Source organism: Urocitellus parryii, chromosome 5, assembly GCF_045843805.1.
Source record: "Urocitellus parryii isolate mUroPar1 chromosome 5, mUroPar1.hap1, whole genome shotgun sequence".
NCBI lineage: Eukaryota > Metazoa > Chordata > Mammalia > Rodentia > Sciuridae > Urocitellus > Urocitellus parryii.
In genome coordinates this window covers 67777451-67847365 of record NC_135535.1, presented here as the reverse complement: position 1 = coordinate 67847365, position 69915 = coordinate 67777451, and the positions used below count along the sequence as shown (strand labels likewise).

The 69915-nt window shown below is 39.8% G+C and overlaps 2 protein-coding genes across 5 annotated transcripts; one reads left to right on the top strand and one right to left on the bottom strand.

Annotated features, from left to right (window-relative positions):
• Positions 1-9980: 9980 nt before the first annotated feature.
• Positions 9981-35329, top strand: Pfkm (phosphofructokinase, muscle). The gene is made up of 23 exons (XM_026400639.2): positions 9981-10095; positions 13539-13631; positions 20488-20561; positions 21447-21524; positions 23036-23225; positions 23508-23673; positions 24366-24410; positions 24845-24953; positions 25069-25164; positions 25414-25506; positions 26099-26224; positions 27800-27864; positions 28375-28438; positions 29190-29339; positions 29794-29864; positions 30208-30295; positions 30380-30532; positions 30987-31151; positions 32654-32715; positions 32947-33058; positions 34259-34358; positions 34439-34544; positions 34793-35329. The coding sequence occupies exons 2-23, from the start codon at positions 13547-13549 to the stop codon at positions 34935-34937; spliced, it is 2343 nt and encodes a 780-aa protein (XP_026256424.1). The 5' UTR covers positions 9981-10095; positions 13539-13546; the 3' UTR covers positions 34938-35329.
• Positions 35330-38095: 2766 nt separating this feature from the next.
• Asb8 (ankyrin repeat and SOCS box containing 8) lies at positions 38096-46090 on the bottom strand. Of its 4 annotated transcripts, none has more exons than XM_026400647.2 (4): positions 45984-46090; positions 43165-43325; positions 41528-41632; positions 38096-39564 (listed from the first exon to the last, which is right to left on the bottom strand). In XM_026400647.2, exons 2-4 carry the CDS (start codon positions 43291-43293, stop codon positions 38932-38934), a joined length of 867 nt encoding a protein of 288 aa, XP_026256432.1. In that variant the 5' UTR covers positions 43294-43325; positions 45984-46090; the 3' UTR covers positions 38096-38931. The 4 variants fall into 4 exon arrangements, with proteins under 4 accessions (XP_026256432.1, XP_026256431.1, XP_026256434.1 ...); XM_026400646.2 differs by having other exon boundaries at positions 43165-43329; positions 45984-46083; XM_026400649.2 differs by lacking the exon at positions 45984-46090 and adding an exon at positions 45632-45973 and having other exon boundaries at positions 43165-43329.
• Positions 46091-69915: the final 23825 nt, after the last annotated feature.

Below are 69915 nucleotides of genomic sequence, written 5' to 3'. Positions count from 1 at the left end.
GCAGATGTTACTGTGTTCGTTTCTGAGAAAACCCTCTGACCATCTTGGAAAAGGGTCTTCCTTACCTGAATTCTTCTCTACATGTTTTATTCTTTGCCCTTTCCCCTATTTCTCACCTTGCAAGGAGATCCAGTTACCTCATGTTAAAAGATCCATTTTGTGGAGCTGAGGTTGTGACTCAGTTTTAGAGTGTTTGCCTAGCATGCATAAAGCCCTGGGTTTGATCCCCAGCACCACATAAAAAATAAATAAATAAAATAAAGGTATTGTGTCCATCTACAACTAAAAAAAACAAAAAACACCACATTTTGTGACCATGAGGACAGTTTACAGAGGACGCTGCAGAAAAGTCACAATGATCCTGGCCTCCCTTATGGCTTCTTTGAGTGTCTGCACTAGTATTGGATTTGTTACTTCCAGATTTCCTATTACTGAAAGAAATTAAACTTCAGTATTCATTTAAGCTGCAAAAACTAAGAACAAAACAAAATGCCAAGATAGCTGAGACCATAGGACAATAACTTCCAGGACCAAAACTCAAGGAGGAGGCAGGCAGCTTTTGGTCAGGCTCTGGTCCAGCAGGTCCAATCACCCACTGAAACTGAAGCCTCTCCTGTGCATGAGGACTTCACTGATAGGCAACCTACCTCAGTAACCAGTGACTCCATGACTCTTCCTTATTGAGCTGCAAATGGGAAAGCATTCCAAAGGATTAGTGCTTCACCCATCAGCCCTATGTGCCACTGCTTCTCCCTGGAAGATAAGAACCTAATATTGTGTTCTTCACTTCATCTAGATCACCTGTCACCAGCATTACCCATACCAACTGCTGCCCTTCTGATCCTTTGACAATTATACCCACACCTGGGTGGTTTATGCAGCCCAGAACGCAAAGTTATCATAATATTGCCAATGCAACTGATAGAGATGATGACTGTTACATATCGCCCAAGTTCCTTCCAAGCAAGTATACTTGCTTTCTGCCTTAGAGACAAGACTTTCCATATATATTCTATGTTGTAGGAACCCAAGAACCTGGACACTTGCTGAAGAAAAATCAGCAAGAGGGAGTTCTGCCTCTATGAAGATTGCCTTAATCTCAGCATAGTCACCATTTAATATTGACATCTTAGTATGAGACTTACAGGATCTGTTTCACAGAACTTAAATCTTCATGGAACTAAAACTGTTAGAGCTGTTATAATGTCTACTGAATTGGGAAGTTCATTGGGAAAATACCCAATTACAAGTACTCTTCTTCTGATCAAATATGCAAGGATATGAGTAGGCCTTCTTTCACTGATTTATAGAGATGAGCTTTTATATATATATATATATATAAAATCACGCACCAAGGCAGGCATGGTAATACACACCTGTAATCCCAGTGGCTTGGGAGACTGAGGCAGGAGGATCACAAGTTCAAAGCCAGCCTCAGCAACTTAATGAAGTCCTAAGAAATTTAGCAAGACCCTGTCTGAACATAAAATAATAAAAAAGGGCTGGGGATTTAGCTCAGTGGTTAAAGGCCCTGGATTCAATTCCCAGTACAAAAAAAAAAAAAAAAAAGTGAATTATAAAGCTTTTTAAAAAATGAAGTATGTACCACATTGATGTTTTGGTCAATGATAAACCACATATTATGATGGTGGTTACATAAGATTATAAAGGAGCTAAAAAATTACTCTCACTCTTAACCAAGTCCTAGGCCGGAGGCCTGACTCTGTGGTTCCAACAAATCAGATTTGGCCACTTGCCCCCCCAAAAAAACAAATGGGAAAAAATAATGGTGCAAAGGAAACTTCTAATCAGTATAGTTATGCTGAGAAGATCAGTATTTCTAGCCCTGTCTTTAGGGGTACTGACATAAGCTTCCAGATTGCATAGGCAAGGAGGCCCAGAAATATGTACAAACAGTCTTGGTCAAACTGTGGTCTGGTTGATAATTATCTCAGAATTGGTCAGGTAGTGGTTAAAAAAAAATGCTTTTGCCTTCAGGGGTAGTTTCTTTTCCTTTTTTTTTTTTTTTTTTTTTTTGGTACTAGGGATTGAACTCAGGGCCTCTCAACCACTGACCCACATATCTAGTCCTGTTTGTAATTTATTTAGAGACAGGATCTCACTGAGTTGCTTAGTGCCCAAAGTTGTTGAGGCTGGCTTTAAACCCACAATTCTCCTGTCTCAGCCTCCCAAGTCACAGGATAGTATCAACTCATTGGAAGATGTTTATCAGTCACTTTTGTTATTCCTGGAATCCAAGGTGCCTCAGAGCAAAATGGATGTGGAGATGCTACATTTTTTTTTTTTTTACATTTGTAGGTCCAAGAGAAGAGCAGTATTTTTAGTAAAAGCAGCCCCTAAGACCTAGTTATATCACTTCCTATTTTTACAGTGCCTTTTCTATGTTTGTATATGTTTACATACACCAATACTTAACATGGTTACAGTTGTCTGCAATATATAGTAGAGTAACATGCTGTACAGGTTTGTGGCATAGGAGTAATAGGCTGTACCACATAACCTACGTGGGTTATAGGCTATATCATTCAGGCTAAAGTAAGGGTAGTTTATGATGTTTGCACAATGACAAACTCCCCTAACAATACATTTCCCAAAATATATCCTCATTACTAAGGGATGTATGATTGATATATTGGCTAACCCTACTCTGAGTAGTTACAAATCAAATCACCTCTCAGTTAGCCAGAGAAATGTGGTTAAGAGCTTAGAGGAATATTCCTTGGTCAGGTACTAAACAGCTAAGGCTTCCATATTATACTTGATGAGGTGTTAGCAGATCTGAAGTGGAAGGGTTCCAAGATTATTATATGGTGATTATCTTCTCTAGCTGATAGCCCTAAAAATCTTATTTTTTAAGGAAAGAAAAAGTTTATCTAGGGGCTGGGAATGTGGCTCAGGCGGTAGCGCGCTCGTCTGGCATGCGTGCGGCCCGGGTTCGATCCTCAGCACCACATACCAACAAAGATGTTGTGTCCGCCGAGAACTAAAAAATAAAATATTAAAAAAAAAAAAAAAGTTTATCTGGTCCTAAATTGAGACTACATATTTCAGCTGATTGGTTTGTTTTCCTCTGTCTTAAATAAGATTGGAAAGTGGTGACTTCAATATACTATGAAGTCATCTTGCTGCCCATAACTGCTTTCCTGAACTTTGTTTCCCAAGTTGATCCTAGTTAATGTAAATAAACCTATAGAGACCAGCCAAGTTTTCAAGGCTTATAGATTCATTCTTCAGTGATGGTGTTCTTGGACCTCCACAGCTTAGAACAATACTTTTGATTTTGTTTTTGGTACTGGGCTCTCACATGCTAGGCAAGTGCTCTATCACTAAGCTATATATCCCCAATCCCTTTTAAATTTTTATTTTAAGACAAGCTCTCATTTAATTGCCCAAATTGGCCTCAAACTTGTGCATCAGCCTCTTGAGTAGCTGGAATTAGAGGCAATGAACCACCACATCTCGCCAGAAAATGACTTTGAAACTTTATCTTGTGTCAGAATCACCTTAAGGGAGCTTTTTTAAACACATTGTGGCATTCCACTCCAGGATTTTTGATTCAGCAAGACTCAGGTAAGGCCCAAGAACATGAATTTCCAATCAGTTTTCAGACCATGCTGATTCTGCTAGACTGGAGCTGAGAACCATTGTGTTAAATCAACTAAGGTACTATGTCAAAAACTTTACTATTAGTGACTGGCTATTAGTGGAAGCTGCTCTGTCTCCAGGGATTACCCTATCTCAGCTAGAACTGAAGGTGACTCTCCAACATAGACAGTGCTTTTATGCCTATCCCTGGGGTCTGTGCTGATGTAATTTACATTCTAGTTGGGGAAGGAGGTACTGCACACCCATGAGATCTGGGGCTGTATTTGGAAAGAGAGAGCCAAATAGATATTTGTTTCAATCCAGAAAGAGGCCTATGCCTAATTGCTACAATTGTTTCACAACAACCCACCAAGTTACTGTAATCCATTTACAAATGTGATTCTAAGCCAGAGAATCTTGGTGGTCACTGCCTCAGATCTTTACATTTGTTATTCTTTCCCCTAGATCTTCCTGGCATGTTTTTCCCCCCTTCATTATCAGAATTCTTTATTTTTAAAAAATTGCATTTATTTATTATTTTTGGTACTAGGAATCGAACTCAGAGGCACTTAACCACTGAGCCATGTCCTCAGCTCTATTTTGCATTTTATTTAAAGACAGGGTCTCACTGAATTGCTTAGTGTCTCACTGAGTTGCTTAGCGTCTCACTAAATTGCTGAGGCTGGCTTTGAATTTATGATCCTCTCACCTCAGCTTCCTGAGCTGCTGGGATTATAGGTGTGTCACCATGCCTAGCTCTCAGAACTCTTCTTAAATATCATTTCTTCAGCAAAATTTTTCTGGCCACTCTGCTTAAGATAGTATCCTGTCATTCTGCTTCTTTGCCCTGATTTGGTTTTCTTCATAGCACTCACCACTACTTTGTTTATTATGTGCTTTGCTCACTTCTATGTAAGTTTCCTGAGGACATACAAAGTTTCTTTTTGTTTATTTATTCTTTTTTCCAATTTGTAATCCACTTGAGCCTATAATAGTGCCTAACATGTAATAGGTATTCAGTATTTATTAAATAGAAACACAAGGGCTGGGGATATAGCTCAGTTGGTAGAGTGCTTACCTTGAATACACAAGGCCCTGGGTTCAATCCTCAGTACTATCCCCACCACCAAAAACAAACAAACAAACAAAAAACACCATATAAATTGTAATACCTTATGTGTTTTCTCTCTTGGATTAGAATCATATCTGGGTGACTATCATACTTATTCTGAAATGTCCTGGCACACCATTTTTTTTTTTAATTAGTTGCTCAAGGCAATACAATGATCTTGACATATCATACATTTGATTCAAAAGGGTATGAATTCTTATTTTTCCACGTGTACAGATTGCAGGATCACATTGGTTATACAGCCACATTTAAACATACAGCAATACTAGTGTCTCTTGTATTCTGCTGCCCTTCCTATTCCCCCCTCCCCTCCTTTCCCCTCTCATCACCTCTCTCTACCCAATCTACTGTGACACTTTGGTCTCATGACCTCTGGCTTCAACTGACCACCATCTTATATGTTCAATTATTCATTCAACCCTTTTGTTTTTTCCTCTTACTCCCTGCCAGGTCCATCTCCCCTAAATCCTGAATCTAGCTACCAGCCTTAACAACTGAAGAAAGATGAATATATTTTGGACAAAGTCCTAGCTCTCTAGCAATATCATGGCTAATTCCTGTACTTCAGTCACATGCCCTCTTGAAAAGCCTATCAGAAGGCCCTAGGCTCATCTTCAGTACAAATCCAGGAACTTTCAGCTTTTTCATCTGGAGGAAGGGTCCAGGGCATCTTTTTCTAGCCCTATTAAACCATATCTGCAATGAAAATAATCTCGGGATCATTTATTCTAGCTATTGGCTCAGTTGGTTGCTTTGAGAAATTGTTAACACCATCTGTTTGCCTATCTAACTTACTGCTTTGCTCTTGTGATCTGTGGTCTTCTAAGTCTGCTGAGCTGTGTACTTTCTCCTGACACTTTTTAAAGTCATCTTAGCTTGTATGACAATGTTTAGGTATCTTCCTTAGCACATTTTTCATTGGTCATTACTCTATGTTTACCGGTTGGCTTCATGCTCAAACACCCTGTCCTAAAGAATACTTCTTAGCCTCTCCATTAAAGGGGACTGGACATACAACATATTTTTTAGAACTGCCCAGATATCAAACATTCTCTCCATCACCTATCTACCATCAAATTATAAATCTAAATTTTGATAGATAAATCAACCATAGCTAGCTAAAGTGCTTCTTTCAAGTTTTTAAGATTCCTGGGAAATTATATTTAAAATTTAAAAGTTGTCAGGGAGGGAGGGGGACAGTTCTGGGGACTGATATTGGCTAAATTATATTGTTATATTGTGTGCAGGTACAAATATGTAAAAACAAATCTCATCATGTATACAACTTTAAGGCACCAATAAAAATGTAGAAAAAATTAATTTAAAAGTTGTTTGTTGAACCAAAAAATTAGGAAAAAGGAGTTTAGGATTAAAAGGAAGGAAAATCCATTTTGTAATGAGCTATCCCTATTTCATCATGTCCATTTCTCTAATGCTGAAATATTTGTATCCATTTGTGTCTTTTCCTTAAATAATATTTGATATTTAAGGAAAAGACACATTCTTACTATTCACATCCTTTTTTGCTTTTTCTTTTTACTTCATTTATGCTAACTAATGTGTTCCTGTCTTAAGAAATTGATATATTACAGATGTTAGTGGCTTCACTGATTTCTTCAATTATATTCCAGGTCCAATTAAATATAAGCTTGCCATGAAACGATAGTCCCTCTAGAGTATATACTCTGTGAAAGCTCAGTACCCTGCACAGTGGCTGACATCTAGTTAATTTTCAATAAATATTTGTTGAATGTATAAATGAATTAATAATAAGAATTTTGTAAGATTCTTATCAGAATCTTATCATAAAAGTATTTACAGCCATTTCTTAGTATGAAGGTTTTCTTTTGTCAGCTACTCTATTTTATATATTTTTTTATAAGTTTAATTTTCATAAACTAACATCTTCAAGTTTGGGAACTACACTGAGATGACCATAAAAAAGGCCTAAGTTTTTCTAAGAAAATTCTCCTTTTCTAATATTCCTACCTCCAATTAAAATGGTTTTTGTCTTTCCTTTTTAATAGCCATCTTTCTTTCTTTCTTTCTTTTTTTCTTTCTTTCTTTCTTTTTTTCTTTCTTTCTTTTCTTTTCTTTTCTTTTTCTAGGGGGTGGGCAGAGCTGGGGATTGAACCCAGGGCCTTGTGTATGCAAGGCAGGCACTGTACAAACTGAACTATATTCCCAGCCCCCAATAACAGCCATCTTAATGGATGTGAAATAGTAGTATCATCACTTCAGATGAAGAGGGTTTGATTTGTACTTCTCTAATGGCTAATTATATTGAACGGTTTTTCATGTGCTTATTGGCCACTGTATATCTTCTTTAGAAAAATATCAATATAAACCTTTGCCCATTTTGGGGGGTCTTTTTTAATATCACAATTTAATTTGATACTTTACTGATAAGAATATATCTGTTTTTAGCTTTATAAACTTTATTTTTTAGAACAATTTTAGGCTCACAGAAAATTATCATACAGAACAGAGGATTCCCATTTGCCGTCTCTCTATGCTGCTCAGTTTCCTCTATTATTCATATTTTGCATTGGTTTGGTACATTTGTTACAATTGATGAACCAATATTGATACATTATTATTCGTTAAGGTCAGTAATTTATATTAGGTTTCATCCTTTATATTGTGTGGTTCTGAGTTTTCAAATGTATAATGTCATATAGCTACAATCACAGCATTATATAAAAGTTTTACTGACCTAAAAATATCCTTTGTTCTACCTATTCATCCTGCTTTTTCTATCGAAAGCCCTAGATACCACTGGTCTTTTTATTGTCTCCATAGTTTTACCTTTTTCAGAATGTCAGATAATTGGAATCAAACAGTATGCAGCTTTTTTAGACTGCATGTTTCACTAAGCAATATGCACATAAGGTCCTTCCATGTCTTCAAGGCTTGATAGGTCATTTTTTAAATTGTTGGATAATACTTCATTGTATAGATGTACCATGGTTTCTTTATTCATTCACCCTTTGAGGGACATCTTGATTTCTTCCAGTTTTGGCAATTATGAATAAAGCTGCTATAAACATTTGCGTGCAGGTTTTTGTGTGGACATAATTTTCAACTTATTAGGGAAAATAAGGATATTATTGTAGCTGGGTTTAGTGGCTCTCCTGTAATCCAAGTTGATTGGGAGAGTAAATGAGGAAGATGATAAATTTGGCCAGCCTGGCAACTTAGTGAGACCCTGTCTCAAAATTAAAAAGTAAAATAAAAAGGGCTGGGGATGTTAGCTCAGTGGTAGAGTACTTCTGGGTTCAATCCCTGGTATCAAGAAATAAAAACAGGAGCTGGATGTAGCTCAGTGGCAGAGCGCTTGCCTAACATGCGTGAGGCACTAGGTTTGATCATCAACACCTAAAAATAAACAAAGGCATTCTGTTCATCTACAACTAAAAAAAAAAAATTAAAAGAACCTATTACTTGATCATGTGGTAATATTATGTTTAGTTTTGTAAGAAACTGTCAAAAGTTTGTCAAGCTGTCTTCTAAAGTGACTGTATCATTGTTCATTCCACCGACAATAAATGAGAGTTCTTGTAGCTTTGCATTCTCATCAGCATTTGATATCGTTAGACTTTATTATTTTAAATTTTAGCCATTCTAATAGGTGTGTAAGAGTATCTCACTGTTTTAATTGGCCATTCCCTAATGACAAATTATGTTGAACATCTTTTTGTATGCTTATTTGCCATCTGTATATCTTTTTTTTTTATTTTAATTTTTTAGTTGTAAATGGACACAATGACTTTATTTTATTAATTTATTTTTATGTGATGCTGAGAATTGAACCCAGTGCCTCACATGTGCTAGGCAAGCACTCCACCACTGAGCTACAACCCTAGCCCTCTGTGTATCTTCTTTGGTGAGGTATCCAGATCTTTTTGTCCTTTTTGGGTTATTATCTTTTCATTATTGAGTTGCAAGATTTCTTTATAGATTCTGGATATCAGATCTTTATCACAAACATGCTTTGCAAATATTCCCTTCCATTCTGGGAAAAAAAAAAAAGTCTCATTTTCTTGAGAAGTCTTTTTACCCCTTAACACACATACACACTGGGGATTGAACCCAGAGGTACCAAGCTACATTCCCAGTCCTTTCTATTAATTAATTAATTAATTATTGAGATAGGGTCTTACTAAGCCACTGAAGCTGGCCTTGAATTTGTAATCCTCCTGAGAGAGCTTCCCAAATCATTGGGATTACAGGTACCACCACACCCTGCCTTTTCATTTTCTTGATGGTATTATTTTTAACACAAAAGTTTTTACTTTTTGTAGTAAAATGGTTTTATCTCCTATTCACTTTCATTCTTATTGCTTGAGGCTGGAATGTATAGGGGCAGAAACAAAAGTAAGCACAAGGAAGGATTGTAGAAAAAGCAAGAACAGATAGAGAGGTATTGGACCAAACATTGAGTAGGACAAGGGATGGAGAGAAGGAGATCTGAGTGAGGAATGCACTTCTTGCTCCTAGAGCATGCATGTGACCCATGTTCCCAGTGTGGATCCTGTTTGCTGAGTCCCACAGACATGCTTTACTTACAGACTGCCAGAATCCTGCACTCTTCCTACTGCAGGTTTTGAAAGGGGTTATCACAGCAGCGTTCTTGTCTTGGCACTTCCTTCTGAGTTAGCTAGCTGAAATTTTCATATTTTCTATGAGAAAGATAATGCAAATATTGAGGAAGTTTTAAGGTTTGTCTGTAGAAAATACCAGTAGTCAGTGTTTCTCAAAGGTAGGGACTCTATTCCATTTATCTTTTCATTTTTCAGCACTCAAGACAAAACTTCAAGGCTCACAGACTCCAAATAAATGTTTGCTGAAAGAGTAATAGAGGTAGGATAGGGCCAGAGGGGAGGTTTTATTATCAGTTGCTGAAGATGTTTGAATGCAGAGTTTCAGGCAGTGTGGGTAGGAAAAAGTTAACTCTGCTGAAAACAAGAGAAGCAATTAAATACTTTCTGATTCCCATTAGGCACAGGAGCCGATGGCTCCCAAGATTTATATGACGTCCCCAGGATTTCTTTTGGGAGTGAAGAAACTAAGCCGCTGCCATTTCTGAGCACAGTTCTTAGAGGGGGGAGGAAGAGGAGGAGAAAGGAGAGCAAGGGGAGGCGGAGCCTCCTTGTCAGCATCTGTTAGTGGAGGTTGGGAACTCTCCCCTCTTTCCCCCGCCCTGCTGCCTCCACCTGGCTCCTCCCCGAGTTCGCCAAGTTCCCCTCCCCCTTTCCCCAAGGACAATCTGCAAGAAAGCAGCGACGGAGGAAAGCTAAGACTAAAAGGCAAGAGGGAGGCCTTGGGTGAAGAGCAAAGGAAAAAGCCGAGTTGAGGTGAGAGTGAACGTGCTGGGAGGAGGTGGTGGGGAGAACTGAAGGGAGCAGAGGGGCAAGAAGAAGGGATAGGCATCAGATGCCGGAGCCGAGAGGGGGATGGGTAGCGGGTAGTGGTGAAGAATTCCAGCCTCTTGGTTAATCTCAGCTCGGTTCCCTGGGAATGGGGATGGTGGGTCAGGCGAGGAGTGTCCGACTGCGTTGCCCTTGGCTGCCTGATCCCTTCCCTGGCATTCATCCAACTCAAATCGGGGTACCTATGATGCTGCCTCTCTGTATTCCTGCCCCTCACAGTGCTTATATACACACATGCATGTGTGTGTGCGTGTATTTTGTATATATACACACACACATGCATAATATCTGTGACTGTCTCTACATGGGTGTCACTGTGGATCTATAAAGGATGCTTATGTATGAGTATGCATGTATTTTTGTGTCCTGTGCCTCTCTTAATTGTCTCAGAGATTCAGGAGAAAATGTGAGCTATTTACAGTCAAAGCTCCTCATCTTCTAGTTAGGGTGAATTCTCTCCCTTACTGTCACCTCCTTGTGTGAAAGATCCTTGTATGGGTTTCTTTTACCTGTGATGAGCCTTCTGTCCCTGTGATGCGCTCCAAGAATGAATTAGAAGAAAACATTCCGTAAGAGAGATGAGCACATTCAGATGTCTTCTATTCCTTTCTAAATTTGGGGGTTTCTATTTGCTCCAGCCACTCAGTCTTTTTTAAGATCAGCAGAAATTTTGATGTTAACATTCTAGCTAAATAAGATAGTGCCTATATTCATGTAAGTTTAAGTACCTTTCACCATTTGTACTATATGATTTCATATAGTTGTGTGTGAGCGTATTTTTAGGAGTAGAGAGAATATGGAGGTGTACCTGTATCCAGGGTTACTTGTAATTTTTCATATGGTTGTATTTCTTGTAGTGCATCAGCTCATTAATGCTTTCAACATGTATTTCTTGAGCTCCTTTCGTTTGCACAGATTTCACTAGACTTTGGAAGGTTGTGGGAGGGTTTTAAAAAATGTATGTGATCCCTGTTCTGGAGAAATTTTCAGACTAGTTAGGGAAAGAGACTTTAGCTGTCATCTAGTCCAGTGGTCAGCAAGCTTTTTCTGTTAAAGCTGTCTAGTATTTTAGGTTTTATAGGCTAGTGGGTCTCTGCTGCAATATCTACACTGTGGTTACAGCAAAGACAGCTATAGATAATATGTGAATGAATGAGGATAGTATGGACACTGAATTTATTATTTCTTTTTTCCATACAGGGTCTCTGTATGTCACCTAGGTTGGCCTTGACCTCTTGGGTTCAAGGGATTCTCCTGTCTCAGCCTCCCTAGCAGCTAGGACTACAGGTGTGCACCACTGCACCCAGCAACACTGAAATTTGAATTTCTTATATTTTTCACTTGTCGTGAAATACTTTTTGCAACCATTTAAAACCGTAAAAAACCTTTCATAGCTTGTTGCCATTCAAAAACAAGAGAATGGCTATATTTAGCTGCAGGCTGCAGTTTGCTATCCCTTGATCTAGTCCAATCATTTTTTAGTGCAGAAGAAGCAATTAAAATGCCACTAAAGTGGTGTATTTAAGTGCAAAACAGTAATCCAGTTCTGGACAGTATACAGTATGTGATCTAGAGGAGTACAAAGAGAAGCCTTCCTGGACCTTTGGTAATCAGTAAGGTTTAGCAGGTTAGTAAGAGTGCAACTAAAACTGGTCTTAAGTGATGGAGTGGAATATGGATCTGTGGAAAGGACCAGGGTATACTGGACAAGGACAAGAGTGGGGACAAGTAATGCAACATTACTCAAGTTTGGACTTGACTTGTCAGTGATGATTATGTAGCATGTTTATTAATTTGTGTCTCATAATACTATGTGTGTTTATGTCTATCTTCATATGTGATCACTGCATGTATTTTATTGACATCTGTAGTCTGTGACCTATGTCTCTAAAAACAACTACCCTGATTTCCCCAGGCACAGGACAGAAACATGAGTTGCCCTTATAGCTAGCTCTTCTTCCTATACATGAATCCCCTTTCTACTGAAGCCTTAGGGGCCTGTGACCTTCTGATGAAAGTTTGTGTCTCTGATAAAATGAAGAAGGAAACATAGGCAGAGGGAGACCAGCTGTTGTAGTAAGCAATTCAGGCAGAAAGAGGCAGTGAGGATAGAAAAGAGGGAATGGGTATGGAAGATAATAAGAAGGGAGAATAAGATTTGGTGTCTGTTTTGATTCTGAGAGGAAAAGAGGAGATGTTTTTTGTTTGTTTGTTTGTTTGTTTGATTGATTCCAGGGATTGAACCCAGGGACATTTAACCACTGAGCCACATTCCTAGGCCTTTTTAATTTTAATTTTGAAGCAAGGTCTTGCTAAGTGGCTTGAGGCCTTGCCAAGTTGCTGAGGCTGGCTTTGAACTTACAGTCCTTCTGCCTCAACCTCCTGAGCTCCTGGGATTATAGGCATGTGCCACAGCATCCAGCAGAAGATATGTTTTTAAAATAACAGCTTTTAGCCTGAATAACTAAAAGTGATGATTCTATTGTCATCTTACAGATAGAAAAGTATATCTTATGTGTTCCTTTGAGAGATACAATTCCTAAAAATAAAACTATGAAGGCATCTCCATGACACATGTACATATCTATGTGTATGTGGCAGTGATTTTTGTGTTAGCTTTCCCATTTGATAGTGTGCAGGTAGAGGGTCAAAACCTGAAGATGAAAGTGAAAGATCAAGAGATGCTCAGGAGGCTGAGCCTGAGAAGGATGGGAAGAACCATACAAAGTCCCTAAGTATTCCCGAGACTGACACCATTAATTTGTAGAAATTCTAATGTGACTTGAATAAACCTCAAAGTCTGCTGTCAATTCCATATCATCCAGGCCTGCTCCAGTCAGTCAGTTCCATAACATTCAACCCTAACCTTAAATATAAGTCAGTTTACCCTTGCTTTTCTGTTTCTACATTGCTGATTCTCAGTCTGCAACCCAAACTTCATCTGATTCCTACCCTTTGCTATAATTCTTCTTTCGATAAAGTGAGAAATCATATTTAGGAATCCTTTTCTCAAGGCCAATTCAGCTTTTTCCCCTCCTTTCTCATTTCTGTTCAGTTAACTGACCTTTTCCCTGGCCTTATCTTATTCTCCAAATAGGTTCCAAATGGGGTGGGAGGGAAAAAGGAGGGATTAGCCAGGACTTCTGCAGTCTTGGGCTTGATTACTGTGACATTTCAGCTTGTCACTCTCTCTGTAAGGGTGCGGCTCTCCTCTGGAAGAAGTCCAAAGCTCCCAGGCTGCACGGCACAGCCTTAGTGTAGTGGGAGAGCCTGACTTGGTAGCTCTAGGCAATCTAATAGAGACACTTCTTGAGTGACCAGCACCTTGATTCAACTGTGTTTTAACTGACCATTATCTTAAATTCTAGAGTGGATCATGACCCATGAAGAGCACCATGCTGCCAAAACCCTTGGGATTGGCAAAGCCATTGCCGTGTTAACCTCTGGTGGAGATGCCCAAGGTAAGGAAGAGGGGGCAAAATATGGCCCCTTGAAATTTCTTGATCCCCTTAACTTGTAGAATAGAACTGTGAGTTCATGGAATTCTGGGTTTTCCTAAAAATTTGTCAGATCTAAGTCCCCAAGTATATTTGGACTTTATTTGCTGTACTTTTATTTATTCAAATATTCAAAAAAATTCTTTCGAAGTTTCTCTGAAGATTTAGGGACATTTTGATCATCTGGTACCTAAAATTGGTGTTTTCTCAAGCAACATTGGAAAGAGACTTAAGAAATAAAATTGTTGGGAAGGCAAAAAGTAGATTCATTTCAAGAACTTGGGAAAGAGTGGGAAAGGGAGGAGACCCAGAGTTGTTATTTCCTGGGCCCCAGATAGACCCTCAGGTATTAACTGTGGTGTCTGGAGAGTTCCTGCACTAACCAGAGCCAGTCAGCACTGCTTTCCCTGGCTTTTCCTCCATTTGCATAATTTAGTCCTTAATCAAATAGGAACAGTAGCAGTTAATAAGTACCAATCCACTGGGGGATGGAGGGGTAGTAAACAGCCAGAGTGAATCTTTCTCTGGGTTGAGTCTAAGCATCCTAGGTATTATAAAAATCAGATATTTATCAGAGGTGGTGTGACTTTTAAAAAAATCCTTTCCAGTTTGATTTTATTATATATTCTAGTTTATGATACACTGAAGAGGGGCAGAATCTCTTTGAAAGGGTTACCAGGACATGGAGACAGTGATGGAATAAAGAAAGATATTTCAGCCAGTCTATCCTCCTTGATGCCACTGAACCTAAGCTTTCCTGGTGTGTTAAGTGCCCACTTTGTATACAGTCTATTATGAAGAAGTGGGTTTCCTTTGAGAACTATAGTTTAATGAGAAAAGATGTTATATATTATTGCAATTCTTATGTAAAGGCACATAAGCAAGAACAAATGAGTGTGCCTTAGCCAAATGGAATCCACTTATATGAGGAAATGATTGGACCCTGGCTGGATTAATCAGGGGAAACTTCATGGAAAAGATAGTTTCAAGAAACTGATTCCTTCATTCAAATACAGTGTTTAGAAGAGTGGCTACCACATCAAAAATGTTCTGTTAATAGAAATGAATTTTTGAGCATCTACTATGCATCAAGCAGGATGATAGGCACTAAGGATGCATCAATGAAAAAGACAATCTTTGCTCTTAAGATATTTCTTATTAGTAAATTAGTAAAGCTAGACTTTGAATATATTTTAAGCTAATGTTTATTTAGTTATATGTTGTGAAGCAGAGAATTATCAAACAAACAAACTGAGCGGGGAGGGCAGTGGCCTGAGTTTAGAAAGTGACCAGATTAGAAATGCAGTGGAGCTGAAGAGACTGCTGGCCTGGTTTCTGTCATTTCTCTCTTCTCCGCTGGCAGAACCCCATGCCAGTACTGAAATCTTCAATATAAACTCTTGAATGCTGATGCTGGACCTATGGTAGCTAGGTCCAGGTTTGTTAGGTAGTCAGATCAGGACAAGAGAGCCTGCTAAAAAATTTATGTGACACACACAGTATGAAATGATGAAGGAAAAGAGCTCTTTGGAGAGGGAAAGAGAGACAAAATGGAAGATACAAAATGGAAGAAGAAACAAAATTGAAGCCTAGAATTTACCTTGAATCTAAGCACAGACTCTCAGCTTCTGATCCCAAGCAGTGAAAAATCTCTTATTCAAGGGATGACTTGCCTGCTATAAGGGAGGGGTCATCTTTCAGTGAAGCAGGGGCTGTAAATAAGCTCATTTCCAGAGGGCTTAGCTGAGCTGAAGTTTGTAAGATTCTGTAATAGATAATACAGTGTAGGAAATATCTCATCTGTGAATCCACATAACATCACAGGAACATGTCCACAGGGACTGAGAGATGTTGAAAATGAAATTCTAGGATGGCAAGGAGGCAAGGTAGAAAACAGCTAGAGGTCCCCACTGAAGGCACAGCTCCACTGTAGAAGTGGCCTGTACAGAGATAAATTTGATGGGCACTAGTTATCCCAGGGAAAAAGCACAGAAATGTGTTTTTTTTCCCCTAGAGACTCTGTGCCACCTGGGAAAGTGAGATTGATTCTATAAAATCCATAGAGGCCACAACTCTGAGCTCAGCAAACTAGAAGTAGAGAAATAATCAGACATCCTAAACTCAAAAAGTGAGATTTCTAGGATGCTGGGCTGATTAAATGCCAAATCCTAATTCCTTTCCAACTCAGGAAAGAGAAAGGTTCCAGCCTCCCTAAACCGGGCCACTTTTAGCCTAATGAAATCAGCATATCCTCAGGTACATTGGCACATGCCTGTAATCCCAGCCACTCAGAAGCCTGAGGCAGGAGGATTACAAGTTCCAGGTCAGCCCAGTCAATTTGGTGAGATTCTATTTGAAAAAAGAGAGAGAGAGAAAGAAAAAAAAAGGTGGAAGCAGGGGTGGTAGTAGAGCTGGGGATCTAGCTCAGTGGTAAAGTGTCCTTGGATTCAATCCCTTGTACCAGTAGTAGTCTCACATCAGCATATCCTGCCCCTGGAAAGGACCCCAGTCATCTGCTCTAGCCCTCTGTCTCCAGATAGGCAGTCATTCCAAATGCATGATTATCCTACTTTTAAAGGTTCACAGGAACAGGGATTCCATTACCTCTCTGGATTGCTATTCTAGAGTTTATAATTTTTAGTCACATATTTACTAGAAAGTGCAGTTCACATCTAACAAACATTTATTCCTAATAATTTAGAAAATTTTATTCAGAGTGCAGGTAGAAAGAAACTTCTTTAACATCAACTTTCAAAAAAGTTATGATGAAATCCTTTATTGGTTTTTCTTTATCTAGTTGCATAAAGACCCATCACTCATAGCTCTTCTCCCCCAAACCTCTTCCCAATAGGCTGTAATTGGAGACTCCAAACTACGTGCTTATGATGTTCTCCAGAGCCTTTCCTGGCTGTACCCAGAATACCTTCTGTTTGGTGCCTGTAATCTTATCCTTCGTCTTACTTCTAATAAGTCAGGCAGCTGCTCATAGAGAGTTATTTAGGGCAACATGGAACAGCCAAGGAGAGTTTGGCTAGGATGACTTGGGGCCAGACTAGGCCAGTAAGGTTGGATAGAAGAGACCAAAGAATTGCTGAGTTCCTTGATATAAACTATCTATACACCCCAGTCTGATTTTTAAGGATACAGAGGTTTGAGGCACAGATACAGGAGTGAAAAGTGAGTCTTAAAACTATTTCTAAGAAAACTCTCATTCAATATAGAGGCAGGAAGGATGACATCTGGAGGTTGTAAGTTTGAGGTAAAAAGAAGGTAGAGGAGGGAGAGAAGAGAAAGAATTCTCCTTATTGTGGGATTTTTCTTATGCCCAACAGATTTCGATATTTTTGCCCATTATCTATTGTTTGCTTTACACTGAAAACCTTTAAGTCATTTGTTTCTCTTTAGCCACCCCCCTCCCCACCCTTCTACTCATCTTGGGAGCAGAAAACTATATTCCATCCTATACATTTCAGATTAACATTTATTCCCTATTTCTTAAAATTACAGATTCATATTCCAGAACTCCAGGTATCCAATGGAGAATCTCATAGGCCTTGTGATGGGCTCTAAAGCAAACAGTAGTTTCATATGTGTTCTAATCTTAATGAACTGACTTTATTCATCTCTCCTAAAGTATCAGTGGCTTTGTGTTGACTCTTTGTTCCTCTCACACACACAGGGTTTTTCTAAAGCTTTTCAGAAGCCCTCTCCTTCCTCCATAGACTTTTTTGTTTTTCATTCAAACTAAGTATATGAACTCAGATGTCTAAATTTCATAGGGCTTAGCCTTAGTGATGTCATAAATATGCTGTGACATCCAGGCTCACCAGTGCCTCTTGTTGATAAGCCCAACCATCCAGTCCTTATCTGAGATCAATTATCAGAAGCATTTATCATTGTTCTCACTTCTTAAAACTGCTCCCACTTGACTTTCAAGACATTGCTAAGCCCTGGTTCTCCTTTTGTCTTTGTTTTCTTTATGGAATCCCATATGGTTGATTTTCCTCAGGGTTCAATTCCTTGCCCTTTTCCTTCTGATTCTGTATATTCTCTTGAGACCATCTCTTCAAAGTCCATGGGGATGTCCCATAAGAACATCAAACTTGCATATTCCAATATGAATGCATCATCCCCACTCCTACTTTCCCCAAACAAACCCTGACTCAGCACAGCTAATGGTACCACAGCTTGACCCTTTGCCTAAGTAAATGTGGGGCAGTTCCTCCTTGGTCTCCAATACCTTGAAGTTTAATCACATTGCTGATTAGATAGATAGAGTCCTTCCTGTTGTTTCTGTTTCCTAGTTGGCTTCCTTCCAGTATCTGTTTTGTCCCAAACTCTGTTCTAGTGCAGTTCCTCCTCTTGTCTTCTGTAGGATGCCAGAGAGCCTCTAATCCTAGTGACACCTCTCTCAAGCTGCCTGTCACACTGCTGCCAGAGTTATCTTTCTGATAATGTAGATCTCATCGTGTCCCTCTGCTCTCAAAATTCTTCAGAAATTCATTGTCTGCAACTTTGTGTGTGTGTGGGAGAGGAGGGGCCACAGACTTCACTTTAAGAATTAAATGAAAACTATGAACCTTCTCCTAAAAGAAATGTCCATGCTTACAAAACTTTTCATCCAGTTTTGTGGGGTTCACAGATTCCCTGAAACTCCTCATTCAGGGATCCTCAAGCCCTGGCCTATAGAATAAAAAGCCATACTTCTCCATGTGTTATTTGGGGTCTATCCACCTGTGTAGCTTTAATTCTGCTTCATATCTTACATTTTACTCTTTAATTACTGAATTACCTCAGGTTATTTCTTGACTCTGACCTTTGTTTATGCCTAGAACACTTTTCCTCAAACTGTCTACCTGAGAAAAAGATTTAAAGGGAAATTGTCCCGTACATCTCTGGACAAATGTTATATTTTCTGACTTCCTCCTGGCGGGTGTAGATGCTCTTTGTTCTTGTTCCCACTGCACTTTGTATATATCTCTTTTTTTCAGGATCAGTATGCCATATTGTAATTCTTCACATGTTGAGGACCATCACCAGGTCCTTTATTTTTGTTTTCCCAGAGTCTGTATTGCTCATTGCCGTATCCCCAGTGCCTAGCATGGTGCCAATTCAGTTAATATTTGTTCATTGAGCAAATGCATCCTCAATTTGATTTGAAGCTAATAACCATGTAATAATATGTCTGCCTGCAGAGAGAAAGAGAGAGAGAGAAGAAAAAAATAATCTTGTCCTTTTTATTCTGTCCTAGATAGCTTGGGTTATTCAATAGTTTGTAATGACTTTGGATTATTCAATAGTTTGTAATACAGTCTAGAGCTGCAGATTTTTCCAATTGCTGCTTCCCTGGTGCTTTTTTTTTTTTTAAATTAATGTGTTATATATGACAACAGAATGCATTATAATTCATATTACATATAAAGCACAATTTTTCATATCTCTGGTTGTACACCCTGTTGCTTAATAGTATATTTCTTCAGACAGGGTTTGAGGACCATTTGGATAGATTTTAGATTGAAAAAAAATGTACTAGGATATCTGAGAGAGGGCAGCTAAAATGGTTCATGCAAAGTTGATTCATCATATCTCTAAGATACTTTAGCATCATCTGGAACCCCTCCTCATATGGCAAGGTATGACAGGGATATCTCCCATTTCTTACCAATAAAACTGTGTTCAGCACGGTCCAGTATTCAATAGCATTGTTCTAGATATGGAACACACATATGGGACACCCACTGCATGTTGTGTATTGGTACGGGTTGACTACTCTACAGTGCTTCTAGAAAAAAGTTTTTATCATTGAGCAGCTCTAGGAAAGGGATGCTCCTCATCTGTGAAAAGGGAAAAAACTCTCCTCTCCATTACAAGTGGGAACAGAGAGTGTAAATTGCAGAATATTTTTAAGTTCCCCACACACATCTTAATGTACAGGGCCACAGAAGAAGGTCAGCAAGTCTCTGTTGACTAATTGAGTGAATGCCAGAAGAAGGCCATGAGAGAATGAGTTCCCCACTGATTCTGTACATTTGGTCACAAACATCTTCCGGCAGTGTGTGAGCCAGAGGATCACAACTGTGTGCACATATTGAAACATAGACCAACTCAGATGACACTAAACAGCTCTGTTTATGTGTGTGTGTGAGTGTGTATCTAGACTGAAAGAATCCACCATCCAATAATAGACATACTCCTGAACAGATTTGATGCATCAAGTCATGAACCACAGAAAGATATGTCTTTCCCTGAAAAGCCTACTATAGCTGGATGGATGTCTCAATTCAGTTCAGAGAGCAAGGAGAAGCCTAGTCTAACTATTGAAATTAGTAGGGCATGGCATTGTAGTCAAGAAGATACTATTTAGGACTTGGACTCAAATGTGAACTTTATATAGTATTAGTTCTATGACCTTGAACTGTTAGAGCTTCACTTTCCAAATCTGTAAAATGGGGACAACTTCAGGGTTGTAGATAGGATTAAACAAGATAATATTTGACCATTTCTTAGTAGTGTCTAATCTATAATATGCATTCAAGAAAGTGCTTGCTTATTGCTGTTTTTATCCCTCAGATTGCCCTGGCATAGAAAGGTCTTGGGAAAGACAGGATTTTTAGGGGGAAAGGCAATAGAATATCTGGAGCTTCATTAACATTAAATGCAATAATTGAAGGCAAGGAGACCAAAAGACTTGGATAAGTAATGTACCTTAGTTTTAGAGAAAAGGGCTTACTCTATTCTTTAGCCAATTGTAGTGTCTTTGGATTCCAGGGCTGCTTGTCTTAGGAGTAACCTCTCTCTGACTTGTCTTCCCTCCTTGCAGGAATGAATGCTGCTGTCAGGGCTGTGGTTCGAGTTGGTATCTTTACTGGTGCCCGTGTCTTCTTTGTCCATGAGGTTGGTTTTCTACTTTGTATCCTGTTTTTCTTTCTCTGTTCCCTACTTTGTACTCTTATTTTTATTTCTCTGTTCCCTGCTTAATCTGCCTCCCACTGCCTTCCCACTTTATTTTTCTTTACCTCCCAGTTACATTACTATTTTTCTTTTCCTTGGCTCTCTACCTTCATGAGTCACTCCTTCCCACTCTTGGCTCAAATAATGATGCAGGGACCCAGACTTCTGCAAACTGGGTCCTCATGTTGCCTATTCAATTTAAAGGAAGAAGGATGTCTTCCCAAACACTGAGAAAAACCGAAATGGGTAGTATTTATGGGAAATTTAGTGTCTCCAGGGGCAAAGCCCCAGAAGGGAGGTTTTACTATGTTTCTGAATTTGCTTGATTTTCTGACGTTCCAGCTCCTCCTTCGTCCCCTTCTCTCAGTTCCCTCTTGTGCTTCACCCACCCTTCTTTCCTATAAAATCTATCTCCCCTTCTTCTCTCAAACTGTATAGTCTTGTAATAAGTCATATTTCTTCCTTCCCTACTGCCACTATCCCCTTTTTCTTTTCCTCTACTGTTATTCAAACAATCCGTTATCTAGTTCCCCTTGGGAAGCAGATTAGAAGAAATAGGTTGAGCCCAAAATAAAATAAACTAAGATTCAATATTAGGAAGGACATTCTGATGTTTTAAAATGGGAGAAATTAGAACAAATTATTGAAAAAAAATATATGACTCCTTCCTTGGTCTGTGTTAAATATGATAGCATCTTATACATCAAGGATCACTAATGGGGTGAGATGACTTGATTCCCATAGATCTCTTCCCAAGGGTCTTGTCTTAGTCCTAAAAATTTAGGGGGAAGTTACATAGAGACTGAATGGCTATAATGTGCTCCACAGGGTTACCAAGGCCTGGTGGATGGTGGAGATCACATCAGGGAGGCCACCTGGGAAAGTGTTTCCATGATGCTTCAGCTGGTATGTTCTAAAGAACTCCTGTCCTTATTTGTCTTTTTCTAGTCTCCCAAATTTCTTGACATGTGGTTTGATGTGAAGGGATTCAGTGACAAGAGAGGGCTTACATTTGCCCTTTACTCCTTGCATTTGAAAACATCACTCTGGTTTCGTGGGGTAGAAAGGGGTGGGAGAATGATCACAGGACAGTTTGCTCTTTAAGGAAAGGTCACAAGCAAGACTTGGAACTGGCACATAAACAAGTTCTACTGTGGGGTCACGGGGAAGGTCTGGCCCTGAAAATAATCTTACTAGAGGACTGGAGCCAGAAGCAGAGCTAAAATCTGCCAGTCCTCATGAGATGAAGAGGTAACCTGAAACCAGGTTTAAGAGGGCAAGAGCCTCTTGGAGCCTTAAAAATAAATAAATAAATAAAAATAAAAATAAAAAGTCCAGAAACATACCATGTTTTTATATCCATAGCCCTTTATGCTATTTACTTCTAGTCATTCTAGACTTCTTTTAATCTGTCATCCACTGTGGGCTAGCCCAGTAGAAATATAACCATTTGCTGATTTACTAAAAAATTGACAAATTACATTTGTATTCCCATTCTTCACCTAAATCCCATAAAAACCCATGGGAAGAAATTTAATGTTCAGTGCCTGGTGAAGGCCCTGTACAGGCAATAGTGCCTGTCATATGGTGGCCTGAGAATGAGCCAGAATTCTCCACCCATTACACCAAAGTCATGGATGCCTGGGAGCATATCTATGATTCATGAAAATGCTAAGTCTACTTACCTATCTTGGTGTGTCTGTAAGTGTCTGGTAACTTATGACTTTCTGTACCCAGACCTATTTTTTTTGTGAATACCTGGGTATTATGGCTCATGGCACTAGCACCATAGATCCCAAGGAGCTAAGAGGAATGACATTTCTAATGTCAGTTAGAAATCAGTGTGATAAAGAGGAAAAAAATACTGGAATGGATTCCTAATAATAGTTCGGACACGATCCAATAATGTCAGGTCATTGTTGAAAGTTTCCAAAGTCAGCTGAGCATGGTAGTACACACTTGTAATCCCAGTGGCTCAGGAGACTGAGAGAGGAGGATCGCGTATTCAAAGCCAGCCTCAGCAATTTAGCAGCCCAAAGCAACTCATCAAGACCCTGCCTCAAAATAAAATATTAAAAAGGGCTGGGATGTAGCTCAGTGGTCTAGAAGTCACCAGATGTGTGCATTCCCTTATTCTCTATGAAGATAGATACTTTGATGATAAAGTCTTCAGTAAAATGGGTTAATCTTAGCAGTCTTCTAAGGTGTGTGACAGAATATAGGAATAGTCCCTTTATGTCTCAGCATCATTTCCCTTTTCTTTGGAAGGGACAGATGACTTAGTGATATTAGGGAACTTCCTAGGGAGTCACATAGTTGTGTCAGCACAACACAGCGTTGGAATGCAGAAAATCTTAGTATTTTGAGCCTAAACTTGGCTGTCATCTGGGGAGCTGACTTCTACCTCTCTCCTCAAGGGAGGCACAGTGATTGGAAGTGCCCGGTGCAAGGATTTTCGGGACCGAGAAGGACGACTCCGAGCTGCCCTCAACCTGGTGAAGCGTGGGATCACCAATCTGTGTGTCATTGGGGGTGATGGCAGCCTCACTGGCGCTGACACTTTCCGTTCCGAGTGGAGTGATTTATTGAGTGACCTCCAGAAAGCTGGTGAGAATTATTTATATTAGTATTACTGTTTGCGTGAGTGTGTGTGTGTGTGTGTGTGTGTGTGCGCGCGCGCGCGCACGGCATGCATGTACATGTAAGGGAAAGTACCCTTAACCCCCATTGGAGTAAAAGTTAACCAGACCCAAATAGGCAATCTTTGCTTTCTTCTCTTTTGCCATTGCTTATAATTTCCATTGGCCATAGTTTTTTCTCTCCAGTGTTCTACTCTGTGGGCATGCCAAGTATTTTAGCCAGGGGTTCCTGGTTTGCTTCCTACTGTAGGTAAGATCACACCTGAAGAGGCTACAAAGTCCAGCTACCTGAATATTGTGGGCCTGGTTGGCTCAATTGACAATGACTTCTGTGGTACTGATATGACCATTGGCACTGACTCTGCCCTGCACCGAATTGTAGAGATTGTAGATGCCATCACTACTACTGCTCAGAGGTAAAGGAGTATGGTGGTTGGGACAGACAAAGGTTAGAGGCTAGTAAAAATGAAAGTGTTTGGGTTATGGCCAGTTTTCTGGGGGCTAGAACACTGTTTTAACAAAGAATTACCCCTTAGAACACTGGAGTTACATTGCTTCCTAAATGCTCCAAGATTTGCCTTTTGCCACTCTTCAGTCTATTATCCAAACATAGCTCTGAGGTCTTGATCATACCTGTGGCTGTCTCCTAAATGTCTACTGCCCAGGCTGAAACAAATCCAGGGGCCCCAAAACCTGAGCTAACCTCAAGATTGTAGATGCCATAGGCACCACTGCTCGGAGATAAGCCGATGGAAGTGAGGGTAAGGCAGGATAGAAGGATGTGTTTGGAACTAAAGAATAACAGTTTGCCTCAGGGTAATCCTGCAGGACTCCAGTTCAGTCTAGTACCTCCTTCCTTCCTTCCTCCCTCCCTCCCTCCCTTCTTTCCTTCCTTCCTTCCTCTTTCTCTCTCTCTTTTCTGACCCATCTCTTTTTGGAATAGAAAGACATGGGAGGATACCTTGTAGCTAAAGTGTTTTCCCTAGGTCTTCCTGGTCTCTGCAGCATAAATGCATTTCCCAGAGGTTAATTAACCTAGATGTGGGTGGCAACTTGATCATGGCTATAGGGAAACATGGGCTCTATAAATCCTGTGTCTGTCTTTCAGCCACCAGAGGACATTTGTGTTAGAAGTGATGGGTCGCCACTGTGGGTAAGATCCTCATCCTGAACTACTTACTCCAAGGACCCAGAAATGTACCTTTCCTCTTCCCAGAGAGTCCAGTGAGGTCTCTCAGTAGTAGCATATCTGGAGGTTACAAGCTCCTTGGGAACCCTGGCCCTGCCTTTGCTCTGGCTCCCTTACTTACCTAGATATGCACGTGTGCACAGGCTCAGGTACACACTCAGTGGGAAAGGATGGATGATCTCCGAGATAGGAAGCCACTGGGGCATCAAGCGTGAATAGAAGGTGCTCTTCAGGGACAGCTTCTCATTGATAGGCCCTGTGCTCTTACCTCACCCCAAGAATGGAATGCAGGATCCCCAGACCTTTCACCAGCTATGGGGATTAGGAGACCTTGTTGGGTAAGGGGAGGTTATTTGTGGAGTATAGTTCCTAGTGCCATGCTTCTGGCTCTCTCTCAGATACCTGGCCCTTGTCACCTCTCTCTCCTGTGGGGCTGACTGGGTTTTTATTCCTGAATGTCCACCTGATGATGACTGGGAGGAACACCTTTGTCGCCGGCTTTCCGAGGTACTGGCACTTTATTTTTCTCTTAAAAAAAAATCCTTCACCCTATTCCACTGATGGTCCATTTGCCATCCATCAGTTTCATCCACTGACCACTTCTCCTTCTGTTCTTGACTAGACAAGGACCCGTGGTTCTCGTCTCAACATCATCATTGTGGCTGAGGGTGCAATTGACAAGAATGGGAAACCAATCACCTCAGAAGACATCAAGAATGTTCGTACAAGTGAAACTAGAGGGGCTCAGCACCATAGCCACCCTAACCCATTCCCTTAATGGTTTCCGAGTCTGCTGACACTGCATGTTCTTTTGGTTCTTCTGTATATCTCTCTCCAGGTCCCTGTCCCTATTTTCCTCCCACTAGGAACCATTACAAGACAAAAGAAAAGGTCTTGCACTTTTTTACCTTGGTCCCTGCACCTTTTCTCCCCTTGACTTTGTGTGTCCCTTTCTTGGTCCTTTCAGCTGGTGGTGAAGCGTCTAGGATATGACACTCGGGTGACTGTTTTGGGGCATGTACAGCGGGGTGGAACACCATCAGCCTTTGACCGGATCCTGGTAAGTCACAGGGCCCTGTGGTCCTCATGGGTTAGAGCCCTGCTCTCCTATTCCTATAGGACTTACACCATTGCTCATGTTGCCCCTCTACCAGCCTCTAGTTTACAGTGGCCCTTGACACATTCCCATATGCTGAGATTTCTCATCTGTTAATATTATAACAGCCTATAGCTCCCCTATAAGTTGAGGACCAATATCTTAGAGCTCTAGGCATCAGTGAAATATTGAGATACATTTAGACAGTCAGTTTGAACCCTCTATTATAACTTGAAGAACTGCAGTTAATTTCCTTATTATATCAATTAAGAAGGGAATAAATTTTAAGCCCTAGTAATTCTGTCAATTACTGTAGTGGAACTGTTTCTCTGGAACCAAATAGAATCCCTGGGGTCCTGATGGCAAGAGGAAAAAGTCATCAAGCTTTAGATGAAATCTGGGTGGGAAAGAAAAGCCCAGTGAGTTCTTGGCTGCAGTTCTTAAATGTGGAACTCAACCCTGTGATTTGGAAAGTACCCGTATATTCTGACTGTCTACACTAATCCAATATGAAGAGGCCTGAACCAGACTGTCTTTGCTGCTTGGGGTCCTGCAGGGAAGCAGGATGGGTGTGGAAGCAGTGATGGCACTCTTGGAGGGGACTCCAGACACCCCGGCCTGTGTGGTGAGCCTCTCTGGTAACCAGGCTGTGCGCCTGCCCCTAATGGAGTGTGTCCAGGTGGTAAGTACTGATCCTAACACCCTTCTCACCCTTCATTTTTTTTGTACTGAGGCTGGCTTTGAACAAGTGATCCTCTTATCTCAGCTTCCCGAGCCATTGGGATTACAGGCATTTGCCACTGCGCCTGGCCCAACCCCTTCTTCGTCTTCTTTTTTTTTTAAATATCTTTTAGTTGTCAATGGACTTTATGTTTATTTATATGTGGTGCTGAGAATCAAACCCACTGCCTTACACATGCTAGGCAAGAGCTGTACCACTGAGCCAGAACCCCAGCCCCCAACCCCTTTTTAATAGTCCCAAGTCCCTGCCTGGGAGCTCAGAGTGTATGAGACCAACTTCTAAGGCCACTGGTACAAGAGTCAATGGAAAGGCAGGATGGTATAGTAAGAGATTCATGGGGGAAAGAACACAGTGAGCTGTAACCCCTCTAGATGTAGGAGCCGTAATATCTCTAAGTCTCAGTTTTCCCACCTGTAAAACATTCCTAAGGAAGATGGGAGACTCTACATCCTTCCTAGTAATAATAATAAGCCCCAATATCTCCTAATATCTGACCTTAAACCCTCTTATGTCTTTATTGGAAGAGAAATACAATATCCCTCCTAGTGTCTTTAAAAACAGAGTAGCATTATTAAGTTCTGTTGGGTAACTTTGTCTTTACATGATAGCTACCTTGAATTTGTTTCTGTAAACCAACATGGGTTTAGATCCTCCTGGGGTACAGGTACTCACCTTCAGGTTTATTCTAAGGACTGGAGAAAAGAAATCTAAAGGATCTGATGCAGTACCTGGAAAATGTTGAATGCTCAGGAGATGGCAGCTTTTACTGTAGGGAAATCACCCTTTGATACCACAGAGTAACCATTGTGGCTGGGAGTGAGGGTGTCACACCTGATTATCGGGGCTGGTCTAAAAGCTCCCTGTTTGCTAGCTTGCTTCTCTGAGACTCAGGAGTCCCCATGACCTAAAGCTTTACTTCAGGATATGCATCTCCAAAACCGCAAAAGTTAAAGCTCTGACTCACAGAGCAGAAAGCAGTGGTGGAGAAACACATGGCAGGTTTCACTCTTATTTCTGGGGATCTTCTTCATTTACTCAGTAGTTTAGAGGCTGGGGAGGTGGGTGTAGAGTGGAGGAAGATGCTATTAGTCTGTGAATACTCTTCTACCGTCTCCATAATTCTAATAAATAAAACATTGATGTGGCCCTTTTCTTTTGCTGTTCATTATTCAGAAAATTAAGGAGAAATAAAGATTCTTTTTCTGTGAGAGTTTGAAGGACCATAGAAAATGTGGGGTGTACGGTAAGCAGGATTCAGTCCCATGCCCAGAAATAGGCAGGATGAGTACAAATGGAAATCCAACTGTGCAGATTGCTGCACAGTTCATTATTCAGAAAATTAAGGAGAAATAGATTCTTTTTCTGTGAGAGTTTGAAGGACCATAGAAAATGTGGGGTGTACGGTAAGCAGGATTCAGTCCCATGCCCAGAAATAGGCAGGATGAGTACAAATGGAAATCCAACTGTGCAGATTGCTGCCCTGGAGTTGTAATTATTGCTGTATTCCTCCCTCAGACCAAAGATGTGACCAAAGCCATGGATGAGAAGAGATTTGATGAAGCCATGAAGCTGAGAGGCCGGTGAGGAAATGACTAGAAGTTTCCTAGCTACAGAAATTAGATACCAGAATGAACCCAAAACTCTACATAGGCCTAGGAACAAAATTTGAGCTTCTGCTGCTTCTTTTTATTGTCTCTGCAACAGTTTCTTTCACAAGAAAATTAGCTGTGAGGTGACTAAGAGGCTCATTTCATCCTAGAGATGCTTTCCCCATGATTGACCTTTTAACAACGTAATAATAATCTTTACTTCTCTGTGTGGGTCCTGGCTAGACCTTACGTTTCCCTAGGCAAGGGACAGTCTCCTGTGGTGGTGAGCATAACACCTGGGAGAAGAGTGTGCAGGGAGTGTTTGGTGAATGAGTGGGCCCTTTGCAGCCCCTGCACAGTCCCTGCTCTGCCCTGGTTGTGTCCTTAGAGGTTTGTCCTATGGAACTTCACTCTGGGACCAAAAGTTCAGGGCTGAATTTCCATGGCTCTGGCCATAAGGAATGGCCTAAAGACAGCCCTGTCCCTTTGTACTTTTTATAGGAGCTTCATGAACAACTGGGAGGTATACAAGCTTCTAGCTCATGTCAGACCCCCGGTCTCTAAGGTACTGATGACTTGCCTTTTTCCTTAACCCTCTCCCTCCTTCAGTCTCTCTTTATGAGGTGCTACCCTTAATCCATGCAACCTGAGTCTTGCCATTTTCCTTGCCCCACTCTAATCTTCCATGCTGGGTACCTGACCCTACTATGATGATTTTCTGTTAGCCATTACTACTTACTGGCTCTGTGATCTTAGTATATCTTAGATGTCTCTAACTCAAGAACTATACCAGATTCAGGGCTATTTTGTAGTATGCAAGGAATATTTTATCCTCTGGAAATAATCACATAAATCTAAGCCACCTTTCCATTGGAATAGTGGTTCTCAATACTTAACTGTATATCAGAATTATCTGGGTTGCTCATTAAAAATGCAGATTCCTAGGCCCTTCCCTCAGATGGGATTCATATCTAAGGCAGGAGCAGTAATGTGCAAGTTTAATAAGCTCCAGTTGGATGGTGATGCAGATAGTCCAAGGATCACACTTTGGGAAACACTGCTCTGAAGAATCCTTATTTGTTACATAATGATGATATCTCAGATCAGGAAAAACATCTTTATTTATTTGTTTATGGTAAAGAATTTTGCTTCTGTAGTATGAAGTAGCAGTCTATACTAGCATTCCCTGGGAGAGGGATGTGTATTATCATAAGCACACACCCTGATCTCAGGACAATAAAGGATTAAGGCTCTGCTTCTCTTAATAACCTCCTCCTCACTGTGGGGCTTTCTGTCCCCTGCTTCCTCCTGTACAGAGCGGTTCGCATACAGTGGCTGTGATGAATGTGGGGGCTCCAGCTGCTGGCATGAATGCTGCTGTTCGCTCCACTGTGAGGATTGCCCTTATCCAAGGCAACCGTGTGCTGGTTGTACATGATGGCTTTGAGGGCCTGGCCAAGGGTCAGGTATGGGGACTCAACGGAAGGAGGGCACATTTTGGGGGACAAGGGACAGTCACAGGGAAGATCAGTGTAGCAAGGGTGACAGGTTCATGTGTGCCTCTCTGTTCCATACTACTTCCCTCTCCTTTTCTTGGGTTCAATCAGAAGTAAATATTTAATTTTAGGGCAGTGGTAACAGGTAGGAACAAATGGGATGAGCCTTTGCAAATATCGTCTTGTTTAATTCTCTATCCCAAAGCTCAGCATGGTACCTGGCATAAGAAGGTACTTGTTATCTAGATGAGCAAAAAAGGTGGAAGAAGTTCCATGCATTGCAGGGAAAGCCAATGTCTGGTGTTCCTCTTACAATGAAGGAGGACTCAATGGGAGGGATCAGAGCTCAATAAGTGGCATCAGACCTACACATTCCTCATGGTATTCTAGCTACGATGCAAAAACATGTTACTTTTTCCTGCAGATTGAGGAAGCTGGCTGGAGCTATGTTGGGGGCTGGACTGGCCAAGGTGGTTCCAAACTTGGGACTAAAAGGTAAGGGGCATTGTAGAGTACCTCTTCCCAGTCACCCCTTTAAGATATCCCTTGAACATGTGCATCAGTTCATTAGGTCAGGGCCTGCTTCCACCACCTGTGGTCCAGGTCATTTCCTTTAATCCAGGTCATTTCCCTTAAAGCTCATAGTGGCTTCAGTGAAGGCAGACAGGGCCATCCCCACATCATGTAGCAGCTCTGACAATTTAGAGCCCAGTGTGTGTCCTTAGATCCAGATAAGAGGGTGGGGAGAGAAGGGATACAAATCAAGAGATTATAAATAAAGCACCATTGTAACTCTGACTTTCTCTCCTTTGATCTTGCCTGTTACTGATCAAACTAGGACTCTACCCAAGAAGAACTTTGAACAGATCAGTGCCAACATAACTAAGTTTAACATTCAGGGTCTTGTCATCATTGGGGGCTTTGAGGTGAGTGCTCCCCACCATTCTTTCCCTCTCCCTCCCACTTCCCCTCTCTTTTCATTCCTGCCCTTTCTGCTATCTTCTTCTCAGGCATACACAGGGGGCCTGGAACTGATGGAGGGCAGGAAGCAATTTGATGAACTCTGTATCCCATTTGTGGTCATTCCTGCTACTGTCTCCAACAACGTCCCTGGCTCAGACTTCAGCATTGGGGCTGACACAGCACTAAATACCATTTGTACGGTGAGAGTCCATCACTACTTCCCTTTTGGCTAGGGTTATAATCTCCAGAATGAATGTAGTCCTGGAAAAGGAGCTATTTTTTGGTACTAAACAAGTGGCAATATTTGAAAAATGCTTCTTCAAACCCAGGCATTCATATGGATTTTAATGGCATCCATTTTCCTCACTGAGAAATGCATCAAATATTACCATTTTTTTTTCACTTTCTCAGGTCACACAGCTTAATTACCCTAATCTCAGCAATGTGAAGGATGATAGAGCTTCCTTTCCAGGAGACAAGTTGTACAGTGTAGTTGACTAATGTGTGCCCTCCCTGAATGCAAGTCTGATGGGGTCCAGAGGCCCTGCCAGCCTGGGTGGATATTGTTCTGGAGTTAAGATAATAGCAAGGGCCAAAGAAATGACAAGAATCAGGTTCTTGACCCTGTCTTTCTATGACTTTCTATCTTTGCAGACATGTGATCGCATCAAGCAGTCAGCAGCAGGCACCAAACGTCGGGTGTTTATCATTGAGACTATGGGTGGCTACTGTGGCTACCTGGCCACCATGGCAGGACTGGCAGCTGGGGCTGATGCTGCCTACATCTTTGAGGAGCCCTTCACCATTCGAGACCTGCAGGTAGATGGCCACCCAGAGCCTGCTAGGTAGTTCCCTCTTGCCCAAATCTGTCCCCCAACAGTCCCCACAGTGATTGGAGCAATGGGATTTCAAGATGAGAATGGAGTTGATTGGTCTGTGGAGCCCTATGAAGAATATAAGGAGTGGGGTGCCATGGCACATACCTATAGTCCCAGTGAGTTGGGAACCTGAGGCAGGAAGATCACAAGTTTGAGGCCAGCCTGGGCACTTAGTGAGGCCATAAGCAGTTTACTGAGACCCTGTCTCAAAATAAGATAAAAAAGGGCTGGGGAGGTAGTTTAGCGGGAAAATACCTCTGGGTTCAATCCCCAGTACAAAAAAATAAAAGGAGGAAGAAGACTAGAAGGATCTCTGTACAGCCATTCTCCAGTGCAGCCTCACACACTTGACCTTAGCTTGTGTTTCTGGAGTGCACATTTTGAGACAGGTGGCATGTAGATAAGCCATTTATGTGTGCTTTTTGCATTTTATCATTGTAACAAACTTGTAAAGAAGGTATTTTCTCCATATTACAGATGAGAAAGGTTTAGAAGGTTAAAACCCTTTTCTAAACTCCTATGTGAGCAGGTAGTTTAACTGTTTAAGAAAGTCAGTGACCTTTCTCTTACATCATGCCACCCTCCAGATTTCTCTCATTACCAATTCACTTTTTTGTGGGGGGATACTGGGAATCAAACTCAGGGGCACTCGACTACTAAACCACATCCCCAGTCTTATTTTATATTTTATTTAGAGATAGGGTTTCACTTTAGAGACAGTGCCTCGCTTTTGCTGAAGCTGGCTTTAAATTCGTGATCCTCCTGTCTCAGCCTCCCATGCCTCTGGGATTACAGGCGTGTGCCACCACGCCTGGCACCAATCCATTTTTTGAGGGAGATATTATTTCACCTCTAGGGTAGGGCTCTGATTTGTATTTCACAGAAGGGCCATATGATCTTATTTTCCCAGATTCCAATTTACTGGAGGAGAAGAGAGCCACAGAGTGGAGGTTTAGCAGCAAGCTGAGGGAACTCCCTAATCCAGGATCCCAGCCAACCCCAGCCAGGAATGAGGGAAAGGACTCTGCCTCCTTCATGCCCAACTCAAAGCTCAAGTGAAGGAGCATATTCTGTCCAGATGAGTCACCACTTTACTACAAGCAACCCATGTAAAGACCAATACTATGAGCAGAATCTGTCCTCTAAGGGAAAGGGAACCCGAAATCCTGGACAGGGAGACCAGTGAGGGTGAGGGCTGAAAACTGACAGTTTTTAATGTGCCTACTCCAAGTTCTGTCTCATTTCAGGTCTTTGTGGAAATTTTAGTCTACACAAACTTCCTTAAGGACGTAGGCACAGTTCAGGCCCAGGATTATAAATAACTTTCTTCCATGTCTCTCTCCCTTCTTGGTAGAGGCCTGATGTAGAAGAAAAGAGATTCATGTGGCTTGCCCAACCTTATCCACTCTCAGCTAGGCTTAGGATTTACTATTTTATTTTCAGGCGAATGTTGAACATCTGGTGCAAAAGATGAAAACAACTGTCAAAAGAGGCTTGGTGCTCAGGTACCTCATTTACAATCTGTTCTTAAGTGAAGGAAGAATTAGTCAGGCTTAGGCCTTAACCCACAGAATGGATCCATGGTTGGGATACCCTGAGGAATTCATAGATACAAAAGGTGGGATCCGTCTATCCCCTGGGAGGGAGTAGAAAAGGGAAGAACCAGAGCCTATAAAGTCAGAAAGCAGGGATGGAAAGATAAGAGGAGTCACAAGCTTTTGATGTCCACCTGGCAGGAATGAGAAGTGCAATGAGAACTATACCACTGACTTCATCTTCAACCTGTACTCTGAGGAGGGGAAGGGCATCTTCGACAGCAGGAAGAATGTGCTTGGCCACATGCAGCAGGTAGGGAAGATACCCCAGCCATGCCTTTTGCCAGAAAGCCATCACCCCCAACACCTACAGAGACTTCTACTGACCTCTAATCTGTTGGAGGCCCAGTGCCACCACAGAGCATGGGCCTGCCAATCTCTTACAGCCACAGAATCAAAACATCTTTATCAAGAAATGACCTTGGAGATGATGTGGTCCACCATCTTCATTTAGAATAGGGTTCCTTAACTTTGCATCATTGTCATTTGGAATAATTCTTTGTCATGGGTGGCTGTTTATACATTGTAGGATGGTTGGGCAACATTCCTGGACTCTACCCAGGAGATGCCAGTAGCACTTTCCCCTTACCCTCAATTTTAACAAAAATGCCTCCAAATGCTGCTGAATGTCCCCTAAGGGGCAAAATCATCTCTAGTTGAGAGTGAATAATTGAGATGAAGAAAATGAGATCCAAAGAGAAGTAATTTCTTCAGGGCCACTCATAGAACTAGAATGAACCTAGTTAGTGTTTTTCCCACATTACCATCCTGCCTTTCATGAGCAACCTGTTGAATGAGTATTGGCACTTGCTGGTATTAGGCTCCATTTCTACTAAATGGGGCTTCAGGGAAAGAACTTCCTTTCTACTAGTGATACTCACAGGTGGTGCAGCAAGATTCTCTTCTAACCCAAATGCCCTCAGCTGATGCCTGTTAAGCCTTGAACCTTTTTCTACCCAAAAATGAATTCTGTGTCTCACTTTGAATGAATTAACCAGCCCCTGAAGGATGGGGTGTTATTAGATAAATATGAAACCATTTTCTGTTCTTCCTTCCCCTTTCCACTTTTCCACATATTTTCTCTTAGTTCAAAGAAAATCTATATGGTGTTTTATATTATTCTGAAGTTCTACCAAGGGCAGCTAGATTGGGCCTTGAAGAACACTTCTGACCACCGGTGATGGTGACTGACAAAAGCTGCTAAAGATGAGTGGGGAAATGACCTGGTAGCCAATAGGACTAAAAAAGAAAGTTGTGGGATTAATCCTCTTCTTTAATTACTGTTGATAAATAGGCGATTCACTTTGAAACTCCACACTATTTCAAGGTATCCTTTCACAGACTTATGAATTCCTATAAACTCAGGGCCCATTGTTTCCTTTTTATCTGTGTATCTAGTTATGTCTGCCACTCCATTAGAATCCTTCCCTCTAATTTTTAATTCTTTTTCCAGGGTGGGAGTCCAACTCCCTTTGACAGGAATTTTGCCACTAAGATGGGAGCTAAGGCTATGAACTGGATGTCTGGGAAAATCAAAGAGAGTTACCGTAATGGTAGGTGGGATAGAGGTTAAGCCCCCTCTGTAGAGGTTGGTTCCCCAGTATAAAAGCTGACTGACCATCCCTTATTGCAGGGCGGATCTTTGCCAACACTCCAGACTCTGGCTGTGTTCTAGGGATGCGTAAGAGGGCCCTGGTCTTTCAACCAGTGACCGAACTGAAGGACCAGACAGATTTTGAGTGAGTACATCTACTTTCTAGAGTGGTTCTCTCCCTGGGAATTTCAAGTTCTACTCTCCCCAATCTGTTCACTGTCTGCATTGCTTTTCTTTTAAAAATAATACTTGTAGCCTTACCCACTTTAGATCTGATGTCCATGTCCTAAATGCAGTCTCTGTTCACTTTAAGCATATGCCTATATAAGCCCTTAGTAGAAGTTGATTGGGGTGCTAAAGAACTGTATCATCATTTACCTCATTCTTCTGTAGGCACCGAATACCCAAGGAACAGTGGTGGCTGAAGCTGAGGCCCATCCTCAAAATCCTAGCCAAGTATGAGATTGACTTGGACACCTCAGACCACGCCCACTTGGAGCACATCTCTCGGAAGCGGTCTGGAGAAGCTGCAGTCTAGATTTCTTTCTTTGGAGTGAGGGGAACAGATTTTTCTGATCATGGTCAGCTCTCCTCTTACTAGATCTAAGTCCATGTTTTCTCCTTGTTTCAGCTCTTTTTTCATTAGGTTTCCTTTTATTCTGTACCTGTAACCATGATCAGCTCTGGCCAGGAGTTGGGAAGGGGGCAGTGAGTAGAATCTAGGTAGACTTGATCATTACTTCTACCCCAGCTTCATCTGTCACACAGGCCAGGTTCCTCTAGTGCTACTGCTAGCTTTCAGCCACTCAGAATTTTCCTAAAAATAAGCTCTATTTATTTCTTTGTGATAACAAAGAGCCTTAGTTCCTCTACTACTTTTACTACAGTGGCAACTATAACTACACTAATAAATGCCAACTGGTCACTGTGCTTTTGGTTCTCCTGTTATCTTCACAAGTGGAATGTCATCAGCCTCATCCACCAGACCTGCCCATATGAATTATCATGTACACTTTTTTCTTCCTTTTGGATTATTTTCCTGCAGCATTTCTTGGTTCTGTACACAAAGTCCCAGAACATAGGACACTGACTCTCATTCTGCACTAGTCCTTCCTGCATCTCCTGAAGCCAAGAGGACACCTTCATCTCTCATATGTTCAAAATTGTTTTTCACCTCTCACCATATACCCATGATCCAGGACTGCATTTTTCCAGCCATCCCACAATCTCTGCTCCTCTAACCAAGCATTCTTCCTTCTCAACTTTTCTTTTATACTCCTTCCTGGATGAAAGCCAGGCTCCATTTGACAGAATCTTCATGGAAAAGACATGTACATTTCGAAATCCTGGAAAACAGAGACACCAGTCCTGGACCTGTTTGGGAGTTGGTGGGAATACTTCTTTAGAAAGATGTTAGTTCTTACTCAGTTGCAATTTTTCTGTTCTTTTTTTTTTTTTTTAAAGAGAGAGAGTGAGAGAGAGAGATTTTTTTTTAATATTCATTTTTTTAGTTATTGGTGGACACAACATCTTTGTTCGTATGTGGCGCTGAGGATCGAACCCGGGCTGCACGCATGCCAGGCGAGCGCGCTACTGCTAGAGCCACATCCCCAGCCCAGTTTTTCTGTTCTATAATAGCTGCTCCTTCCTCATTACTCAAGTGCCCACATAATGCAGTTGGTCCTGAAGATTGGACTATAGGCAGTACCCCCATTGACAGGAGAGTGCCCTGTCTTAATGCCAGATTAAAATTAGCTTCCAATAACCAGATTATAGCTCTCAGAACAGGTGTGAACCTTCCTTCCATCCCATGTGGTTTACTCACTGGCCTGATGAAGCAGGGAAGATGCTCACTGTATTATAGGGAATTCTCTTTAGTATATCACTTTTGCTGGCTGTCTAAAATGCCATACTCTTTAAAACAGTTCCAAATAGTGACTGAGAAGTCTTATTTTCAGAGTCAGAAATTAAAGCAGCCAAATACTCTCTCCAGTTCTTGAAGGGGAAGAGAAATTAACAGTAAACATTAATCTCTGCTAGGTATTTTACATGCTATCACTGAATCCTAAAAATAGCTTTTTATAGGGAGTGGTGGCAAGGACGCTACCGAAAGGTGATTAAGTAATGTCTCCCAGGTCTTACAGTCCAGCAAAAGTGGTACTCAGAGTCAATTGTTTTCAAAGCCCATTCCCATTCTCAATGCCTCTTCTTCTTTACCTTGCTACCTCAAATTCAGGAAACTATCAGCGCTATGAAAGTGAAGTAAAAGTACCAGCACTCATCAGAACATTTTAAATGCTAACTGCCATTAATTTATAGGTTCTTTTTCTCGTCTTTAATCCTAGAATTGCTTTTTTGAGAAAAATTACAGAGGGTAGCAGTGATCAGGTAGAAAGGTAATTAAAGAAGAAAAATGTCACTTTGTAAAGAGGAGAAAAAAATAGGATCATAATAGTAAAAACCCCTTAAAAACCAAAACCTATTAAATACATGCCACTTCCCCAAAAGCTAAAAAGATGTATGAAGTTGTCTTTGAGCTGAAACAGAAGTTATTAGCCACCAACTACATAGTGATTATAAAGTAATAAAATAGGTGACGTCTTTTATCACATGGACAAAGTATATTCCCTTTCCAGAATATCAATATCAACAGTGTTTACGATGTGAAATAAATAGCATCTAGCTTGGCACAGTGGTGCATGCCTATAACCCCAGAGACTTGGGAGACAGAGGCAGGAGGATTGCAGGTTCAAGGCTAGCCTCAGCAACTTAGTGAGGCCCTAAGCAATGTAGGGAGACCCTGTCTCAAAATAAAATATAAAAAGGGCTGGGGATGTGGCTTAATGGTTAAGTGCCCCTGAGTTCAATTCCTGGTACAATAACTAAATAAATAACATCTAAAGCAGTGGTTCATACCTAAACTGAATAGTAAAATCACCTGGTGTTGCCTTTAAAAACTGCGACTTGGGACCATTTTGGACCATTTAAGTTAGTCTCTGGGGGTGGAACATGGGCCTTAGTATTTAAAATGTTTTCCTAGGTGGTTCTAATTAATAGGTAGGCTGTAGAACCACTGTCTAAAGCAGTGGTTCTCATTCCTGGCAACATACTAGAAGCATCTGACAAAACCTAATCCAGACTTACCCCAGGAAATTCTAAACGACTGGTATGGAGTGAAATCTTGGCATCAATGTTTTTAAAAAGCTTCTTTAGCGATTTAATGTGTTAATGTGCAGCTGAGGTCTTTTTGTTTGTGAGACAGGCAAAACACTCTACCACTGAGGGACACCCTGCTGTTGCCACCAGGCAGTAAAGAATTTTTCATAAATAGGAGGAGGGAGGGGAGAAAAACGGTGGGAATCACCAAATTTGCGTTTATAACTATTTATTTCTTTTTTTAATGGGCAGTAATCACCAACAGCAAATGGACAAAAGCAAGCATACTCCAAATTAGCTGTGTCAGCATATCCCATTCATTTTGTTTGTAGTTCCCAAATATCTTAAAAAAAGGTTTTCAGATTCACACACAGATCATCAAAGATCAATAACAACTTGATCTAGTTTAGGAACATGAAGAGTATTGTTGACTAAGTATAGTTCGCTAAAACAGATTTTTTTTTTTGGTACCCCATCTCAAAAGCAGCTCTTCTATATTCTTTCCCCATTCTCTTCTCAACTCTACTTTTAACCAATGTCTTCTATAGATCAATAAAAAATATAGGTTCTAAGACAATGGAAAGAAAAATAACTCAAAAAGGTTTTCAGCAGCACAAGCTTTCCATAGGGAATGAAGAAGTCCCAGGGGGAAGGCAGCCCAGCCCATCCTTTTGCTAGAGGAAATGTCTTTGAGGTGCAGGAAATGCCTGCTAAGCCCATTAGAATAAACTGACTTTCAGGAAGAGAAGTGCTGCATTGGAAAAATGGTACAAGACTCTCGGGAGTTCTTAGAACTGCTTGGAACATGCTATCTCTTCTATGTGGAAAGCAGTAAGATAGCTTTCTGAAATAACATTGCTGAATTACTATAACCCTGGGGCATATCCATGGAAAGGAAGCAAAAACTTTAGTGAAAGGAAAGGGGGCAGGCTTTCTGAATGTCTGATTCTAATCTCACACCATATGGAATATCTTCATCCTTAGGATACAACTATTGTTAGCTAGAGTTGTGATTTTCTTAACCTTCTTCACAGATGTCATGCCCCCAAAGGAAAACCACATGTATAACATTTAAATACTTTCCATCTTCCTAGAGAAACTTAGTTGATTTCATTTCCTAAAAGGGAGGGTGGCAAGGAGAACCTCTCCTTTAAAAAGCCAAGTAAGCAATAAACAGCAAACAAAAGTGAGGAAATTTTTTTTTTTGGCTGGTTGCTTGGTATGGGGAGGAGGGGCTGTGGAGATTACTGTTGTGATATGTTGCCTCAAAATCTAATAACCACACAACAGGGACAAGTGCTTTTTTGTTTTCCACGACAAAGAGTACCTCACCCGGAGTTAGTCACCTGCATGATGGTGCACAGATCTCCTCCAGGTTATTCTACAAGTAGCAAGTATTCCTTCAAAGAAGCCGGCAGTGGGAGGCCCTTCACTGCATCTGGCAGATACTGGAGTCCCAGGCTACGGCGCACAGCATAGCGAGAGAGTGTTTTTAGAGTTCCTGGGGCTGAGCACAGCACAGTCAGTTTTTCACATAGCTGTTGGTCTTTGGCCACCTCTCGTGGCATGATGCCATTTTTCCTTAATTCAAAGTGTCCAACAGCTCTGTGGAGGAGCTCAAAGCAGGAGTCCTCTTTCTCTGTTCCAAGTCCCCTGACTAATAGAGCCACCAGGCGGGAGATGGGTGTCTGGCCTTTTAGGTTGATGACTCTGACTTCTGCACCATAATCAAGAAGGATGCTGACGCTCTCAAGATTTCCCTTCATGGCAGCCCAGCTGAGTGGCGTATCATTGTTGTAATCCAGGGCATTGACTGAGGCCCCACTCTCTAGGAGAGCCCGCACACATTCAGCATTGTTCTTAAAGGCTGCCCAATGAAGTGGAGTGTCTCTGTTGCCATCCAATGCGTTGGGGTTTGCACCATACTCCAATAGGACCTCCACACAAGCCTCATCTTTCTCTGCTGCATAGTGAAGGGCTGTTCGGTTGTAACCATCAAGGGCATTAACCTGTAAAAAGGGAGGAACTGTATTACAGTAGCTAGCCTACTGGGGAGAGGAAGGAGTGCAGCAATAGAATCCTGCATACCCACTGCCCACTACCTTTGCTATACAATGCTCTGAGGAAGGAGTCAATGAGCAATTCCTAGGGAGTCTTGGTGATCACGATGGAGAGATGACAGAAGCTAAAGAAGAAAAAAGAAGGGAACTGTCCAAGACAACACTATTTGTATTAACTAGCTGGTCTGCATTATTTAGGATCCTGCTGCAATGTTCATGTCTCTATTTACTAGAATCTCTACTGTAGAGTAAGGAGTTAAATAGGAAAAGAAATCTAAAACCTTCAAACTGCTCTGGAAGAAATTCACTGGAAAGTTGCTTGAATATACAGTTAGAGTCCTGGATTTTACTTATCCTGACTCTTCCTGTGGCTAATGGCAATCTGATAGCTTTGCCATGTTCTTTAACCACAGAGAGAAGCTCAAAATATTAAATTAAGTCAGCCCTTTGCAAAAATATGCTGTGGGCTAACAAGAGAGCCCAGAAAAATGCATGTGGAAGGAAGAATACAAATCTTCTAATGCTGAAAAAGTAGCTAACCTAAGCCAAGTGGTGGTGTTTGCTTATAACACCAGTGACTTGGGAGGCTGAGGTAGGAGGATCATAGGCTCAAAGCCAGCCTTAGCAATTTAGTGAGACCCTGTCTCAAAAATAAAAAGGGCTGGAGATGGAAATCAGTGTTAAAGCACCCTTGGGTTAAAAGAAAAAGAAAACCCCAACAGCTAGCCTGCTGAAAGTCAGGATTGCCTATAATTTTTTACTTCAAATTCTCAAAATTATAATGCATATTATCTTCCATCATAAAATGCAGTAAAGAAAAACTGAAACTTTTGTTTTGGTTAAACCTAATCCCCCCAACCCTGGATATTTTCACTTTGATAACTGGTATTAAACACTTTAGGGTTACTCACAAAGAAACAGGCTTGGTCACAAAAATTATAGCAGAACAAGAAGTGGATCATGATTGTGTGGAGATGAGGATGGTAGGCCTCCCTCTTGGGTTACTATCTAGTATGTCAGACTGCACAGTGGCTCCATGTTTTGACTGATTCAGATCGGCACCCTCAGCATAAACATTTTCAAGACTGCTCACAAATAGTCAAAACTACCTGTCTTATTCATTTAACATGCACTTAGTAATTACTTCTGGTGTAACAAACACTTTATAACCTTATAAAGAAGATACTACTGGTGTAACAAACACTTTACAACCTTATAAAGAAGATATTCCCTTTTTACAGATGGGGAAACTGAGACAAAAGTTAAAGGAATTCATTCTAGCTGGAATTGATCGAGTTGAAATCTGAACCCATTAAATATGGCTCCAGAGTCTATTTTAATTATTCATTATACTATGCTACTTCATGCTAATGCCAAGGGTCTATTTTCAAAAATTAATTTTTCATTTTTATCTTCAGATATATTAGAAGACAAGAACAAGCTATACTAAATAAAAATAATTAGCGAGCAAAAACCACACAAGTAGCACAATCCTGAGGAAGAGATTGCCTTTCAGAATTATATCTCAGAATTGCATATATCTATCTGATAGATGGTAGAGCTCAAATGGTTAGATTTAATCAGAGTTGAGAGGCCTCTGCACTTACAGCTCCTGGACAGTCAACAGGCAAGGAGAGGATTCAATGGAAATATAAACAACCCTTAGGAGGTAAGTTAGGAGAGAAGAGGCAGATAAGATACCTTCTTAGAGCCATGAACAGCTTAAATTAAGGAGGAAAAAAAGCAAAGGAATGAAATCCTTGGATCATTTTATAGATTCACTGTCATATTTTGCTTTAATATTGGCTATGCTACTATAAGAAGATCAGACTGCAAGTGCAAAGAGAAAGTCTAAGAAAATGTGAAGCTCCAGTTTTGGTGAATCATTAATGTAAAGTGTTGAAAACATTACCTCAGCTCCTTTTTCCAGGAGTAACTCCACACAGTCAGCATCGGACACCATACAGGCACAATGCAGGGGCTTCAGTGTGCCATGGGTACAGTTCACATCTGCTCCCTGAAGGAAGGAGGAAACTTGAGTCAGTATGCTCAGCTCTGGCTCACCCAGTAGGCCAAGCCTCAAAACTTAGTCTGGGAGAAAAGAGTCATAGCCCTGACTCTACAGTAAATAGTAAAAGTACTATGAGTTCTAGATTTCATGTCTATTTATTAGACAAATACTATTATAATGCCAATATCCAAACCAAACAAATCTACTAAAGAGAAAAGAAAGGAACCATGAATTCTTTAGATCAAATTAGCTAGCCTCTCCACAAGATAGCCAGCCAAGAAAGTCATTTGGACATCATTGAAGACATAACCTTATGTGTAAAAGCTGTGGGAATCTTATTGTCAGGCAGAAACAGCAATCCACTTTCTATGGCTAACATGCTCTGATAAAAGAAAATTGAATCTGTCAGAATGAGACCAAAACTCCCATGCTCTCTTTGCCATTCCACAAATTGTATCTTAATGTTACTTTTGTTTTATAATCTTCAAGGTGGACTCTTCATCTCAACATTCTCTGCTACATATTCCAAATCTGGTGCTTCTATTCCAAATCTGATGAGATGGAGATGCCAGTCAGACCAAAGTCACTGAATGACTCAGCAGCTGAGCTAGAATTAGAATGTGATAAAGTTCCTGCTGCTGAGACTTCTGATCCCACTTCTTCAGAGAACAAGCTAACACTGTAAGCCTTCTTTCTGTAGCTGTACCATATAACTCGGAAGCAGCTACAGAGCCCTGGGCTATAAAGGAGGATCCTGACATTGTTAGAATTGTTCTGAAGTAATTGGATGCATTTTCCAGTGACCAAAAAAAAAAAAAAAAAAAAAATCTGTAACTTCTCTTCAACAGGGTTAAAAGAAAAAGAAAACTCCAACAGCTAGCCTGCTGAAAGGATCACCTATAATTTTTTACTTCAAATTCTCGAAATTATAATGTATATAATGCATCAGGAATAATATACAAAAAGGGTATTAAAGCCCTTCTAGGATAACAGTCATTTAGCAGAATTACTGAATGGCAGTAGTTAGATATCAGATAAAGTATTTTCTTAATCTGTAATTACCATGCATTTTAAGGGCTGGTGTCCTCTTCAGAACTAGAACTAGTAGCTGTGATTAAGATAGGAGAAAAGTGAAACCTCTCTATGTAATTATAATAGCCCAGGTATGGAGAAAAGGTCACAAAGATTTGAAAACCATCTCTATTTTGCTCACCTCCTACCATCCTCATTAAAACATGTTTAGAAGACTTCAAGCTTGAAGGCTTCTGTATGTACCATATACAGACAGATTTGACAGAAAACATGAGACTAGGGTTATCTAGAACACATTTCATGAAGAAAAATACCAGAAAAAGTGAAAGGGAGAAGGCAAGAAAAGCAAAACACAGGGAAAATGCATTTTAATGATTAAGTTAATACATTTAAGACTGTAAGAAATCCTTGTGATCTTGTGCTAAATCAAGGCTGCAAATTTGATTTGTCAGAAAATTTCCATTTCACCTCCCAAAGGACTGTCATGTCAATAACAGCACACTCACCCCTCTGATGAGGTCCTCTACATTATCGTGTGGGAAGGAACGGATGGCAGCGATTGTTCGGATTAAGCGCTCTGAGAGAGAGTATTTGCTCTGAATGCTCTGCATAATATACCACATACTGGAACTCATCAAGACTCAAGAGTGTGTTCACATGCTCCAAACTGCCTGAAACAAAGAAGTTTTAGGCATATACAATATCACTGAGTACACCTGTCCTTAGGGTTAAGTGTTCTCTGAGGCCTTCCCAATTCTAAAAGCAGATGTCAAGGAGCTAAGTGATTAAGACCATTTTTTTTGGTAATGAGAGTGAATCAGATTTACAACAAGTGCAAGGATACTAAGTAAACCTAGATGAAATGCTCTAACCCTTAAGACCTCCGTTCTAGTCTCTGACCTACTGTAACACAAGATTTCCCTAAGAGGTTCTGTACTATGACCCCCATGAAGCTCTGTGGTTTACAAACAAGACTAGTTAAGGAATGGGATTTTCTGAAGGCTGAATTATTGTTATTTTTAATTTATTATCAGCACATCTTATGTTATTTATTACATTTGCTTTGCAGTGTAGTTATGTACATATTATTTCTCCATCTAAATTTAAACTATAAACAACTGGAAGGTAAGGACCTTGTCCTGTCTCTCTCTCTCTCTCTCTCTCTTTTTTTTTGGCTGTGTAAGGGATTCACAGAATCTCACAAAATGTAGGTGTTTTATAAATATTGATTGGTTGACTGACTAAAGGGTATAAGTACTTTCTACCTATGAGAAGAGAAGGAGAAGGCTATGGAACAAATACTTCTGTTAACAATGATAAAGCATTTGTGAAATATTTTCAAATGTCTTTAGCAGAGAAAAAAGTAAATAATTGAGGTAACACTCTAAAACAGCTAAGAAAGCAAAAAATATAACTACTCTGGAGTCATCGATATAAAATTTAAAAAACAAATTTCACACCAATAAAATATACTTTCAGTTTCAGCAAAACGAGGAGATTTAAAATAAATTAAACATTTAAGAAATTTGCTATCATAGAGAACTGAGAAATAGACTTGGGCAAATATATGTTGAAACTACAATATGGCACAGAATTCCAAGATGAAAGATGAAAACAAAGCAATATACACAAATTCAACTATGATAAAAGTTTTGAGTATATATGAGGTGACAGCTAGAGAACATTTAAAATTATACAATAAGGCGATGCATTTCTATGCAAAAGTACATATCAAAAACTGTAGATAAACTGTAATATGCAATATAAACTCTAGGTGTAACTACTTAGGAATCCATATTTTTATTAAAATATAAGCTCCTTAGGATAAAGATAGTTTTTTTTTTTTTTTCCAACAGTGCCTGGCACATGGAAAAGCCTCAATAAATACTTGTTGAATCAAGGTAAAGGTTATTACTCCAGATCCTAATAAATTCAGTAATTAAGCATATTAATGTGTATGATGACTATTAAATGAAAATTCTGAAATTTTTTGGTCATTTCATAATAAGTTATTGTTTTTGGTGATGGAGCATCACTTTATACAATACATTACAAATTCTACTAGTTTCTTTCTGTGAATCAGTAGCCATTTGTAGCTGTTAAAAAACATAGAGCTGGGAGAATAGCTCAGTTGGTAGAGCACATGTTTATCATTTGCAAGGCCCTGGGTTCAATCCCCAGAATACATGTATGCATGTGTACATACACACACAACTCCTCAGAGACAAGGGTCTGTATCTTATACTTCTTTGAAGCAAAGAAGAGGGGAGAAAGGGACAGAGGTGCATTTGAGTTGGAGATTTCAAGAACAGGGCAAAAGACAGCATCTAAAGAGGAGGGTTTGGATCGAAATTATTCTCTTTAAAGTTTGTGGGCCATGAGAGCTGATGAAAGAAAACCCTGCACTCATTTTCGGGGTGCTCTTGGACTCCATGCTATGAACTCCTCTAAGCTGAATAGGTCCAGGGGCTGGGGTTGTAGCTCAGTGATAGAGCACTTGCCTAGCATGTGTGAGGCACATAATAATATAAATAATAAAATAAAGGTATTGTGCCACCTACAACTAGGTGTGTGTGTGTGTGTGTGTGTGTGTGTGTGTATGTATTGGTTGAATCAAGTTAAAGGTTCCCTTGCCGCCTCGAAGCTCCAGGTGTAAGAGAGAAACTTTAGGGCAGATTGATAATATTCTCTGTCTAAACCCACCCTCTCCGGTGCACGGTTTGAGCTCTAGGCCTTATTCTCTGATGGGGCTAAAAGGACTCCTACCCCTCGCCTCCCTGTCTTCTTTGCTATGGGATCTGGAAAAAACACCAAAGGATTTGTGTGTTTAGTTATTTAATTGCAAAGCTAAAAGCAAAGTGAAACAGAGGAGACACTCAACAGCCTCAACAGCTCTGGTGCTAGGGAGGCCTGGGCCTCCGTCCCTCGCGGAGACTCTGGGAGGGGAGGGAGGCGCCCCCAACCCCAGCGCACCTGCTGCAGGAGGGCTCGCGGCAGCTTCGTCTCGCAGAGGCTAGGGAGCTAAGAGCAAAGGCGCGAAATGCAAGGACATGTGGTGTCACTTTCTGCAAGGGCTCCCAACAGATCCCAGCAATCTTCGCAGGCCTCCTGGTGAAGGCACTAAACCACAGTCGCGCAATCTGTGTGCCGGGCGCCCCAAACACTGACCAACCTCCTCCTTGATCTTCCCCCAAGGCCCGGAACTATGGCTCAGCCGCGAAGGCTCACGGACCTCGAGCGGGGAATGGAGGAAGCGTTACTAGGAGTGGTGTCCCGGACTAGGGGACCTGGCTGCAGACCTTCCCGCACCGACAACCGTACTCACCGAACCGCGGGTCTGAGCTGGGTCTGAAAAGCCGCTGTCAAGGCGTGACCCGGAAGCAGAAGCTGTCGGCAGCGGCCCCTGGGTTTACAGGACAGGAAGGCGCCTGCGCGCTGGCCAGTGTCAGGAAGCCGGATGCGCCTGCGCAGACTCGTGAAGCTGCTACTGTCCTACCCAGGCGAAGTTACTTTCTATCTTGGCCCAGAGGCTTAGTGCATAAATTCAATCTCGAGGTGTCGGGCACAGCCCGGGGTCTTGGTTCTTGGACCTGCGGTGGGAAAAAAGCTACTAATCTTCGCGCTCAGGCCGATTCTGTCTAATTGCGCTTGCGTGGACCAGGCCAACAGTGGTCCGCCCCACCACCCGATCCATCCACTGTCTGCATCTGAGATCCTGCCTGGGCACTTGGTCTCCTCATTATTCTCTATCTCACTAAACTAAAAACTACTTTTGCCCACTAAGTCTGTACTGGTTCAGTTGCTTGGGAGACTAAACTGATAGGAGTGTCTTTAGGAAACAGAAGATCTTGCAGTATTATTCAAGATGTTGGAATGACTCAGTGCTGCATAGAGCCCTGGTGGATCTCGTTCACCGTCTTCACCGTCTTTCAAACTGAACTATACCGAAGACAAAGTCAACTACCCAAGAGGTGTAGTATTCCTAATGTTGAGAACCAAAAAGCTGTAAAAGCAAAACCCAACCATAAATAACCCTTTCAGAGACTGAACACCTTTTGTGCTTTCTGTACAAAGCACCAACATTTTGAAATCAGGAGTATATGGTGGTGCCTGAACAAAGTGAAATAGACCTCACAGCCAGCCTGTTTCCTTGTTTTGTTTTCTTTTTTTCTTCAGGTCTGAGGTCTGAACTCCAGGCCTTGCGCCTGCTAGGCAGGCGCTCTGCCACAGAGCTGAATCCTCAACCCCTAGACAGCCCGTTTAACCGAGTGCCCAGCACCTACTCCCCAAACTTGCTCCATGCACAAAATCTAACCAGTAGAGATTAAAGCAGATCACAAGTGGTTCACGTATATCAGTGAGGGAATAGTGAACCGAAAACTCAGGATCCATCTTGAGTGAAACTCCTTTGAGTTCCAACTCGAAGGGATTTTTGCCACGCAATAATGTGTCCCTCACTTCCTATCACCATCCCATGTTGAGATTGTCCAATTTTTGAAACCAGCCCAAATCCAGATTTTTATAAAGAAAAGTGAATTCTCCCAAATTTCAAATGGTGGTGACTTTTTTTTTAAGAAGAATTTTTTTGGGGAGAGGGAAAGGGGAAATATCGGGTAACCATATTGACCAAATTATATTGTTATAGTATGTGCACATATGAATATGTAACAGCAAGCCCCACCATTATATATAATTATAATTCACCAATTAAAAAATTGGAAAAAAAGAATTATTTTTTAAAGAAGGCAATATTCAGCTTTCAAGTCACTTCTTCCAGACTCTGAATTAAAGACTATTTTGTTCATTGGCAACTCTTGTTACTTAAAGGGTGTAGTATAGCCCTCAGAATGAAAGGGGTCTGGAGAGTTGACTTGTAGTTACATATTAACTGCACTCTTTTAATTTAATTCGTAGACTTTTGGGAAATCTTGGAGAAACCCTAATGAAATTACAGAGGTTAGAGCGCCCTACCCCTTTCCACAAGTCATTCTAAGTCATTTGTTTGAATACAATGTATGGCGAACAGTTTGATTATGTTCTTGTTTCTAAGATATGAATCTACATTAGAGTCCAAAAGAACATTAAACCTCCAAACAGGGGGACTAGATATACTTGAATGGGTTCTGATCCAAATGAGAAAATGAATTCTGGGAACCTAAGTCCTTTCTGACCAGTAGCAGGCAAAGTCACAGGAAAATTGAAGCCACTTAGGTTTTATCCAGATCTAACCTCACTTCAATTAGTACCTTTCAAAGTGTGTCTAGATCTCTGTGACTCACATGAATAGCCCAGTGATATATTTTCTCCTGACCGCCCCCGCTTTTATCCTTTTTGACTGGAAGGAATATAATAAATTCTACCCCATGATGCTACAGGTCCAAGCCTGCCACGATACCTTTTCTTCAGGTCTACTAAGGTAATGCTGTGCTTGGCACCACCCATCAGTCTCCCAAAGTGGGGCACAAGCAGCACAAAATTGACATACTGAAAGTTTGATGGTCGTTATCATATTAAGTCTAGCTTTAGTGAGGCCAGTGCTCTGTCTCTGAGAATCCACTGTAAAACAAAATGAGGTCTCAACCTATACACAGAAGAGATGATAGGGTCAAAATATCCAGTAGATGGAAGTACTCGCCTGAAGCTGGCATTCATCCCTCTTCTAAGGTTGTGTGTCTTGACAACTCTTATTCAATGGCATATGCCAACCAGAGTGGTAGAAAGGATATGACCCCAGAGATCAGCTCTAAGATTGGTTAGTTATTTTATTCCATTTTTCTGGATATTAATTTTCTCATTTGTCAAATGAGAATGTTGGCTGAAATTATCTCTAAATATTCTTCTATAAATTTCTATAAATTCTAATTTTACCTAATTTCAAAGCAAAATTTCTTGCTTTCAAAACATTTACTCTCTAATCTAAATACAAATACCTGTAGGTCAATACTATATTAATAGGACTGTATATTATATTAATGGGGACTGTGTTTAATTATGAGAGCCTATCTTGGTTGATAAATGCTAAAGCATACAAATTCTGAGAAACCATAAAAGTATCTTATAGATGTAAGAATGACCATAGTCTGTCTTCCAGGAAGTGATAAAATAGGCTCTCCATACAGATTATTTTAAAGTGTCTTTGAGAATCCACTGCACAATTAAAGCTGGTTGCAGTTTCATTCATCCAATCCACCAAACATTTACTGAGCATCTTCTTTGTTCCAGGCTCTCTGCTCAGGTGGGTAGGTAAGACCGAGATGGAGAGACATGATGACATGATTTTTTTTTATTTGTACTAGGGATTGAACCCAGGGCTTCATACATGCTGGGCAAGTTCTCTACCACTGTTTGATATACCCTTCCATTTTTATTTTATTTTGAGACAGTGTCTTGTTAATACCAGATTGGCCTTGAACTTGAAATTCTCCTGCCTCTGCCTTCCAAGTTACTGGGATTACAGACATGTGCCACATCGACCAGCACACAGTTCCATTATCAAGTTTTGGGAAACAGATAAGAACATTGTCAATTACAATTAAAGATGATTACTTCAAAAAAGGTTTTTATGCACAAAGTCATTGTTGAATTTCACTTCATGATGAGATCAGGAGACTGTAGGGAGGGAAAATGGTGAAGAGGTTTTCTTGGGTAGAAACTTGTTTGTGCTTCTGGCTCCCCATCCCACTCCCCACCTCCCGGCCCAAGGGAGAGGAACTGTAGAGCTACCTCCTTCTCCTCCAGCCTAAGAGGGACGTTTGTGGGACCAGAGAACTTGGAAATTGTTCTCTGTATTTGTAAAATAGAGATCTACAGTGACTCTTGCCTATAAGCTGGAAAAAAAAAAAAAAAAGGCTTTAGCCACAGAGTAGAGGTGGGATCTGGTTTTATACCCAGATCAGCAGGGTCAATGAATTTGTAAGTATTTCTCTGGACAAAACGTGGGTCACATAGAAGGCAGACAACATGGGATTGCCTTGGGTCTATTCAAAAGTGCTGTCTAGAGGTATGAAAGGGTCCAGTTGCCAGAAGCTAGAGGTGAACATGGTAATCCTAGAATCCACAGTCTGTCACAGGTCACCGCTTGCACCTGTCTAGGCCAAAGGGATTCCAGTAAAAGGTCTTTGATGACGGGAATCTTCCAAGAACCTTTAAAAGCCTCCTTCAAGAAAGAAGAATCAAGGCATGCACATGCCTGTAATCTCAGAAATTGAAAGACTGAAACAGAAGGATCTCAAATTCAAGGCCAACCTTAGCAATTTATCGAGGCCCTAAGCAACATTCAGTGAGATCCTGTCTCAAAAACTAAGAAAGGTCTGGGAATATAGCTCAATGGTAAAGCATCCTTGGATTAAATTCTCAGAAACCCCCACCCCGGAAAAAAAAGAAAGAAGAGTCAGCTGGGTATGGTGGCACATGTCTTATAATCCCAGTGACTTGAAAGCCTGAGGCAGGAGTATCATAGGTTCAAGTCCAGCTCAGCAAATTATTGAGGCCCTAAGCAACATAAAAAATAAAAAGGACTAGGGATGTAGCTCAGGGATAAAGTGCCCTTGGGTTCAATGCTTAGTACTGCAAGGAAAGGAAGGAAAGAAGGAAGGAAGGAAGGAAGGAAGGAAGGAAGGGAAGAAGGGAGGGAGGGAGAAATAGCTTTAACCATGGGCTTGATACAGACTTAGCAGAGAATTGTGCTCTTCCTCAGCTGTCCTGCCTCCTCCCACTTTTACACCAGTGGATCAAATAACAGTTAGCTAGTATGGGGGAGTAAGGTGAGGAGAAAGCTGAAGGCAGGCAGCCACCTTCCACAAGCCCTATGAGAGGGAGGCGGAGAGTAGCCTTAGAATGACCAAGTGCCTTAGAATGAAGACTGAAGTACTGGTTACCATTTTAGACTGGAAACATTCTAATTACTAAATATAGACTATCTTTTTAAATTTAAAGTGACTGTTACTTATAGAATATCAAAGGGTGAACAAAAAAGTCAGGGATTTGCCCAATTTTCCATTCAGAGGCAAGAGACTACTGCTCTCCCTAATAGAAAGTTTTTAAAAGATGGTACAAGTTGAAAAAAATAAAAGTTGTATTTTGATCACATTCAATTTTGCATCTCTCTCTCTCTCTCTCTCTCTCTCTCTCTCTCTGTCTGTCTCTCTCTGTCTCTCTCTCTCATATTTCTATAAAACCAACTATCTTAGTTGGTTACCTCTATTTTCCATATTTTGTTTATTAGTGATTACATGAGGTTTTTTTTTTTGTATGCTGTGTCTCCCAGAAAACTTTCAGATCCTTTTGTTTTCATCTCTTTTCTACTAATTCCAGTTTTGAACTCAAGACATAGATGTTTTTGATGGACAGTATAACTAATGCTCCTATTTTATGACCTTGACATAAACCTGGTCTGGTAATTTGGTAATGATGTTATGGTTGTAATGATTGCTGCTGTCACTCCTCAATGAGTGTTAGTATCCAGACCCCATAGGTGGATGCCATAGAGGTATTCCAGTTTACAGATCTGGTGGATCTTGCTCTTTGAGTTTTGTGGGAATTCCTTCTTAGAGTGAAAAACTCCTTTCTTCTTCTACTAGCTCCAAACCCTTTCCTGATTTTGAGTGACAGTGTGCTGAAGGAGAGGAATTCTGCTTTGTAAGCATTTAAGTGGTGATGTGAAGCCTTTCACAACAGTTTTCTGGCCTCTGGCCAGAAGTCATCAAATTCTCTGCTATCTCAAACCTCTACCTTCTTCAAGGGCCACTTGGCTAATGTTGATGGAAAAGTTTCTCCGAGAAGATGCCTTTCTTAGAGAAAGGTGACTTAAGAAGGAAAGATTCTTTCCAAATAAACTGTCCCATTACAGAAGAAGGAGGAGGAGGAGGGGGAGGGGACCAAAAGGAGTTTGAGATATTCCAAGAGTGAAAGAGAGGGAATCTGCAAAAATTAACAGAGTAAGGTGAAAAAATAAGATTTAAGTGTCAGACTTGTTGACTAGTGAGGAAAAAAAATAGCTTTCCCTTGTTAATAGAACAATGTATATTCCTTTAATTTTGAATTTCTTTAGGATTATCACTTAACAGTACATTCTTTGTATTTAGAAATGATATAAAGTTATGCAAACACCATAGAAACCAAGAGTCCAGTTCTGATAGTAGCATTAGTTTTTTTTAACCTGTCTAAATAAATTACATTACCTAAGTCTAAGTTTACTGATCTGTACAATGAGATGAGAATAACAACACCTATACAAGATTTACTTTATAAAACCTAGACCACATTTGTGAAAAGTGGTTTGTTTTTTTCACCTACACAATTGTTGGTTATTATCTATATCATCTTTACATTAGTCTGTATTTGTTCAAAGAGATTGCTAAAAATCCTCTCACTTATATGGCAAACACCATTAGAGCAGAAATTTAAATTTCCTGCATTCATCTTCTCCTCCATAGCACAGGCCCAAACATGCAGTAGGTCTAGATTAAATGCCAACCAAACTGAACTAAACTGGTCTTTTAAAGACAAGAATAGTAGATGCCTCTATGTCCTGGTTCCTGAGCTGGGCATAGAAAAAAATTGAAAAAAAAAAATTGAAAAGGAAGCCTTGGAACTAGAATGAATAAAACGAAAGTTCAAAAGAAATATAACGCAAGCTTCATGAAACTTTTCATATGCTTATGCCTATACAAGAGAAAGTAATTCAGCAAAGAAGAGAACAGTATTAATGTGCAGCAGGGATAGCCTCCCAAAGCATGCCATCAGGATTAAACAAGGGCTTCTTTCAGAAACTGCTCAGAGGCAGACAGGCTCTCAGTGTTCAAGTTCTACTTTTTTGGTCTTTGCTTTTAACTTTTTCCAGTTGGTAGAAATTTGTGAATTAAAAAAATTTTTTTTAAATTTTCTTTATATTGACACTTATTATTTTTTGGTCCTACAGAATCCCACTATTTTTTTAACTATCAGAATAAATTTAAAACATTTTGAATCTTTATAGAGAAATATTGTCGAGGAATTTTGAAAAGAAAAATAATAATGTTAGTGATAATATTGAAGTGACAAATTCATTCTCTTTCCAAGAATGTAGGCACTTGTAGATTAATTACATAGCAAACCATGAATGAAGTGAACAAACTCTAGCAGGAAAGATTTTAAAATTCTGATCTCAGAATTTTCTTCTCAGCTGCTCATGCTATTTCTAGTAGGAGTATGTCTCCCCCTAGAGGGAAAATGAGACATTGCTCTTTTAGGGTTCTTGCCTAAAGTTCAATAATGAATTCTTTTGTTCATTCACCAATTCATAGACTATTTGATTCTTCTGTTTTGATTGATTGATTCATTCATCCAACAATTCATTCAACAAATACTTACTAAATCCTATTACTGTTCTATTCATTGTGATAGATGCTGAAGGTCCAGCTGAGAATAAGATAAACATTATCCCTGCCTCCAGGGAAATTACAGTTTAGTGTGAGAAACAAATATTAGAAAAATAATTACCTAAATATCTAAATAATCACAATGCTGATAAGTTCTATAAAGGAAGAGTGCACTGGACTGAATGTTTATGCCCCTTCCCATTCATATTTTGAAATCCTAAACCTCAAGATGATGGTTTTAGGAGGTGAGGCCTCTGGGAAGTCATTAGGTCATGAAGACTCATAAAAGGGATTAGTGTCCTTATAAAAGATATCCCCTCACTCCTGACATGTGACGCTACAGTAAGAAAATGACGATCTGTGAGGAAGTGAGCCCTTACCAGACACTGAATTGTCACCTCGAACTTGGACTAACAATTTCCAGAAATGCAAGAAATAAATCTCACTTGTTTGTAGACCACCATATGTTATTTTGTTATAGTAGCCCTTGCAGACCAAGAGAGAAAGTGTGTATGGTAATATGACTTTTCAACAAAGAAACTCCATCAGGATGGGAGATCAAAAAGAGCTTACCTGAGCACAGACCTGGAAGATGGGTAAAAAAAGAAAAAAGAAAAAAAGAAAAAGATTGAAGGTGCAAGGAGTGGATCTTCCAGCAAATGGAGCGAGGTGTGCAAAGACCCTGAGAGGGAAAGAGCTCAGGAAGTTGGAAGACAAGAAAAAGGCCAGAATGGAAAGGAAACAAGGAATACACACTGAGGCTGGGGATGCTGTGAGGTTCCAGATTGGGCAGGGCCTCAAGGAATGGATGTGTTAGTGATTCTGAATGGAATCCTAAAAGGATGGGAACCTACTGACAGGGTTTATGCAAAATGAATGATCACATCTGTTTTGAAGGATCACTTTAACTTTCTGAGGAAGAATGAATGACAGAGGGACAGGGGAAAATTTAAATGAGGAAACAGCAGCCTAAGTGATTTGGGCAAGAAATGATGGGGACTTGGACTAGGGTGATGGCCACAGAAACGGGAAGATGTGGGTGAATTTGAAATAGTTTAATGTCAGAATTGGTAAGACTTGATGATTGTTACAAGCTGAAAATGAAGTATAAAGTAGTACAAAAATGAGTCCCACATTTTCAGTGTGAGATTCTGGATGAAATGAGGAGCCACTTACAAAGTTAGAAACTGAAGAAGAAATAGGTGTGTGTGTGTGTGTGTGTGTGTGTGTGTGTGTGTGTGTGTGTGTTGGGGAGTCTGATCCAAGATCATTTTATTAGATACTTATTGAGATTCCTACTATATGTGGGTACTGTGTTGGTACTAGACACTGGAAATGAAAAAGTGAAGGCAATACAGGATCCTTATCCTCAAGAAACTTTTGGCTAATGGAAGATAATGATACTATTAATGGGTTATTCCCATCGTGATGCAGTTACACAAGATTGAACAACATCCAGTAGAAGCCCTGAAAAAAGGCACTTAGCACAACCTGGGGAGTTCAGAGAATAATTTTTAGAAGAGATAACTGATAACTGAGCAAAGTCTTGGAAGATTAGAAGAACAAATCAAGTAAAGAAAGGAGTTGTTTTTTGATTCACAGGAAAATTAAGGAATAGTTTATTTAGTTCTGTCATCCTGGAGAAAGCAATTAAAATGTTGGATAGTGCATGTTTTTAAAAATATTTGTTGTAGTGTTCAAGATGGTTTGAAATGGGACTTTTAAGACTTCTACCCCAACTTTACTACAAAGTATAAAAAGGGCAACTTCAAAAAATTTCAGTGAAATAAATATAACATTGAAACTAAAATCTGATGAAGATTTGTGCAAAAAAGAACACTATAGACAAGTCTAATTTGTGTATATTAAGGCAAAAATTCTAAATAAAATGTTAACAAATAGAATCAAACACCACAATATGTCATCACTAAGTGGGAATTGTTTTAAGAATGTAAAGATGGCTGGTTGTGGTGGCACACAGCTATAATCCCAGCAACTCTGGAGGCTAAGGCAGGAGGATTCTGAGTTCAAAGACAGCCTTAGCAATTTAGACAGGCCCTAGGAAAATTAGCAAGACTCTGTCTCAAATTTTTTAAAAATCAGAAAGGGCTGGGGATATGGCTCAGTGATAAAGTGCCCTGGGGTTCAATCCCTAGTACCAAACTAACTAACTAAATAAATATAGTTCAACATTAAGAAATTCATTAATTATGTCTAAAAGAAAAGACTTGATTATCTCCATGGATGTTAGAAAAGCATTTGAAAAATGTAAGATGTATTCTTAATAAAAATAACTTTCAAAAGAGGAATATAAGTATTTTCATAATATCATAATAGATCTTGTCTACCCACAACTTCCTAACCATTTTTATGGGAAAACACTGGAAACATTCCTGCTAATGTCTGAAACAAGGCAAGAATGTTCATCAATATTATAACATTTAATATAGTATTGGAGGTATTTGACAATGCATTTTTATAAAAGCAAGCAACTAGGTACATGAGAATTGCAGATGATATGATGGTGTGCCTTGAAAAGGACAGCAAGCCAATGCAAACATTACTGCCACAAAAAGATAGTTCAGTATGGTAGCAGGATATAAAAGTCATCAACAGATGTCAATGGGCTTCATGTATATAAAGAGGAACTAGTTAAAAAATAAAAAGAAATAAAAAGGACATGAAGATCCAATTTATAATAACAACTATAAAAAATTACAAAATTCCCAGGCATAAAGTTAAAAAGAAATATGTAAAACCTATGAGAAAAACTATAATATTTCCTCAAAGACACCAAAGCAGACACAAATAAAGACATACCCTAAGTGAATTTGTAAATTTAACATAATTCCAATAAAAATGCCAACAAGTATTTTTGGTTTTGTTTTGATTTTTGGTTACACAAATTGATTCTTCAATTCAAAAATAGGGTAAAAATAAACATACAAGAAAGCCCTGAAAAAAGAGCATTGAGGGAACTCTCTTACCCAACATTTAAACTACTATAAGGCCTTTATAAATAAGCTAGTATGGAATTGTTTCCTACAGACACAATAATGGAACACAATAGAAAGTCTAGGTATCAATCTGAAAACATACAAATTTAATGTTTAAATCAAATCATCAACTAAAGTAAACTGAAGATGCTAACAATCTCAGAGAAGAGATGAACAAATTGGGCAACCTGGAGCTATGGATAAATCTCTAAGAGAGAAGAACACAGAAGACTATTCTTCAGGGGACCAAGTGTGATTATTTCTCAGACAACCTCAGTGAAGCTGATGGTATAGACTACCTGAAGCCAAATATGCAGATGGCTTCTTGATCCTGAGCATTATATTGGTGATATGGCACTAGATGCTTTAAAAGTATAAAATATCATCATTCCAAGGAAACTTTCAAGTCACAGGGGCATGTGAAAGAACACTATTCATGGTTGGTCAAAAGGTCTCTACATATAATAAGAACATTCTACAGACTTACATCTGGATTATATTCAAGGATCAATGTGCATTTGAATACAAGATAACTTTTACAGGATGCCTGACTAGGAAAGAAATGGAAATACATGTTACAGAATTTTGTCAATGGTTTGATGGAATTTTGACTACTTAATAGAATTGAGAACTTTTATCTAAAATTCAATCATTTTGTGACTACCCAGAATTCCATCAAAATAGAGGAAAGATCTGTGGACTAATCAAGGGATTGAGGGTGAGGGAGGAGAGACAGGATAAGGCAAAAGCTGTGGAATAAATCTGACCTAACTTTCCTAAGTATTTATATGACTATACCACAATAAATTCCATCATCATGTGTATCCACAAGACACTAATTAAAAAAACTATAATATCAAAAAGATCTATAGAATAGAGGAAGGGAAAGGGGAAGTACTGGGGACTGAATTGGAGCAAATTATGTTCTATGCTTTATAATTATGTAAAAAAGAATCCTAATGTTATGTGTAACTAAAAAGAACCAATAAAAACCTACTGCAAAAATAAATAAATATTTATAAAAAAGATTCAGAAAATAAGTTGCTTCTGCAAATATTTGTGGAATCAAATAATTTCTTTAGCATTTTGGTAAAATTCTTTTGGTTTGTTTTATTTGGCTTGGAACAGAACAAAAGGCAAATTAAGGCAGATTTTAGGCTGCATTATAGAAATGATTCAAAGTGATGTATTATGTAGGTTGGTTTAAATGTCGACTCTGGGTAAATCTTCAGACTTGGTTTGAACACTGCTCTGAAAACCATGTTTTCAGAAAAATTGATAACAAGTATATTAGACAGTAGGAATGTCTGAATTACATCCAACCAGACAAAAAATAGTATAATTGTTTGTTGGGAGTTGCCACATAAGAGCTGAGCACCCCTTAGCTTTGAGTGATGGAAATGTGGAGACTGGCTTCTCTTACCAGGAGGTGGGTGGATCCCCATTTCGGCTCAGCAGAGGAGCACAGCTTTGGGAGTCAGTGGGAGTGGGCTGCCCCTCGTAACATTACCTCTCGGCCTTATATGGATGGAATGTTCTTTTGAACAGCCTCCCCCAATAAAATATGAGGTGGGCTCTGTCTCTTTCTTGCCTGCCTTGCCTCCTTTGTGGGAGCTGGGTCAGAGGGGTTGTCACAGAACCCACAGAAAAAGGTATTTCTCTGTCTTTGTGTGATTATTTCCTGCCATCCCAGTTCTCCTGGAGTAACCCTGACTGGTTTAGTCGTGTGTCGCGACAATTATTTAATGCATTTGGAAGGAATTCACAAGTGTAAAAGAATGGGAAAATTTGGGAACTTACTGCAAATTATTAATTTTAAAAAGAGCTAAAATAAGCCTATTTATGGACAATGGATGCCAAAGAGAATTTTATTCAGTGATAAATATCAATGACAGAATGAAGCCAAACTTTTTATATAAAGCTGTTATCATAAGGGAAGAATTATCTTAAGTAACCAATTTTATAATTGTGTTGAGTTTAAATATAAATACTATTACTGCAAGTCAAAGTAATATTTTGACAATGTGGCACAAATTTTAAAGTTTAAAACTAAATAATGTCAGGGTTATCAAATTTAAAAAATGAATACAGTTTAAATTTTTCACAGGAAGAATTGATTATAAATTATGGACTATGGATGACAAGATCATAGAACTTCAAGATATAGATAAGAAAGAAGGGATAAGAGTAGAAGTGATCTGTGTAACATATTGAACAGTTTAATATGCGTGTATCTGAAGTTTCAGAAGAGTCATGGGCTGAAAAAGTATTTGAAGAAATAATGGCTAAAAAGTTTCCAAATTTGAAAGCTCAATGAAATCCAGGTAGAATAAATTTAAAGAAAACCATGTTAAGGCACATCATAATCAAATTAACAAAATCCAAAGGTAAACAAAAAATCTAAAAGCAGTTAGATAAAATGGACACATTATATAGTAAAGAGCAGGGCTGACAAACTGTGGCCCATGATGATCAAATCTGGATCACCTCGTTTCTGTTAATAGTTTTATTGGGACACAGCCACACATGCTTATTTATGTATTTGCTATGGCTGTTTCTATTTTACAATGGCAGAATTGAATAGCTCCAACAAAGACCACATGCCTGCAGGGCCTAAAAGATTATTATAGGACTCTACAGAAAAGTTTGCCACCCTCTGATTTAGAACCTCAACAACAATAACAAAAATGTAGCAGATTTCTTATAAAAGCCATACAAGGCAGAGAACAAGGTCAGCTCAGCCCAATTTTTTATCCAGCAGATAAAATGAAGGTGAAATAAAGATTTCTTTAGACAAACAAAAAGTTAAATATTAAGGGAAATTCCTCAGGCAGAATAAAGATTATAACAAAATTTGGATCAACATAAGGAATGAAAGTGACAAATATGGGTAAAATATAAATTTCTTTTTTGTTAGATGTTGTGGTGCGCATCTTTAAACCCAGTGACTTGGGAGGTTGAGGCAGGAGAATCACAAGTTCAAAGCCAGCCTCAGTAACTTAGCAAGGCCCTAAGCAACTTAGTGAGAACTTGTCTCAACATAAAAAAAAGCTGGGAATATATCTCTGTGGTTAAGTGCCCCTGGCTTTAATTCTTGATACGTAAATAAATAAATAAATATTTTCTTACTCTTTAATATTTTGAAGTACTTATGGTTTTTATGCATGTAAAAAAATAGTATGTATGAGAACAAAAAACAAAGAATATAAGGAAGGAATTGAAAGTTTATTGTTATAAGATTCTTACAGCATTTGAAAGAAGACTATAGAAATTAAAGGTGACTACTATAAACTTTGGAGCTGTGCTGTCCACTATGCCAGCCACTAGCTGCTTTGGGCTACTTATTTATTTAGTTAAGGATTGGATGGCTTTTATCAAAAATGCACTGATAACTCATACACACTTAATATTTCAAATGAAAGAGCAAAAGGTACTAATGACTAAAGCAAAAGGTACTAATGACTAAAACAAGCCAGAATAATTTACTTCCTTTGTTCATTTTAATGAATATTAGTTGCACCTTGTATTTTCCTGATGGTTGACTGTCAATTATTTGAGTCATGTACCTCTTCCATACATACAGTGCATACGTTATTTAAATTTAAAGTAAAATGAATTAAAATTGGAGAAAGTTAAACATTCATTTCCTTAGTCACAGTAATCATATTTCAGTATTCAGTAACCACATCTGGCTAGTGGCTAAAATATAGGTAAAAATATAGGACAACACAAGTATAAAACAATTCCATCATCACAAAAAATTTTGCTGGAAAGAACTGCTATAGAGTAAAAGCAACAGAACAAAAAAATCAAAGAAAAGAAAACAGCTAGTAAGCCAATAGAGGAGTTAAAAAGGAATCATTTTAAAATACAATTAATCCAAATAGTGGGTGAAAATAAAAAAAGGAAACAAAGGACAGGTGGGACAAATAGAAAACAAATAGCAATATGATAAAGTGAAGCTTAATCTTACCAAAAATTGAAATAAATGTAAATGATATAAACATTCCTATTAAAGAATGGAAATGGTTGTGTTGGATACAAAGAGTCAAGTATATACTACACGTAGGAAACCTATTTAAAATATAAAGGCACAATACAACAAATGGAAAAGATATTCCATGCAAACACTAATAAAAAGTGCTGAAATGGCTTTGTTGAAAGCAAACTAATAAACTTCAGAGCTATGACTATTACCAGGGTTATTTCATAATGATAAAAGGATCAATTCAGCAAAAGGATAAAACAATCCCAAACTGTTAAGCACCTAATAAAAGAGTTTCAAAATATAGGAAGCAAAGCTTAAAAGAAATGAGAAATAGAAAAACCCACAAATATATTTTGAATTCAAATGTCAATTATATTAATATTATAATAAATAAATGGACTAAATACTTTTGTTAAAGACAAAGAAGGTCACTATGGATAAAAAGCAAAACTAAACAAAATTCTATCATAAGTTGTCTGTTGGCTACATACTCAAAACTTAAGGAAACAGAGGTTGAGAGTAAAGGAATGGAAAAGGATACATTGTGCATCTACATAATAAATAAATAAATAAATCTTAGTGCATCTGTGTTAAAACCAGACAAAAATTGACTTTAAGGCAGAAAATGTTAGTAAATGGCAAAACACCTAATAATGAAAAAGTTTCAATCCATCAGAAAAATATGACAGATAAAAGATTTCAATTTGCTAAAAATGTAGATCCAGAATATATGAAGCAAAAATTATCAGAACTATAAGTATAAGCTTACAAATGTAGTGGAAAATCATAATCCTTTCTTATAAGTAGGAAAAATTACTTAGGACATAGAAAAAATTTAAAAACAAAATTTGTTTAAACATTTTTCCTAATAGACATATCTAAGTCTTGTATCCACAAAAATGCAATACACATTTTTTTCATGATGCATATATATGTATTATAAACAACACTTGTTTATTATGCAAGTCTCAACAAATTTCAAAAGGTTAAAAGTGAACAGGAAGTGTTTTTAAATTACAATGAAATTAAGCTATCAATCAATAACAAAATAACAACCAGAAAATTCTCCAGTTTGGAAATGAAGAAATATTCATTTATTCAACATTTAATATGTACCTACTATGAGCCAAGCACTATTCTGGGAATTTGGAATCACATAAGAAAGCAAATCAATAATTAATTCTGATAATACTAAGTATTAGAGAGATTATAAAATAATGAGAACCTTTATTCTGTTGGTGGATTGTAAATGATTACAACAACATTGAAAATTATTTGTTATTCTATAGCAGAACTGAAGATAAGCATAGACCATGATTTATCAAATCCATCCCTGTATATAAAGTTCAGAAAAACTGCTACTGTGTGCATGATGAGATATGTATTAGAATAGCATTGTTAAATGTTTAAATTGGATATCAGTGATAACCTAATCTGGAAAATAGCAAGTGCCCATCCACAGTAGAATGAAGATAAATACAACAAGATATATTCATACAACTGAATAGAGAACAATAAAAATGAACAAAACACAGGTGCCCAAAAGACATTTATGACTTTTACAAATATAATGTTGTACAAAAGAAGCCAGATAAAATTGTATGATTCTATTCATGTAAAGTTTAAGTAAATAAATCATTGTGATTCTACTCATGTATTATTCAAAACCAAGCAAAATCACATTATATATATTTTTAGGAATTTCTTAGGAATAACTGTTCTCAAGTATAAAGAAAAGCAAGGAAATTATTATTGTGAAAATCATGATAGTAGTCACCCATGGGAGGGAAAGATTTGACTCTAGGGCAGGAGTGGGGACTTCAGGGTGAAGGGAATGCAGTGCTGACCTGGGTAGTGATTATCAGGCTTTTTCTTTGTTCATTAAAATGTGCATATATGCTTATTGACTTTTATGTATTTGTATTATATTTCACAATTAATAAATATCCAAAAGAAAAGGCAAATGAAGAGGTGAGAAAGGCATTTTAAAATTAGAGACAAGCATGAAAGAAGGGATAGTTACAAAATAGTGTGTTGGGTGCTTACAGGAAGATCTGTGGCAACAGACAGGTGAGGCTGAAGGCTATGGAAGTCTTCAGAACACAGCACGCTGAGCTGTGGAGAAGCGCAAGTCTGAACTTCAGGTAGAATCTTCTGACTGTTGGGAGGAGAGGAAAGCACAGAGAGGAGAAAGACAGCAAGGGAAGTGTGGGAAGGGTGAGGGACTATGAAAGAGGAAGAGTCCTCCAGGCACCAGACAGCAAAAGGTACAGTATTGCTTGTGGAAATGGGGAGGAGGAAATGGATTAGAGAAGTGTCTGGGTAATTAGAGACTGTGGTAATCTTCCTATCTTGAAAAACATACAATTGCTTCAAGGCTTATTCAGCTTTCGGTTTGTGGTTAAAATGTGGGCAGTGGGATTACTGAAAACCACAGAGTTGGGCTCAGAGGTAAATAAATCCATTTCTTCCCAAGCTAAACTCAGATGAGACTCTTTCTTGGTTCTCAAAATCTCCTGGACGGGAGATTCAAGCTCTTTCCTCTCACATGTCCATCACTGTTCAAGCTCTTTAGAAATCTCACCTAATTGCTTCATCTTGCATCTTGCCCTCACAGCGGAAGTGGAGAATAATGCCGTTTGCCTTAGAGTTAAAAATCAATGTTTTTCCCAGATTTTCATTCTCTTATATCTCTGTTGATCATTACCATTCTTCCTTAGACTTTAGGTCCCATATTACAGCCTAAGATTTCAAATTACATTATGTCTGTGCTCCATCTCCCTCTCTTGAAACCTTTCTCCATAATCACTCTTTTCTATGAAGTTCCCCCAAACACTAATAAAAGCTGCTGAGTATGAAGCGGAGAGGCCTTACGTCCCACAGACCTCGTTGCAATTTAAACATCAGTGATTTCTGTGTAAATTATGTGAAATTGTGGACAGTTTATTATCTACCACCCTGGAGGTATCTTGGTTGATACTCATTGTTCTGCTGAGCAGCATTAGCCACTACTGCCATTGGCAAGAGGAAACTAATCTTTAATAATATAAGAAGTAACTGGAGGTGGTATGTGATAATGAAGATAGATCAGCTGGATGAGTACTTGGATTGCCCTCTGAGGGGAAATCTCACCCTAGTTTAATTCATTCAATCCAGGAGATTGCCAATGAATTTCACTTAAAGTTTCCCTCTGCTTCTTAGAGACCCAGACCACACTGTGGAGAATAACAGGCCCTTACTGAAATTGTCCCATTTAGGCTGTTCAGAGACTAACCTCCATTCCAAGAATATTGTTTTTCTGATCCATGCTCAGCATTGATTTTAATTTAATTTTAGCAACATGAAAAGATTGGTCTTTATATGTCCTTTGTTATGTACTTGGTCAATGTGGAGAGTTTCTATTTGTTTGGTTTGGTTTGGTATTAGAAGAGAAGCAGAGAAGGGCACGAGCAAGGGAGAAAAGGCCTCAATTTTATTACAGTCAAGAGTGCCGTGAGCTAATATTGCCCTAAATTACTACAGCCTACCAGTTAGGAACACAAGCACTCCGTATAAAGTACAGTAACTTTGTATTCATGATATCCCTTTTTCAGATAGGTTATTCATTTTATAATTAGTAACAGAATGCTTTTTCTGAGACTCTCCAGCAGAATAAGAGTATGAATCTGGAGTTGTCCTTCACACACAGGACAAGGTTATGAGCTTGACATCATCCCACTCAAACAAGGTTGAGGGAGTCAGAGAGCTTATAGTCCTTTGATCCTCTGAAAAAACTTATCTTTGAGACTATGATGGGGACGGTGGAATACACAAATGGGGGTTAGAGTGGGTGGGGAGGAAGCAGCTGTCTTTTAAATACTGCAAGCACTTTGTTGTTTTGCAAGACACATAGAGATTTACACATGTTTGTAAAGGAAGTATTCCTTTGTTTAAGAACCAGTACTACTAGCTGGGTGTGGTGGCACACTCCTGTAATCTCAGCAGCTCGGAGGCTGAGGCAGGAGGATCTCCGAGTTCAAGCCAGCCTCAGTAACTTAGTGAGACCCTAAGCAACTTGGCGAGACTCTGTCTCTAAATAAAATACAAAAAAGGGTTGGAGATGTTGTTCAGAGGTTAAGTGCCCCTGGGTTGAATCCCTGGTACAAAACAAACAAACAAACAAACAAACCCCCCAAAACCCTATTACTATTAAAGGGTCACTTAATTGTGTGAACATAAACCCTTACTGGATTTATGAAATTGCCCAAAATACTTGGCTGAAATTAAAGAAGCTAAACTGCTTTCAAAGATAAGGCAGGGTTGGACCTCTGCAGAACACCTGTCCTTAAGGAAGATGTTTCTTTTCCTAAGCATGGGTTCAGACTTCATTCATCTACTCAGCAAATACTTATGTAGCATCTCACATATGCTAGGCACTATTCAGGTGTTGGAAATATGGCAGGGAGCTTACACTCTAGCTGGGGTAGAAAGACAGACAGGAAAGAAGGAAGGAGGGAAGGAAGGAAGGAAGGAAGGAAGGTAGGTTGGTTGGTTGGGAGTAAGGGAGAGAAAATACAGTATAACAGAAGTTGATAACAGATGTGCAAAAGAATAAGGTAAAAGGATTAGAGAATTATAATCTGAAAGGATCCTTCTTTCTAAAAAGGCATTGGGCGTATAAACTATGAACATGTGATTGACCATGGAAGATAGAGCTGTTTTTATGAGGTATTCCTTCAAACAGGGACTTTGTGATCTGGGTGAAAAGTTGAGAAATGGCCCTTCTCAATTCTGCCTAAAATCTACACTTTGAAGACATGGATCACATTTTGGGGTCCCTGTTCATGATACATCACAAATACTAATGTAGTTGCCATTTGTGGAATAGAAACAGTGCACCCTTGAAGCAGTTGGTAAACTTCAGCTGACAGTGCCTCACTAGACCTTGGGATACCACTATTAGGCAAAAGGGAAGCCGTAGAAACCCCTTTTGATACTATTTTTAGGGCCTCTTAAGATGGACAGAGCATAACTAGATGTGTTAGTAAAAGTGAGATCTACAAACTTTGCTATGAATCCTAAAGGATAGAATACTACAGACTTCCTTGAGATATGACAAATGAGAAGGGATCTGGAAGTTTTCATAAGTCAGCATTGAGGGATATTAAACTTCTAAAAATTCCTTGAATGGAAAGGAAGTTTATGGCATACATACCACAGTCTCTACTCTATCCTAGATACTTGAGCATAATTTCCTCCAAGTTGGACTAAAACACTTTGAGAAGCAATTTCTCAAGAAAAATTGCTCTCATCATGCTGGATATTGTAGGTGTTTTCAGGTGTTATAGCACTATCAATGCCTGATTAGGATTCTGACTTGGGCAAACTAGGCTCTGAGCTGTTTCAAGAATGAAAACTTTCTGGGGTCAGAAAATATATGGAGAAGATTGAGGTGCAGGGGCCCTATAGCAGGGATCATAGGTGACCCCTGAGCTCTGAACACTTTGGTGTCTGAGGTTAACTACCAGTAACACTTGGATTGAACGGGCTATGTCACAGTGGCAGAGGACACAAGTTTGAATATGCACCTGGGAATGGGGGAGTGTTGATAAGAGAAACTGTTGCAGTGGAAAGTGCAGAAAGGGCAGACAGGTGGACACTGACAAAACAGGTTTACTTGGAAAGAATTTTTTGCTTTTTTGATGCTGAGGATGGAACACAGGGCCTTGCATATGCTAGGTAAATGCTCTACGATGAGCTATATACTCAGCCCCATACAGGTTGACTTGGAAAGAGGCATTGTTTTCCAGTGAAGATTCAGACTGCATGAGAAGTTGAAAGATTGCTTGAATTCCTGCTCTGAGTAAAGCTAATATGGAAGAAAAAGAAGGAGGTGAGTGTGGCCCTAAAGACTCCTAAAAATAGTGTGAGATCATAGAGCAAGCAACTGAAAGTTCAGGATGGGCCTTAAGTGGGGTGTGGGTGAGTCACCCTTGTCTGTGATACTAAAGACTTTTGAGGATATAGGGAGTTGAATTCCCTCTCTTCAGTTAGAGGCTCATGAAGGCCCAGAGTCCTTGTAAACTACCATGCCCATTTCTGTGCAAGCATGGGGGAGATGAACAAAGTAGGTTGGCCATGACATTAAGCAAACCACCCTCTGGTGCTGAAATAATCTAGTCTATGTCACAGATGAGCCCCACATTTTAAGTGTTCTCAGCCTCTAGTCTTTTTCACCATTTGAGAAGACCCCTTAATTGACAGTGGCGGCTCCTGGAACTTGTACAGATCAGGGAAATCAGGGTCAGAATCAAAGAAGCTGAAACAAGCTAAAACTGATTTATATTAGAAGGACATGGAATTTCTTCCTGCAGGAGAGAAAGGGAATACATCCAAAAAATGAAGGGGGGAGGAGAGTAAGAAAACAACAGCCAACCTTGAGAGAAAGTTTGGGATGTTTGGGGAGAAGAAAGAGAACAGCAGCAACAGCTACACCACAATGTGTGAGATAAGTACAGAAGGAGGAGGAAAGTTTAAGATGTGTTGCTCTGTACTGGGAATGTAAACCAAATTAGAGTTTTCCTAGGGACTGCAATAAAAATTGAAATTGCTTTTTAATACTTTTTGGCTACTGGATGTGTTTCTTTTGAATATGATATGATGCTGAGATTGGACCACAAGGCAGCACAGCTTAAGTTCTATTTGGGGAATATTGTCTGGGAGTTTGGACTAAGGTGCAGCAGTCAACTGTGCTTTGGTTTAGCTTACTGTTCTAGACCTGAAACAGGTGAGCATCTTCAGACTGATTTTGAAAAAAGTACACTAACCATATAAAATAGATAGAAGGAAAATGGCAGGGCCTATTTTAGTGAGAATGTGATGTTTGTAATAGGATCATCTGATGGAAATCTATATGTATGCAGCATGGGGTCTCTTCTCCCCTTGGCTCATCAGTGTGAGTAGGAAGAAGGAACAGAACAGCTAAGGTGATTCTTAGAGGATAAAGCAGGAAGAAGAAGAGTGTGTAGGGGTTATATTCTATTTCTGTGTTGCAGTTTCTCTGAATACTCTAGTAGGATAGCTGGGGTATCCATACAATCTCCTTTTGCTTGGGACAGGACCTGCACAACAAGGCCTTGGTCCTGCAACTCAGTCAGCTGATGAAGGTTTTCCCTTGTCCTCTGCATCTCTCCCCCTTATTTTTCTGAGACTAGAATGTTCTCCTATTTTCCCTTGTCTAATTTTCACATAGAAATTCTGAAATGATTATGATTCTAAATCTGATACACTAATATCACTTCCCTGTATTTTCAAGTCCTGCTACTGGTCCACTCCACGCGCCCTCCCCACCCCCGTTCTCACCTACCCTCTTAAATGTCTGACCTGGAACTTGATTGCATCAACCACACCCCTGGATCTCTGCACCTGTTTCCCATGGTCTTTGGTGCTCCTTCAATAATTTCCCCTCCCTTTGGGCTCAGACCCCCTGTACTCTCTGTGGACTGCATGCCAGCACCTCTGAGCAGCATGATGTAATCTGATGCTGAATGCCTTGACATACAGGGTATCCTCAACAATAGTGGCAAAGGGCCTTGTATGATGGCATAACCCAGCTCCTACTGTATGGGGGCTATGTTAATGTAAACTTAGGGGATCTTGAAGTTGGGAGGCCTTACACCTGGAACAAGAGCACTCTTTATAGATAAAGGAAGGAACCACCCAAAGAGTGAGAGAAGCTAGTCACGAGATGTAAACAATGGAGCAAGGCAGAAAGCCTGAAAATCATGGCAACCATTTCTTGCTACAGCAGGGCTCTCCTGGGAATAATGAACACCAGGGTTTAACCTATAAGCCCTGAGAATGTATTTGCTATAATTGTGTTTGCTGTTATATGATCAGAAACTTGTGTTGTGTAAGTTCGGTTGTTTTTATGTGTCCTGCCTCTATTTCTAATTTTCCTATAGCTTTTTAAAATAAAGTATTTTTGTAAATATAAGCCTACTTTGGCTATGCTTAGGGATATCAAGGAAAAGCATTTCCATCATTTTTTCTGAGCCAGTGCTTTAGGAATAACCTAAATTGTATTAACCATGTGTGGGGCACATGGTGGAGATAGGAATGATAATCTAGTTGAGAGTGCCACAAGTTTGTAGAGGAAAGAAGAAATGCAAAAGCAAATAAGATTGAGTCATTAGTTTTAGAAAGTACAATAGTATGGGATTTTTAATTTGATTACTTGCATTTTTTTTGGAAATCAAATTTTTAATAACTGCATAATACGTTATTTTATCAACAATGCCTTAGATTATTTAAACACTCTGCTGATTGGACACTTAGGATATTCTCAATTTTCTTCTATTTCAAAAGACAGACAAAGGCTAAAAAGTTCTTTGGTGCTATAAAATTTTTCCCTGGGCCAGCCTCACTCTTCATTCCCAGAGCATGCAACCAATGTTGTTGAACCATTAGTATACAAAAACATGCACGTACTTAGTTCTTCTCTTCAAATGATAGATAATTTCTTCCCCCTAGATTTATTTGTTCTCATGAACTTCATTTTTGTCTTCTTAACACTTGACTTCTCTGATTTACTAGACTGGTTTTAATTAGTTTGCTATAGTTTACAGGATGACCGTTTTTCAATCAGTGTCACTTGTAAATATATTAAATCCAATTCTTCCTTCTCTGGTTGTCACAAAAGTTGGGGACACTCATGAATCTGAAAATGAGCACTGGGGGGATGTCCCTCACACACAGTCCTCTGATTCATCCCCCATACACTTGTCAACAGTTTACCCTTTCAGTTGTGAGGTGATGCAAGAGTGTTACTCAGTTAGAAATAATGTCCAGTCCAATTCCTCACAGATCAGGAAAAGGATTTAGCCAAGGCCTCTGAATTAACAAGTTGGAAAAATGAAATTGAATTCGGGTCTTTTAAAACCTACTTGATGTGGTCTAGAATGGTCTGGATGAGGGAATGGAATTTGGTGGTTCTTGCTTAAGAATTCATTCAACAAACGCATTAAGCACATACTAACTACTACGTGCCAAACGCTATTTTAAGGGTTGGGAATTCCGTGGAGGAGGATGCAGGGGAGAAAAGAATATCTGCCCTTATGGAGCTTTCATTTTCAGAATTTAAGCACTTGGCCTCATCATCCTGGACAAACTCCCAGAAACCTGGGTAGAAGCAGTTGGGTCCCATAAGGCAGAGAATCCCGTCCTTTCCCAGCTCATCTGCTTTCCGTAGGGAAAAGACTGATTTACTGCAGGAGCCCCAGGGAGAGGCAAAAACCTCTGTAGTGCCCTCCCCTTGTCTCTGCACCGCCAGGCACGGCGGGGCCAGCTCCTGGGTACCGCCGCGTCCCAACTCAAGTCTGAGATTTTTTGGCGTCGGCCTCTCTTCCCTCTCCGGTTTCCCGTGGGCCGCTGGGGGACGAGGAAGTAGGACGCGGTCCCAGAGCCATCCTCTGAGAAAGGAATGCAAGGAACTGGTGAAAATCTTTCCAAGGCAGTCGTTCTCAGTGTCTGATATCCAAGACCGAGGGAGGAACAGACTCTCCCGGGCTTGGGGGTTTATGCAGCAAACTGCTCTCTCATGATTTCCTATTAGACATTGCAGCCACACGCTCTTTCTATTCCCGGCTGAGGCCACTGCAGCGTCCCGGCCCCACCCGCTATTCCAGACAACAGAACCTCACTGCAGCTCCCCAACCATCCTCCCCTTTTTCTTCTCCACTTCCTGGTTACCATGGAGACACACGTCATTTACGTGCCGTGCGTCGCCTTGGAAACGGAGGAGCATCCGCGGCGCCGCCTGGAGACCCGCCCCTGCCGCTCTAGCTACACTCACGGTCGCTGCTTTTAATGGCCTGGGGGAGTCCCGAGTCGGACGTGCTACCGGTCTCAGACTCCACCCCGACCGTTCTGCGAGCG

Excerpts from the sequence above, each read along its gene's own strand:
- Asb8 (XM_026400647.2), bottom strand. The coding sequence starts at position 43,293 with ATGAGTTCCAGTATGTGGTATATTATGCAGAGCATTCAGAGCAAATAC. Across the intron at positions 41,633-43,164 it reads TAGAGGACCTCATCAGAGGG|GGAGCAGATGTGAACTGTAC; the intron begins GTGAGTGTGCTG and ends TCCTTCCTTCAG. Across the intron at positions 39,565-41,527 it reads TCCTGGAAAAAGGAGCTGAG|GTTAATGCCCTTGATGGTTA; the intron begins GTAATGTTTTCA and ends CCCTTTTTACAG.
- Pfkm (XM_026400639.2), top strand. The coding sequence starts at position 13,547 with ATGACCCATGAAGAGCACCATGCTGCCAAAACCCTTGGGATTGGCAAA. Across the intron at positions 23,674-24,365 it reads ATCACTACTACTGCTCAGAG|CCACCAGAGGACATTTGTGT; the intron begins GTAAAGGAGTAT and ends TCTGTCTTTCAG. Across the intron at positions 28,439-29,189 it reads TCAGACCCCCGGTCTCTAAG|AGCGGTTCGCATACAGTGGC; the intron begins GTACTGATGACT and ends CCTCCTGTACAG.